This window comes from Lactuca sativa, chromosome 2 (genome assembly GCF_002870075.4).
Source record: "Lactuca sativa cultivar Salinas chromosome 2, Lsat_Salinas_v11, whole genome shotgun sequence".
Lineage (NCBI taxonomy): Eukaryota > Viridiplantae > Streptophyta > Magnoliopsida > Asterales > Asteraceae > Lactuca > Lactuca sativa.
This window is the reverse complement of record NC_056624.2, coordinates 228645551-228717639: the sequence shown is the minus strand read 5'-3', so window position 1 is coordinate 228717639 and position 72089 is coordinate 228645551. Positions and strand designations below refer to the sequence as shown.

Below are 72089 nucleotides of genomic sequence, written 5' to 3'. Positions count from 1 at the left end.
AAAATAAATAAATCAATAAATTTTTGATGTTATGGACTAGAAGATGGAGTCAAAATGAAAATGGTATAAACTTTTTCTAAAAATTGGGCCATACGAAACTCTTTAATAGCATCCAAAGTTATAATAAAATAAAAAATAAAAAATGGGTCATACAAACTCTCTTAACATCGAACTATTAGTCCATTGATAACATCCCATTCCGATCCAGCGTTATGAAAATGGCTTTAAGAGGAAGCCCAAATCACCCTAACTATTTAGAAGAGAGTACATAAGAACTATTCAGAAGAGAGCACATGCATGAGAGCGACCATTTTTTTTTTATAGCTTTTTACTATTGATTTTTTTATAAACGACTATTTATTTTCATTGTGACATTTTACAAACTTTTAGAGGTATTATAAAAATACGTTTAATACAATGTGTGTTTAAAAATAACTAACTAAATGGAAGGGTTATATAGAACATTATAAATAAAAAAAGATATATTAGTTAAATTTAAAGAAAAAGCTAGTGGAAGAGGTTAACCATTGGAGAGACCATTTATTTAGAGGTTAAAGTTAATAGAATAATGAGGTGACATTAATTTTAAGCTATAACATAGCTCAACCATTGGAGATGTTCTAACACATGAAGAAGAAGCAACAGGATTCAGGAACACTTGTAAGGCTCAAGGCAGTCGATGTGGGGACAGTGGCTACCTTGTTAGACTGGAGGGTATGGGTGAGGAGTTTCTCTCACTTTTGTGGGCCACACCACCATTTAGCTCACTTTCTTTTCTCTCACCAAAAACCCAAGGAATGGGTAAGAAACTCCCCTCGCTATTTTTTTTTAAATATATATTTCATACATATATTATATTCATTTTGTAGCGAATTAAAAACCATGAATTTTGCTATATATTTTTATATTTTTTAATAGGTATAAAATTTTATAAATATTAAAAAAGATTAAAAAAAAAACTGACCAATAGAATGAGGAGAGAGAGTATGGCACCCCCTCCCCACACCTCTTTCCCGCGGGTTGCTGTGACATCCCCAAAATCTCGGCCAGAAAAGACCGATTTTCATTTATGTTTTAAATAATTTCAGAGTAAATCCTTTTGATTTGAAAGAGTTGCGGAATTTGTTCCCAAAACAAAACATGATAAAATAATATTTATCAAAGCATTTCATCAAGAGATGCATATTCATTATATAATCAAAACTCGGGATGTCATGTTCCGATACAGACCATAAAGCATAAACGATAACATTACAAGTCATTCAACAAATATATACATATACAGACTTGTAAACAAAACAACTTGATGATTCAACCATCTTATGCCCTCGCGCCACTACCTGTAATACAATTAAAACTGAGTGGGTCAGGCTTGGGAGCCTGGTGAGCATATAGGGTTTTCAACCCACAATAAATAAGTTATATTTAATTTCACCAACCAATCACTATCCCGATTACTCATTCCCGTTATCCTCACTTTACGTCCTTAAACAACAACTATTTCAAGGGACCTAATCTAGGATTTTCATCGGGACGGACATCACTGCGAAGGGGTTTCCTCAACAATAGATATCCTAAAGGCAACCATGAGGGGGATAGAGTAAACCGGTGAACACATCGTTCACAACACCTACATGTTATGAACCTGCTAGCGTTCCACTGGACTGTCTAGAAAGAGTCTGTGGTCGTTATCCATACTCCGCTGAATAACTAGATCAACAACAACAACAACATCGAGGCCTCTCATCTGTTTATTACACACCAACTATCTACCCATGTTCTACCCAACATATTAGTAGATAAGAATATATTTTCATACATAGTTTAAAACCTATATATCATTTTCATTCAATATATATATATATTCCATATAACAGATGAGGCATACCACATAACACGTATTTCATAGAAAGCAATTCAGATCTATGAGATGGAATAAAGTGAATATCCATTCACGCATACAATCACAAAATATACACATAGCAAGTATATCGCATAAAATACTTCATAGTTACTTGTTAGAAGAAAGTAACTGCACCCACACACATATAAACCACAATTTACTTAATACACTCAAACCGCACTTGTATTATTATCGTGTTTATGAAAGGTAGTATACACTCACTTGATCAGAAGATGATCGGACAGCACTACGACTTGCAGAAGTAGTAATCCTCAGCAGATCTGGAAGACCTCTACAAAAATCGAACTTCTCGCGGGCAGAGCTTCGACTCAGGAATCGCACTTCTCGGGATCTTCGGGATTTCGGGACTTGCTTCGGGTCTCGGGGATATTACCGGGGCTTCGGGGTACTTCTGGCACGCAAAACGATGTAAAACGGGAGAGAGAAGAGAGAAAATAGCAACCATAAACGGCTGGCCCTTCAAATCTATTTATAGGGCAAATTTGGCCCTTGCCACGTCGTGGCAACCTTTTTCCACGTCGTGGGCTTGGTCGTCACTGCATGCGTCATCCCAAGTTGCATCTGGGGGCCTTCCTGAGGTGACAGGACACTTGCCACGTTGTGGCACTGCTTGCCACGTCGTGGCATCTGACAGTTTTGGGGTTTCGCGCCCCGAACTTCAGAAATTCATAACTTTCGTATACGAACTCCGTTTTCGACGTTCTTTATATCGCCGCGAAGGTGAGATTATGCTCTACAACTCTCGTTTAGACTCCATTGGCTAATTTTGACTTTATTTTTAATATATTATAAGTATATTACTTATATATTATCTTTAGTAGGCCGGGACAGGAAAACTCTGTTCGAAATTCATAACTCCTTCATCTAAACTCCGATTCCGTCCATCTTTCCGTCGTTGCACTACTATTTCAATTCTCATTTAGATCACTAAGGATAGTTATCTATCTACCTTAAATTCACTATTTACGTCGCGCTGGATCGTGCCGGTTCTGTCGCGAAACTTTGACAGATCATAACTTCTTCGTTATAACTCGGATTTCGGCATTCCTTATATATTCGGAAACCTCATTTCGACCACTACAGCTTTATGTAAAGATATCGGACTTATCTCATACTTTACTTTTGAGGCTTATTTTTATTCTTAATTAATCAAACCACATAATTAAGCAATTAGGCACAAAACACATAATACTCAAATAATATACTTCTACTATTTCAAAACGGGTTACAAAAGTTAACCTAGACTATTACATTGTTAAAAATGGAAAGCCCAGAAACACAGGCGTTACAATTCTCTCCACCTTAGAATGATTCCGTCCCCGGAATCACACATCAACAAACAAATACGGATAGCGACCCATCATGTCACTCTCCGTCTCCCAGGTGAGATTCGGCCCATTCGTGTGTTTCCATCGGACAAGCACTAACCCAACCATCTTGCGTCGCAATTTCTTAGTCTTTCGGTCAACAATTGCCTCTGGTTCTTCAATCAAACTTTTGTTCTCATCAATTTTCAATTCAGAGATTGGAATTATGTCGGGAACTTCTCCTGTGAACTTCCTCAAATAACACACATGAAAAGTGTTATGAATTCCATTCAGTTCTTCTGGTAGTTCGAGCTTGTAAGCTTGGTTCCCAATCCTCTGAAGAACTCTAAACGGTCTAATAAACCTTGGACTCAACTTTCCCCTTTTACCAAATCTTATAAGTCCCTTCCACGGCGAGACTTTAAGCAAAACCGAATCCCCAACCTCAAAAGTTATGGGTCTTCGCTTCTTGTCAGCATAGCTCTTTTGACGATCCTGAGCTGCTAACATTCTTTCCCTAATTATTTTCAACTTTTCAGCAGTTTGATGGACTATCTCCAGTCCCATAAACTGCTTTTCCCCAGCCTCAAGCCAACAAGACAGCGTACGACACTTCTGTCCATACAAAGCTTGGTAAGGTGCCATCTTAATGCTCGAGTGGAAACTATTATTGTAGGAAAATTCTACCAACGGTAAATGTTCATCCCAATTACCTAGGAATTCCAGAGTACATGCTCTCAGCATATCTTCAAGTGTTTGTATCGTTCGTTCGCTCTGACCATCAGTCTGCGGATGGTAAGCTGTACTTAAACACAACTTGGTACCCAATTCCTCTTGTAGACTTTTCCAAAATCGTGAGGTGAAACGACTATCACGATCCGACACAATCGTTAACGGAACACCGTGAAGCCTCACAATTTCCTTCACGTAAGAATTCGCAAGCTTTTCCATAGACCATTTCTCCTTGGCCGCTATGAAATGCGCACTCTTAGTGAATCGATCAACGACCACCCAAATCATGTCGTGACCATTCTTTGTTCTGGGCAGTTTAGTGACAAAATCCATAGCAATGTCTTCCCACTTACCCATAGGCACAGGTAAAGGTTCTAAACTCCCGTACGGTTTCTGATGTTGTGTCTTGACTCTCGCACAAGTCACACACTCAGCCACATACTTTGCAACATCAAGCTTCATCGTCGGCCACCAGTAGTAGGGTTTCAGGTCCCTATACATTTTAGTGCTACCCGGATGAATCGAGTACATGGTTTTGTGAGCTTCTTCCACCAGAAGATCTCTGACTCCTCCTGTCTTAGGTATCCAAATCCGATCTTGGAACACCTTCAGTCCATGACTGTTTACACCGAACACCAACGTTTTGCCCAAACGTTCCTCCTTTCTGTCATTCTTCTCAGAAGCTTCGCTCTGAGCTTTCTTTATACTTTCCAAAATAGTCGAGACAACTTCAATTCTCAACGCTCTTGGCCTTTTCCTTTCAAGATTGACTTTCCGACTGAGAGCATCAGCAACAACATTAGCTTTACCGGGGTGGTAAAGTATCTCACAGTCATAGTCTTTAAGTAATTCCAGCCAGCGTCGTTGCCTCATATTCAATTCCTTCTGATTAAAGAGATATTGGAGACTCTTATGATTAGTGAAAAGTTTGCTCTTCGTGCCATAGAGGTAATGCCTCCATATTTTCAGAGCGAAAACTACCGCCGCCAACTCCAAATCATGAGTCGGGTAATTCTTTTCATGCTCTTTCAGCTGTCGAGACGCATATGCTATCACCTTTTCTCTTTGGGTCAAAACACAACCCAATCCAACCCCAGACGCATCGCTATAGACAGCGAAGTCTTCAACTCCATCGGGTAGAGAAAGTATCGGTGCCTCGCATAGTTTCTTCTTTAGCTTCTCGAATGCTTCTTTATGCTTCTCACTCCAAGCATAAATAGCTCCTTTGTGGGTCAAAGCTGACAATGGACTAGCGATCGAAGAAAAGCCTTGGATAAACCTTCGGTAATATCCAGCTAATCCCAAAAAGCTTCGAATCTCCGTGGGACTTTTCGGTTGCTCCCACTTTGTCACAGCTTCAATCTTCGCTGGATCAACCATTATCCCTTCTTGGTTGACCACATGACCCAAGAATTGGACTTCACGAATCCAAAAATCACATTTGGAGAACTTTGCATACAGCTTCTCCTTCTTCAAAACTTCCAACACTTCTCGCAAGTGTCTGCCATGCTCCTCCTGGCTTTTCGAGTAAATCAGAATGTCATCTATGAACACTATCACGGATTTATCAAGAAAAGGATTACAAACCCTATTCATTAAATCCATGAATGCTGCTGGAGCATTGGTTAGTCCAAACGACATAACCAAAAACTCGTAGTGTCCATATCTAGTTCTGAATGCAGTCTTCTCGATATCTTGCTCTCTTACTTTTAGCTGATGATATCCTGACCTTAGATCGATCTTCGAGAAATAGCTCGAACCTTGCAATTGATCAAACAGGTCATCAATCCTCGGCAACGGATATCTATTCTTTATTGTTGCCTTGTTCAACTCTCGGTAATCAATGCACATTCTCATACTTCCATCTTTCTTCTTCACGAATAACACCGGAGCTCCCCAGGGTGATGAACTAGGTCTAATGAAACCGTTGTCCAATAACTCCTGAAGTTGCATCATTAGCTCCTTCATCTCCGTCGGTGCTAATCGATAAGGTGCTTTCGCAATTGGCGTCGTTCCTGGCAACAAGTCAATACGGAATTCCACTTGTCGATCAGGCGGTAATCCAGGAAGATCTTCGGGAAATACTTCCGGATAATCACACTCCACTGGAATATTCTGCATCACCTTCTTTTCCTTCTTAGCATCAATCACGAATGTTAAATATGATGTACACCCCTTGGTCAAACATTTTCTGGCTTTCATCAATGAAATGATTCCAGAATTCACTCTGCGTTTATCTCCATACACCATAAACGAATCTTTCCCAGGCGGGTTTACTTTGACTATTTTCTTCTTGCATAAAATTTCGGCGTCGTTGATGCTAAGCCAATGCATTCCCAATACGATGTCGAAACCATTAAGTTCGATAGGCAATAATTCCTCGTGGAACTTATTCCCATTCAGATCAATTAAGATGTTTTTCATGCGATAGATAACAGGTACAAACTTGCCACTAGCAACTTCGACTAATAATGCATTATCTAGTCTAACAACAGGCAAAGCTAGCTTTCTACCAAATTCATGCGATATAAAGGAGTAGTTGGCTCCAGAATCAAATAAAATTTGGGCAGGCAATTCGTTAACGAGAAAGGTACCTGAAGCGACATCAACTTCATCTTTAGCGGCTTCCAGTGTCATCTGGAATGCTCTCGACTTTGGCTTTGGCGGAATGTTGGGTCTAGCTGCCTCCTTCTTCTTCGGGCAGTCTCTCGACATATGACCCTCCTCACTACAACCATAGAAAACTTTCTTTGTGAGGGTACACTCATTGGCATAGTGCCCTGGCTTTCCACAGTTGTAGCATGTGTTCGCCACCTCACATTTTCCATGATGCTTCTTCTTACATTTGTCGCACCATTTCGCTTCACCTCCACCTCCCCTCGAACCAGACTTCGAGAACTTGTTTTTCTTGTTGGACCCTGAAGTTCCATCGAACTTCCTCTTTTCACCAACATCTATTCTTTCCAGACCCTTTTCCTTCTGCTGGGCCTCCACATTCTTAGCTGCACGAACAGCCGTTTTCAGAGTGGTTGCCATTTTGACTGTCGGACCAAAGTCGGCAGGCAGTCCATTAGCAAACCTCTCAATCTTGGAGAGTTCCGTTGGCACTAGGTACGGAAACAACTTCATCTTCTCAGTAAATGCAGTAGCATAGTCATCTATGCTCATCTTCCCCTTCTTCAAGTTTTGGAACTCATTGTTTAGATCAATCAGATCTATCTCTGAACAATACTGCACCCTTAGTTGTTCCAAGAACTCCTCCCATGACATTTTCAGGGCTTCTCCTCGTGGCATAGTATCTGCCAACAACTTCCACCAACTCAAGACTCCAGTCTTCAGTTGTCTAACTGCAAAGACGGTCTTCTGTTTGTTGCTACAGTCGCAACTTTCAAATACCATCTCCATTTCGGAGATCCAATCCATTATCTCAACAGGCTTTAGGCTCCCAGAAAGACTTGGCGGCTTGGCGCCCAAGAAGTTCTTGTATATTCGCCCATCCTTGTTGTTTCTCCTTTCCGGATCGTTCCTTCGTTGTAACGCCTGTGTTTCCGGGCTTGCCATTTTTAGCAATGTAATAGTCTAGGTTAACCTTTGTAACCCATTTTGAAATAATAAGAATGTATTATTTGAGTATTATGTGTTTTGTGCTTAATTGCTTAATTATGTGGTCTGATTAATTAAGAATAAAAATAAGTGTCAAAATTTAAGTGTAAAATAAACTTAATATCTTTGGTTAATGTTGTAGTAGTTGAAACGAGGTTTCCGAATATATATAGAACGCCCAAATCTGACTTCGTATGAGGAAGTTATGATTTATCGAAGTTTCGACTTAGCGGTGTGCAGCCTGAAATACTCGAATTGAGATCGAGCGGTTTTTAGCCGAAGCAATCTAAATGAGAATCGAAGATCTCATTGTTGGTATCGAAGCGATAAAAAGTTAGGCGAGAACGGACGTCAAACGAAGAAGTTATGAATTTATAACGAAGTTTTTCTGTCGCGGCCTATTAAAAATAAATAATAAAAATAAAGTCAAAATTAGCCGACGGAGTCTAAACGAAAGTTGTAGAGCGTAGTCTCACCTTTCCGTGGATATAAAGAACGTCGAAAACGGAGTTCGTATGAAGAAGTTATGAATTTCCGAAGTTTATTAATCATTTTGTATTTAAATTTAATTATAAATTCGGAGGTATTATCCGAAGACGAGTCACCAGTCCGATCCGACGTACGCCCCGCGTACGCGAGTACGCCCCGCGTACTCCGGAAGTGTCGACACTTCGGATGACGCATGCAGTGACGATTTCGGAGGCTAGTACGCCCCGCGTACTCCGAGGCTCCAGCCTCTATAAAAGGGATCCGAAGGCAGCCGGCTATTTTGCCAATTTCTTCTCTTCTCTCTCCCTTTTTTCATCTTTTTGCGTGCCAGAAATACCCCAAAGCCCCGATATTATTCTCTAGCCCCGAGGCAAGTCCCGAGATCCCGAAGATCCCGAGAAGTACGGTTCCCGAGTCGAAGCTCTGCCCGCGAGAAGTTTGATTTTTGTGGAGATCTTCCAGATCTGCTGTGGATTACTACTTCTGCAAGTCATAGTGCTGTCCGATCATCTTCTGATCAAGTGAGTGTATACTACCTTTCATAAACACGATAATAATACAAGTGCGGTTTGAGTGTATTAAGTAAATTGTGGTTTATAGGTGTGAGGGTATAGCTACTTTCTTCTAACGAGTAACTATGAAGTATTTTATATGATATACTTTTTATGTGTATATTTTGTGATTGTATGCGTGAATGGATATTCACTTTATTCTATCTCATAGATCTGAATTGTTTTCTATGGAATACGTGTTATGTGGTATGCCTCATCTGTTATGTGGAATATATATTGAATGAAAATGATATACAGGTTTTAAACTACGTATGAAAATATATATTTTTATCTACTAATATGTTGGGTAGAACATGGGTAGATAGTTGGTGTGTAATAAACAGATGAGAGGCCTCGATGTTGTTGTTGTTGTTAATCTAGTTATTCAGCGGAGTATGGATAACGACCATGGACTCTTTCTAGACAGTCCAGTGGAACGCTAGCAGGTTCATAACATGTAGGTGTTGTGAACGATGTGTTCACCGGTTTACTCTATCCCCCTCATGGTTGCCTTTAGGATATCTATTGTTGAGGAAACCCCTTCGCAGTGATGTCCGTCCCGATGAAAATCCTAGATTAGGTCCCTTGAAATAGTTGTTGTTTAAGGACGTAAAGTGAGGATAACGGGAATGAGTAATCGGGATAGTGATTGGTTGGTGAAATTAAATATAACTTATTTATTGTGGGTTGAAAACCCTATATGCTCACCAGGCTCCCAAGCCTGACCCACTCAGTTTTAATTGTATTACAGGTAGTGGCGCGAGGGCATAAGATGGTTGAATCATCAAGTTGTTTTGTTTACAAGTCTGTATATGTATATATTTGTTGAATGACTTGTAATGTTATCGTTTATGCTTTATGGTCTGTATCGGAACATGACATCCCGAGTTTTGATTATATAATGAATATGCATCTCTTGATGAAATGCTTTGATAAATATTATTTTATCATGTTTTGTTTTGGGAACAAATTCCGCAACTCTTTCAAATCAAAAGGATTTACTCTGAAATTATTTAAAAGAATAAATGAAAATCGGTCTTTTCTGGCCGAGATTTTGGGGATGTCACATTCGTTCCCCTTGAGTCCCAACTTGACTCATCATGCGACTATTGTTCCCTTCCTCCGATTGCTCGGGAATCAATTCAGGTTCCTCAATAGGTATGATAGGTTCATCCCTATTATTATGCAACATTTGTCGCATCTCCTCCCTTTGTTCGGCTAGCATAGCCCGAATCATGGCTTGCACCGCATCCATTGTTATTGGTTCTGGTGCTGCTGCTACAACAGGTATTTGCTCAATCACTGGCGGTTGATTCCTGTTTTCATCCGCGTTTCCAACGCCACTCCTTGTTCTCACCATTTTGATCTACACACCGAATAAGGTGAAATTAGATCCTTATTCACGATAGGTATTCAAATCATCCTTATCACTCCGAAACGTTTACATGCTAGTTCTAATATCGTAGACATACGCTTAGAATCCTACACACATAACGTTTCCAGATCCGGTCGGCAACAGACCGTAGATCCGAACAATTAATATCATATATGGCAACATATAACATTTAGCACATAAAAGCATTTTAGGCAACTCTCCTAAAATAAACTAGTGCTCATGTCTAAAATCCAACAAACACACATCTCAACATTCCACTTAGCATTCTAAGTTTAAGTCTAGAAATCCTACAAATTCCTAGTTCGCTTAAACTAATGCTCTGATGCCAACTGTGACATCCCCAAAATCTCGGCCAGAAAAGACCGATTTTCATTTATGCTTTTAAATAATTTCAGAGTAAATCCTTTTGATTTGAAAGAGTTGCGGAATTTGTTCCCAAAACAAAACATGATAAAATAATATTTATCATAGCATTTCATCAAGAGATGCATATTCATTATATAATCAAAACTCGGGATGTCATGTTCCGATACAGACCATAAAGCATAAACGATAACATTACAAGTCATTCAACAAATATATACATATACAGACTTGTAAACAAAACAACTTGATGATTCAACCATCTTATGCCCTCGCGCCACTACCTGTAATACAATTAAAACTGAGTGGGTCAGGCTTGGGAGCCTGGTGAGCATATAGGGTTTTCAACCCACAATAAATAAGTTATATTTAATTTCACCAACCAATCACTATCCCGATTACCCATTCCCGTTATCCTCACTTTACGTCCTTAAACAACAACTATTTCAAGGGACCTAATCTAGGATTTTCATCGGGACGGACATCACTGCGAAGGGGTTTCCTCAACAATAGATATCCTAAAGGCAACCATGAGGGGGATAGAGTAAACCGGTGAACACATCGTTCACAACACCTACATGTTATGAACCTGCTAGCGTTCCACTGGACTGTCTAGAAAGAGTCCGTGGTCGTTATCCATACTCCGCTGAATAACTAGATCAACAACAACAACAACATCGAGGCCTCTCATCTGTTTATTACACACCAACTATCTACCCATGTTCTACCCAACATATTAGTAGATAAGAATATATTTTCATACATAGTTTAAAACCTATATATCATTTTCATTCAATATATATATTCCATATAACAGATGAGGCATACCACATAACACGTATTTCATAGAAAGCAATTCAGATCTATGAGATGGAATAAAGTGAATATCCATTCACGCATACAATCACAAAATATACACATAGCAAGTATATCGCATAAAATACTTCATAGTTACTTATTAGAAGAAAGTAATTGCACCCACACACATATAAACCACAATTTACTTAATACACTCAAACCGCACTTGTATTATTATCGTGTTTATGAAAGGTAGTATACACTCACTTGATCAGAAGATGATCGGACAGCACTACGACTTGCAGAAGTAGTAATCCTCAGCAGATCTGGAAGATCTCTACAAAAATCGAACTTCTCGCGGGCAGAGCTTCGACTCGGGAATCGCACTTCTCGGGATCTTCGGGATCTCGGGACTTGCTTCGGGTCTCGGGGATATTACCGGGGCTTCGGGGTACTTCTGGCACGCAAAACGATGTAAAACGGGAGAGAGAAGAGAGAAAATAGCAACCATAAACGGCTGACCCTTCAAATCTATTTATAGGGCAAATTTGGCCCTTGCCACGTCGTGGCAACCTTTTTCCACGTCGTGGGCTTGGTCGTCACCGCATGCGTCATCCCAAGTTGCATCTGGGGGCCATCCGGAGGTGACAGGACACTTGCCACGTCGTGGCACTGCTTGCCACGTCGTGGCATCTGACAGTTTTGGGGTTTCGTGCCCCGAACTTCAGAAATTCATAACTTTCGCATACGAACTCCGTTTTCGACGTTCTTTATATCGCCGCTAAGGTGAGATTATGCTCTACAACTCTTGTTTAGACTCCATTGGCTAATTTTGATTTATTTTTAATATATTATAAGTATATTACTTATATATTATCTTTAGTAGGCCGGGACAGGAAAACTCCGTTCGAAATTCATAACTCCTTCATCTGAACTCCGATTCCGTCCATCTTTCCGTCGTTGCACTACTATCGACGAGATCTTCAATTCTCATTTAGATCACTAAGGATGGTTATCTATCTACCTTAAATTCACTATTTACGTCGCGCTGGATCGTGCCGGTTCTGTCGCGAAACTTTGACAGATCATAACTTCTTCGTTATAACTCGGATTTCGGCATTCCTTATATATTTGGAAACCTCATTTCGACCACTACAACTTTATGTAAAGATATCGGACTTATCTCATACTTTACTTTTGACGCTTCTTTTTATTCTTAATTAATCAAACCACATAATTAAGCAATTAGGCACAAAACACATAATACTCAAATAATATACTTCTACTATTTCAAAACGGGTTACAAAAGTTAACCTAGACTATTACATTGCTAAAAATGGCAAGCCCGGAAACACAGGCGTTACAATTGCCCCCATCACCCATGGTACGGTGTTCCGGTGAGAGGGAAGGCTTCCCGCTCCCCTTTCCCACTCCATACCCTCTGGCCTTAAAGGTGGGGTCCAAGCACCCCACTGGGAAGAGGATTACAACTATTATATTATGAAATATACCCTTAAACAATTTTCATTTTACTAAGAAACCCCTCCATGGCACCCACTCTTACAAGAAAGGTCCCTCATTGACACTTTTTGCTGAAAAAAACTAAAAATATCCAAAAATTTCAAAATGTTGTATTTTTATTTGTTTTTTTATATAATGGACCCCGATTAACTTCAATTATGGATCTGCCATTGTGTGGGATATATGTCAATTACATAAATTTGACTGTACGAAAAGTCGAAAACTATATTGGAGTATTACTCCAACTCCAGTCGCGCGATGTTTCTTTTTGCGTGCATGTAAACCGAGGTTTCAATGAATTTTTTCAAAGGTTTTTCATCTTCAAATAGACATATCGGAACAATATATTAATTTTCAATTCACTCCCCTACTATAATTAATTAATGACACCATTTTAGGTTGTCTATGGTGCTCAACAATTTTTTTCTTGCCATAAACCGAATGAAATTTGAGGTCGATTAAAACGAAATGATGTATCTTTTGGTATTAAGGATTATATAGGACACTTCACTCATATCATTTGTGTTTGCAAAACTTCTATGTGCTAGCCTAATCAAAGTATTAGATCGTTTTTTTGTTTGGCTATATGTTTGGTCCGTTAGCTCTTTAGTTGAGTTTAAACTTATAACACTCGTTTTTTAGAACATACATGATATAAAGGAGACAAAGGCAAGGTTTTGAGGAAAACCATATGCAATGATGTGGCGCATGGAGTGCCACGACATGGTATGACAATTGAAGATCGGTTTTATGTGGTGCGATCCACGATGTGGCAGCTGTTACAACCCAAACTCATGATTTTAGGGTTTCTCCCATATTTGAACACCTTAACTCCTGGATTAGGGCATCTCTTTCAACCTCCATCTCCCCATTTCGAAACCCTACCCCCTCCCCCAATTTCATGCTTGTGAGCTTGTTTGATTGGTTGGATGCCTTGTTCTTGGTTTTTGATGAAACTTAAAGAAGAAGGAAGTTCATTGTGGTGCAAGGAAGCAAGGAGATAGCTTGGATCCATCATTATCTACAGAGTTCTGAGTTGTTGGAGGTATACAGTTCACATATTGACCTTTTTCTTCTTGTTTCAAGTTTGAGCTTATTTTAGATAATTTTGGTCCCTTCAATGAATGCTCTTGGAGTTTGAGGAACTTTAGAGCTTGCTATGACCCTCAATTGGTCCTTGGGTTTCTGAGAATGAGAAAAGAGTCATGTTTTGAGCTATTTTGGATCCACCAGCAAGTTAGGGTCATATTAAGGACTTAGTGGACGTAGGGCTTAAGATCTTGTCTTATGGAGAGGTCCTAATTGATAAAATTGGAAACTTTGTCCATTAAGTCACTAAGAAGGATTAGATCTAAAGTTTTGAACCTTGAATTGTAAGGACTAAACTCTTAATAAATATTTGAGGAAACTGCCAGTTTCCACAACGTGGCCAAGGAACGACCATGATGTGGTTAGGTTCTGGTTCACGGTTGTTTTGTATTATTATTCCCATGACGTGGCTAAGGAGGGCCCACGACATAGCATTGACGTTGACTTGGTTGATCGTTGAATTTATGGATCTTTGACCAGTTTGATTTGGGGTCAAACTTGGAGGATTTTGGTTTGCTGATTAAGGGTCTATCTATTTTGATGTTAGTCGGTTCGCAGGCATGAGCAGTGCAAGGCGTGAAAAGGTTGTTGCATTTCTCCGGTTCATTAGTTGATGTGAGTTTCTCACTATGCCATATATTCCATTGTATATCCTTTGCATGATACGATTAAGGTACTAGTAGAGTACAAGTAATCTAGTTGACTAGGCTAACTCCTCATTATGCATGTGTAGTGTAGAACACTTGGTGTCATGGTATGTTAGACCGACATGGTCTTTCCTGATGATCGTATGATACTGTTAGGAGATATGTTGGGCAGGGTAAGTAGGGAAGGTTAGTTGCCAAGGGTATGTAATATGCTAGTATATAGTATATGCTGGTGATAGTTTGGGTTATATATAGTCTAAATTGGATAACCTGAGAACTCTTGGTCTAATTCCTTATTGCGATGTTCTTGTCTGATTGTTCGCTCTTGGGTGGATCATCTGTTTGACTATCTATCTGACGCCCTGATTACATATGAATTTATGGATTGTATGGAAGACCAGGAGCTGACCCTTGGCATTTTACGGAAGACCAGGATGTAGCTCCTGGCAGTAGAGTCTGGGATAGGCCTGTTTACTCCTTGGGGGGGGGTTATTTATGCTTGGGCGGGGCCGGTTATGTGAGTTGGGTTGGGCCTGTTATGTATGATATATGTATGTGGATAAGAGTTTTGGATGCGCAACACTAGAGTCGAGGATTGTATGTGGATGCATTGTATATATGGTAGAATATGTGGTATATTAGGGAACTCACTAAGGTTTTTGCTTACATTTATGGATCAAATATTTTGTAGGTTGTTCGTGAGAAGAGCTCGACAGGACTATACATGTGCATTAAAGATATTCGTTTCTGCGGTTTTGTAAACTTAACTATGATAATGTATGGTTTTCAGTGAATCAAATGTTATTCAGTGATTTTGAAACAAGGGTTTTAATCGATTGGCTATTTTATGAACAAAAATCTCTTTGAAATTTTTGGGACGTTACAAAACCTAATTAACTTTCCTATTTATATTTTATTTTCCTTTTATTGTAAGGGTACCCTCTTTTATGATTCAATAATGAAACCCTAACAATATTTTGTTCATTAGTTTACATGGTATTAGAGTCGTACTCGATCCATCGTTTATGATTATTGGAGGAAAGTTGTACGTAAGGTTGTGGCATTCTGCAGATCAAGGATTTCGATTATTGTTGGTATTCATTTGATTTTGGATTGTTCGTTGTTTTTCACATCGTGATTTGTGTGCTGGCGATGTGAAAATAACCTTTTCGTTGATATCTCTTCATGACTTGGATATTTATAAGCCCTCATACCTAGACATACCCACCCCAATCGATCCTCGCATATCCTATTCTACGATTATCAGGAAGGATTATCCCACTTGGTGGATCGTTTAGAATAATCAAGTGTTTGTCATCTGGAAGATGACCCAACATGCCTCTACAGTTGCCTGATATGGACCCATCATTTCTGGTTATCCAAAAGATTATGCAAACATACCATTACAGTTTCCTGATCTGGACCCACCATTTTTGGTCATCCGAAAAGAATATGCAGACATACCATTACAGTTGCCTAATCTGGACCCATCATTTATGGTCATCCAAAAAAGAATACAATTTGTACTTCGGGTAAAAGCCACTAGACTTCCAATACCAACTCTGTTTTAGACAACACTATCCCGATTTAGTGCATATATTTAGTATAGAGTATTTAGGCATTCATATATTTTTATTTATCCTTCCGATAACATTTATATTATTCATATCATGTAAAAATAGTTATATATCTTTTAACATACATAGAGCCATATTTGGTTCAAATATTGTATATCCTCAATTACATTATTAACACATAAACTAGGCAATAAGCCTATAGCTCACATATAAACTTTCTAACAAATATTTAATACTTAAATTAATACTTGTATTAAAATCATGTTCATAAAATGGACTATGCACTCACTTGATAAAAGTGGATGCCTCGAAATTTGGGCAGAACTTCACCTTGGTACTTTATCTTTTCCTCTGACGTGACCTAGGTTCACATTACTAAGTCTTAGTCTTATATTCATGGCGACTACTGACAGTTTAGATTCCTCAGTAATCCTATTGTCTACATCAAGATCTAGCAAGTAAGGGATAACTAGGGATGTGTTGGATTTAGTGTCTAAGCCCATAACTATAATTGGTATGTACTTGACCCGAGAGTAGCATGGTCCATTTAGGTTGCATGTCACCAGAACAGTTTGTAAGGATGGACTTTTGAGAAGAGGATACTTATGATTTATTAATATATTATAAGTTCTAATATATTAATATGAAATCATATTATTATTTAATTAGTACTGATCAAGAATTAATTTGGAATTAATTTAGTGATCAAAAGAGACTAATTAAACATAAGGGGTTGATTTGGTAAATTAGCCATTCTTATGATGTGGGCTTATGGTTATTTAGGATGGGCTAAACCAATATGGTGGTCCATGGATAGTCCATGGAGGTTTAAACCATGGATCCTAAGTAAGATGAAAAGTCATGCACATTAGGGTTTACATGGATGTAACCCTAATCCTAGCCACACAATATAAGAAGACCCTAGGCTACTAAAATCAACACCTAGTCATCTTTGGAAGAGCATAGCCGATTTTGTGTGCAAGTAATCATCTCTTAAGTCCTCCATTGTTGGTGGTGTTGTGTGAAGCATTTGAGGCATCACATTTGGGGTGCTAGGCTCTTAAAGGTCCAAGGAAACAAGCTACCAGAAAAGGTATGTCAACTAACTAGTTATGTTATACAAGTATCCATGTTTTGCATGCTAGTTAGGATAATGCTTTGGAAAATCAAATTGCATGTATAATTAGAGAAAACATAGATCCAAAGCATTTAGGGTTGTATGTGCAGCTTAAGGTTGTTAGAGTGCTCAAAATTCATCAATGGTATTGGAGCCCATGTTTGTTTTCTGTTATACTTGATGTATTATTGGTTTTCAAAGTTGGAAAAATCGATTTTTTGCATTCTAACAGGTGAACTCGCCAAGTTCACTGGGTGACTCGATGAGTCCACTCAGAAATGGACCAACTCGACGAGTCTAGTTCATGTACTCGCCGAGTTGGTGGTCCAGTGTGCAGAATTTCGAGTTTTGGCCAGAAATTGGATTAGGATCATTACCCCAAACTATTTTTTGAACCATGAAATCTGTTTTTTCATAAGGTAATGATCATGCTTGTCTAATTAAAAGATAATTATCATAATTTCAGGATTTGTATTAGTTTATATGATTAGGCTAATTTCTTGAAGATTGATGATATGAATTATCTTATGCTTATGAGTTTACCTAGATCATGTATGTATTATTTGATTATTGTGTTGATTAAATTAATGATCTAAATGGTTTTAATGGACTCTATAACTTGTCCTCAAGTTATGGAAAACCAAAAGTCTTTTCTTTAAAAGTCATTAAACTCATAAGTTAAGAAAATGAAAAGTTTTGAATAGTGTCAAAACTTGTCCTCAAGTTTTGCAATTTGTAAAGTCACACTTATGAATACTTTAATTCCAAATCCTAGAATTTTAAAAAGTTTAAAATTTAACCCTTATACTATTATAATATTATAAGTTTAATAATTATATATGTGTATAAGACAAGTCACTCTTACCGTTAGTAGACCTCATTCACGAAGTCGGTCTATAAGGGAGGGGGGTATAAGGTTACTGCCTATAAAATGGTGGTTTAATGGGTGTCCACTGTCACCCACCGCTTCCTTGACTGGTGGAGGTTCATTAGCCGAACGGGTAGGATAAGACATTAGTTCTCGTTAAAAGTATAATGGAAATTATAAAGTAACTAAATGTTTTATTAAATTCTCAATCTTAGTTACTTTAGGAAAATGTGAAATTGATGCAATCCATGAAATTGCACTTTACACCTTGCCAAGTCGTTAATGGAGCGTGTGTGGTTAACTGGCACATTAACTTGGACTAGTAAGGGTGGCAAAGGGCAACTTGGTGTTTATCATAGACCGATGGAGCGCGTGTGGTTAACCAACATATTGATTAGGTGATAAATGATATCGAGTATACCAAGTTAATTTGTATGGTTATTCACACATTGTTTGTGATCCTCGGTATCCCAGTCACAAAGGAATTTAAATGAATCTCAAAGGAATTTAGGAATTTCAATCCAATTAAAACTTAAAAATCTATTTCGTTTTTTTATGGTGGAAATTGGTAAATCATCATTTACCTACCTTCAAATATTTTGCAAGTTAGATTACGACATCCCTTGTCAAATATTATGTTGGGTCCTAGCCTTAATATTTCAATTGTGTGTTATATTAAGGACTTTTATCTAATCTAAACTTTGTCTTTCTTTCTTTTCATATGTCTTCCAACACTGCCTCTGGCTCAAACCCTACTAGCTCCTTCTGTCTCATGAACTTGTGTGGGAGAGTCATCTTTGATGGTTCCAACTTCAATGACTGGATTAGGAACATCAGGATGGTCACTCGCTATGAGGACAAAGAATATGTCCTAGACAAGGAGCTTAAGGATATCAATGAGTCTTCTGCTACTCCTGAGGAGATCACTGAGTTTAGGAGTCATGAGAAGAATGCCACCAAGGTGTCTTGTATCATGTTGGCCACCATGACAGCTGAACTCCAAAAGTCCTATGAGGACTTCTACCCTTTTGAGTTGCACCAAGACCCGATGAAAAGATACCATCAGAGTGCTCGTCAAGATAGGTATGAAATCATCTCTTCCATGATAACAACTAAGATGAAGGATGGTAAACCCATCACAGCCCACTTGCAGAAAATGCAAAGGTTTGTGGACTGTTCACTAAAATTGAATGTGAACTTTGATGAGGAGCAAGCGATAGATATCATTCTACACTCCTTACCTCCATGTTATGATCATTTCCGCATGACCTATCATATGAACAAGGAGGAGGTCACACATAACAAACTTCAAGGGCTTTTGAGGACTGTTGAAAGTAGTCTCAAAGGTAAATCGGTTGTTACTACTCCTACCACCGCCCCTATTCTGGCAATTGGACAAGGGAAGGGGCAGAAGAGGAAGGCTCCCTCTAAGATCTGCAAGGGAAAGTCTCTTGATGGATCCTCTTCAAGTGGGACCAAGGCTGGTTCTCCCTCTACCATTCCTAAGGAAGCAGAGTGAAATATTGTCATGAGAAAGGGCACTGGAAGTGAAGCTGCCCCAAATACTTGCAGGATGTTAAAGATGGGAAGGTTAGGGCCACCCATGCATGTATTTATACTATTCTATCTAATAACTCATCACATTCTTGTTCTTGGGTCCTTGACATAGGTTATGGATTTCACATTTGTTCTGATGTGCAGGGCCTAAAATGAAGTAAGGATGTGGAGCACGGGAAGATAAACTTGATCATGGGGAATAAGAAGGTTTCACCTGTCACCAAGATTGGAGTTTACTCTTTATTGCTTAGTAGTAGGTTAGAGTTAGATTTGAATAATTTTTGCTACTCGTCTAAAATGGCGAGGAATATTATTTCTTTTCATGGTTTGTACAAACAAGGTTTTAGTTTTTCATTTGATAATGAAATTGTTGCTATTAATGCTTTTTATAATGATGTTTTTTATTTTAAAGCATTACCTTGTAATGGTGTATATGAAACTATGATGGTTGTATACAACTTAGGAAATAATGTGTTGCACATTGATTCTTCCAATTAATTGGATAAGGCATGCTTGTGGCATTGTCGTCTTGGACATGTCAGCAAGAAGCGCATAGGCCAACTCCAAAAGGTTGGAGTTTTGAGGTCATTCGACTTAAGGTCGGATGACACTTGTGAATCTTGCTTACTTGGAAAGATGACCAAGTCACCCTTCACTGGTACTTGTGAAAGGGGTGAAGGTTTGTTGGACCACATACACACCGATGTGTGTGGACCCTTTAGAACCACCACAAAGGATGCTAACCGCTTCTATGTGACTTTTACTGATGATTACAGTAGATATAGCTATGTCTACTTAATCAAACATAAGTCAAAAACCTTTGAGAAATTCAAAGAGTTTAAACAAGAAGTGGAGAATCAGCTGGGAAGGAAGATAAATACGCTCCGATCCGATCGAGATGGTGAGTATCTTAGTATCGAGTTCCTTGACTATCTTAAGGAATGTGGAATTGTATCACAATTGACACCACCTAGGACACCATAGCTTAATGGTGTGGCTGAAAGGCGCAATCGAACTTTGTTGGATATGGTTCGTTCCATGATGAGTCGTGCTTCGTTATCTATCTCATTATGAGGGTATGCCTTAGAGACTGCCGCCCATATCCTTAATCTAGCCCCAACTAAGAAGGTTGCCATCGCGAGATGTGGACAGGGAAGGTTCCCTCGTTAGCACACACCAAGGTTTGGGGTTGAGAGGATTTCGTGAGACGTGAGACTCACGACAAGCTCGAACCTCGTCGTGAGCGGTGTATTTTCATCGGCTACCCACATAAATCCTTTGGTTATCTCTTTTATAGACCAAGTGACAATATTGTCTTCGTTGCGAGGAGGAGTCTTTCGCGAGAGAGAGCTCATAGGCCAAGGAGACAGTGGGAGGCTAATTGACCTTTAAGAGCTTCAAGAGTCAAGCGGTGAAGGAACCTCAAACACTAGCAATCAACCTGAGGAGGAAACTCCTATTGAGCCGATTAATGAGTCTGTACCTTCTCACCAGTAGCCAAGATTAAGTCTATTAGGGTTATGCTAGCCATAGCTGCATTTCATGATTATGAAATATGGAAAATGAATGTCAAAACCGCTTTCCTTAATGGAAAGTTGGTTGAGGATGTTTACATGAGTCGGCCAAAGGATTTTGTCGATGCAAAGTACCCTAATAGAGTGTGTAACCTTGAGAAATCCATTTATGGATTGAAACAAGCATCTTGCAGAAAGTCAAAGAGTTTGGATTTTCGAGAAGCGAGGATGAGTCCTGTGTATATGTCAAAGCTAGTGGGAGTACAGTTAGCTTTCTGGTGTTGTATGTGGATGACATACTTCTCATAAGAAATGACATCCCAACCTTGCAGGAGGTTAAGTCCTGGCTTGGGAAGTGTTTCACTATGAAGGACCTCGGAGAAGCTGCCTATATTATTGGGATAAGGATATTGAGAGACAGGAGTAAGAGACTAACTGGACATAGTCAAAGTACCTACTTGGAAAAGGTGTTGAAAAGATTCAGCATGATGGATTCCAAGAAAGGTGACTTACCGATCCAGAGCAATGCGAAGATGAGTAAAACTCAGAGTCCGAGTAAAGAGGCTGAGATAGCTGAGATGAGTCAAGTACCATATGCTTTTGTTATTGGCTCGATCATGTATGCTACGACTTGTACTCGCCCTGATGTGGCCTTTGCTTTGACCATGGTCAGCAGATATCAAGGGAATCCTAGCAAGGCTCACTGGACTATGGTAAAGAACATTATCAAGTACCTGCGGAGGACTAAGGACTGGGTCCTTACCCTCGGTGGGAGTGATGACTTGAGAGTGGTGGGGTATAGTGACGCCAACTTTCAAACCGATAGAGATAATTTCCGCTCACATTTGGGCTGGGTATTTACCCTAAATGAAGGATCAATAACTTGGAAAAGTTCCAAGCACGAGACAGTAGCTTATTCAACTTGCGAATCAAAGTACATAGCAACAAACGAGGCAGCTAAGGAGGCAATATGGCTAAAGAACTTCATCGGAGACCTTGGAGGTGTACCAGCTATAAAGGAGCCTATGGAGATTTTCTATGACAGCGAGAGTGCAGTTGCCTTAGCCAAGGAACCAAGGGATCATGGCAGATCCTGGCACATCGACATAAAATATCACTTCATAAGACATCGGATAGAAAAAGGACTCATCGTAGCAAAAAGGGTATCGCCAGAGGAGAACCCAGCAGATCCCCTCATGAAGGGACTGGGTAGGGTTAAGCATTACAACATGCGAGGTTCATCATAATTTCGTTCCCCCGTAGTCCATTAGGTTTCCCAACCCAAAACTCAACTATCGTACATTTGACAGTTTATGCCCCTTGAGTCAATTAATCTCTTTTAGTCACCAAATTAATTCCTAATTAATTTATGACTAATACTAATTAAATAAATATGATTTCTCCTTTAATATATTATTCATATAATATATTAATAAACCGTAATATTCTCTCTCTCTCTCTCTCTCTCTCCTTAAATTACCTTGTCGAGTTGCTTTGGAGAAGGCAACCCAAAAGGACCATGCATGTGACATCCCCATTTTTACGTCCAGAAAAGACCGATTTTGTTTATGCTTAATAAAAATCAGAGTATCTCTTTTAATAAAAAAGGTTGCGGAATTTGTTCCCAGAAAAACATGATAATCGGTTATCAAAACATTTCTAAAGAAATATATTTTTATTCACATTTAAAACATTTGGGATGTCATCGTCAATACAGAAACATAAGCATAAACAAAACTTACATTCATTTACACTAGTGATCTACATCTCTTTTAAATCTCTCAGTGTAATGTGACTTCATATCAACACCTGTGATATAAATAAACTGAGTGGGTTAGGTTGGAAAACCTGGTGAGTACATAGGGTTTTCAACCCACAATAATATAATTATTATGTTTAAACAATCAAACAATCAACCCAATTACCCATCCCCATTATCTTCTTTATTCTTAAGGATCTACCCTAAGAATCAGCTATTTCTCATTCATTCATTCCTAAGTATCATCCTAAGGAAACAACATGAAGTCCATTGTTGCCAATTACACATTGGTCAAGCGCAGCTGCTAATATTGTCACTTAGGCACAACTGCCAGAATTGGGACATTTTCTATGAGGCGCTTCTACCGGTATTGACCTTTAAACACTACTATCATGGTCATAAGGCTCCCTATTAGGCGCAGCTACCGATACTATCCTTAGAGCACAACTGCTTGGTCGTTTACCGTAGATCTAAATCATCTACGGGTTGTGGCGCAGCTGCCAGTGCTCATCTATAGGGTACTAGGTCCACTGTTGCCAATGTATACCTATAGGGCACTAGGTCCGTACTACTAATGTTCCTCTATTGCAACTTTTTATCCCTCATCATTCATCTACCCACGTTTTACCCAACATATTTTGTAGATATAAAATACTTTATACAGTTTACATCATTTAAAACATGTATAAAAATCTTTCACTAGCATAGACAACAAGTATTCAGACAATATGCACACATAGCACGTAATTTATATTAAAATACTTCATATCTATGTGTAAGATGAAAGGGACCATGCACTCACCTGATTAGGTGGTGATTCCGAACTCAGACAACACTTCATTATCTCAAAACAATTTTCCTCGACAAAACCTAGTATCAATACCACTAGGGTTTAGTTTTTAACGTTAACCGCGACTAATTAATAGTCTAGCTATTATTACTATTATATAAGCGTTAAATAACACTCAATGTTACTCATAATAATAGCCCAAATAATTATTTTAAGGTCCTAATAATGTTACTATAATTAACTAAAATCTATATTAAATATAGTATAGGCGTAGATCACTTACAGCGGGTTTTTATTAAAAACCGGGCTTCGCTGGAGCAGCGTTTCCGAGCCGAAAGCTTTTCTTCTCGGAGCTGTCGGGTGCTTCAGGGCTTTCTTCTCGTGCTAGGGAGGTTCCCTAGACTTGGGAGGGGTTTAGGGAGGCTAGAGAGGAGTTAGGGAGAGAAAGAGAGGCTTATGGTGTGAAGAAAATATGTGGAGTTCACCCTTGTATTTATAGGAGTTTATAGTAAAGTAGTCTCTAAGTTTCGTCCGTATCTTCCGTGTATGAGCCCCGTTTTCTACGTTATTTATGTCCACGCGTTGGTATTTACGAGTACTACAACTTTCATTTAGACATCGTCGGCTAATTCTTCTTTTATCTCATATTTACCAAAACTGTATCGTATTTATCGTGCTTGAAGAGTAGCGACTAAGCTTCGTCCATATCTTTCGCATATGAGCTCCGTTTCCAACTTTATTTATATCCACGTGTTGGTATTTACGAGTACTACAACTTTCATTTATACCCCGTTGGCTAATTCTCATTCTATCTCGGATTTATAAAACTGTATCGAATTTATCGAGCTCGAAGAGTAGAGACTATGCTTCGTCCATATCTATCTCATACTATATCCATTTTAGACGCTCTTTATATCCATGCGTAGGTAAAAATAATATCTACAACTTTCATTTTGGCTCCGTCGTCTAATTCTCGACCGATCATTAATTTAACAGTAGGAGGCGTTTAGACTATTAAATGACCGCGAAGAATTCGTAACTCCTTCATACGAACTCTGTTTTCGTCCATCTTTTTACCGTTGAGTTCCTATTAATGAGATATTTAACTCTCATTTAGGTCGCGTAATCCAAAAACCGCTCGAACTAAAATTCGAGTTTCGGGCTGTACACTGCTAAGCCGAAACTTTGAAAAATCATAACTTCCTCATACGAAGTCAGATTTGGGCGTTCTTTTTATGGATTTTCTCGTTTTAACATACTCTACGACTTTGGTTTAGATAAATAAGGCAAAAAAGTCTTCTATTGTAAATTCACTTTTTACGCTTCCCGGTGCCGTGTCGGTTTTGCCATAAAACTTCGACGGGCCATAACTTCTTCGTTATAACTCGGATTTCGGCGTTCTTTATATGTACGGAAACCTTTTGACATATACTATAACTTGGTTAAGATTATTTATTCTAAATAATCTTTTGCCAAAAAGTCATTTTCGACCCCTATTATCCCTAAATTGACTAGCCCGAATCTACGGGTGTTACAATGCACAACTGGGTCAAGTACATACCAGATATAGTTACGAGCTTAGACACTAATCCAATAGTTTTTTATTTATAAGTAATGTTACTATCTTGTGTCAATCATTTACTATTGTTTCACTTTGCATGTTTTGACTTCCAGAATAATTATATTATTCAGACTATCCACAGTCGATCATACTTTAGAAGTAGGTATTGAGGCAAGACTGTCATGAATTTGGTTTGTAGATTGCTTGAAGTTTAATAGATATAGCAAAGGATTTCCACAACATTCATGAGTGCTCATAAGGTCTGAGTATTGGATTAAACCCACACTCACTTGTATCACTTCATGGAATTTATCTTGAGTGATCGTGAGACGATAATATCATATAAGTCTTCAAACCAAGAGATATGGGTTGTTGACTATGAGTTGGTGGTACATAGATAGTACGAAACCGTATCAGTAACTTGATGTTATAAAATGTGTTGTTGTGTACAATTTAACGAGTAGTTAGTACAAGCATATGAGTCGAAGTTTTTCTGTTCCTTTTAGTCCTTGGAGGATTAAAAGCGATATCTTGGGCAACTCGATGATTTTGCTTTGACTTATGTGTCGGGACCGGTCAGAACTAAACTGATGTGTTCGATTAAATTCTATGTCAAACAAATCGGAAATCGGGAAACAAACTGCTGGAAAATAAGTATGACATTGTTCCATGTATTTGTCTGGCTGATATCTTGAGAACAGAGGAGTAGAAGATCCTTTATCTAAAATGGCGCGTCACAGTTCAACAGAGGCTTTTAAGAGCTACGATTGCTAGTCGGTGTTTTAAGTCGTACTTGCAGTTATGGTTATTAGACTTGTCCAAATGGGAGATTGTTGGATTTAGTGTCTAAGCCCATAACTATAATTGGTATGTACATGACCCGAGAGTAGCATGGTCCATTTGGGTTGCATGTCACCAGAACAATTTGTAAGGATGGACTATTGAGAAGAGGATACTTATGATTTATTAATATATTATAAGTTCTAATATATTAATATGAAATCATATTATTATTTAATTAGTATTTATCAAGAATTAATTTGTAATTAATTTAGTGATCAAAAGAGACTAATTAAATATAAGGGGTTGATTTGGTAAATCAATCATTTTTATGGTGTGGGCTTATGGTTATTTAGGATAGGCTAAACCAATATGGTGGTCCATGGATAGTCCATGGAGGTTTAACCCCATGGATCCTAAGTAAAATGAAATGTCATGCACATTAGGATTTACATGGATGTAACCCTAATCCTAGCCACACTGTATACGAAGACCCTAGGCTATTAAAATCAACACCTAGTGATCTTTGGAAGAGCATAGTTGATTTTTTGTGCAAGTAATCGTCTATAAAGTCCTCCATTGTTGGTGGTGTTGTGTGAAGCATTTGAGGCATCACATTTGGTGTGCTAGGCTCTTAAAGGTCCAAGGAAACAAGCTACAAGAAAAGGTACGTCAACTAACTAGTTTTGTTATACAAGTACCCATGTTTTGCATGCTAGTTAAGATAATGCTTTGGAAAATCAAATTGCATTTAGAATTAGAGAAAACATAGATCCAAAGCATTTAGAGTTGTATGTGCACCGCAAGGTTGTTAGAGTGCTCAAAACCCATCATGATGATCATTTGGACCGAGGAACCGGCCGGAACCGGATAGAACCGATCGGGCCGGGACATGGACGATATTCTTGTGGATTTTTGGAAACAGGAACTGGTAGAACCGGAAAAAAACTGGTAGAACCAGCAAAAACCGAAATCGTATGATGCTATTTCTCGAGGATCGGTTCCAATATTGAAGACACGACAAGAACTGGCAAGAACTGGAATCAGTAGAACCGACAGTCTGGTTCGGTTCCTATTTTTCACCAAGTTTGGTTCCCGTGTCGGTTTCGGGTTAGGTCGGTTTCAATGCTCATCCCTAGGAATAACCAGGTAGGATCATATCGGATGTAGGGTCCGTTTCGTATACAGAGTATACTGTTTGTAAATCCCACTTTAAACACATCACTAAATCCAACCTAGACATCATCCCCGTAACTAGATCAATCAATCTAATGACTTGGAATTACTGATAAATATATTTATAGGTTCATAATAACGACTAATGAATATAAATATAATTTACACTGAAAGAAAAAGAGTGTAGCTTAACTTATAGAGGTTTTAGTGAAAACAGGGAAAACGTGATGACAGGACTCCGAAACCGAAAACTCTATTTTGTCAGGCTCCTAGATAGGGGTGAGCATTTGGACCGGTGGACCGGACCAGACCGGACCGTTTTTTTGGACCCCCGGGTCGGTTCTCGGTTCTAAGATTTCTTTCCGGTCCGGTCCGGTTTTTTTCCCGGTCCGGTCCGGTTTTTACCGGGTTTAGAACCGGTTGGACATGATTAAGATTTTTGTGACGTTTTTTAAACGCACATAACTCATTCGTTTTAAGTCGGATTGACCTGCGGTTTTTTCCAACATTTAGTTTACAATTTTCAGATGAATTTAGACTATAATTTTGTTTATTTTGGTATTATATTCACCGCGTTACAATCCTTCAAAGTAGAGCTATCAAAGCTGAAAAAATTCAGCTTTTCAGCAACATTTTGTAAGCTATGACGGTTTTTAAACACCCATAACTCATTCGTTTTAAGTCGGATTGACCTCCGATTTTTTCCAACATTTAGTTTAAAGTTTGTAGATGAGTTTAGACTATAATTTTGTTTATTTTGGTATTATATTCACTGAGCTACAATCCTTTAAAGTAGAGCTATCAAAGTTGAAAAAATTCAGCTTTTTAGCAAGATTATATATTCTGTGACGTTTTTTAAACACCCATAACTCATTCGTTTTAAGTCGGATTGACCTACGGTTTTTTCCAACATTTAGTTTACAATTTGTAGATGGATTTAGACTATAATTTTGTTTATTTTGGTATTATATTCATTGAGTTACAATCCTTCAAAGTAGAGCTATCAAAGCTGAAATATTTCAGCTTTTTAGTATTATTTTATACTATAATTCCGAGTCCGCGTTTAGCACTTGTGGTAGAGTTGTAAGTGAGTATCAAACTAGTTTATCAACATTGATAGTTGAAGCTTTGTTATGCACCCATGATTGGGTGATAAAGTTTACAAATCCGATAGTTGACAACGTTGGTGACATCTTGAACGATGATGATATAGCTTTGGGTAAAAAAATTACAATATTTATTCTTTTTTTTATACAATTATTACTTTTTATTAAATACTAACAACATTTTCATTTGTGTTTATTTAGAGATTGCACAAGCTTTAAATATGTTACATATTGATTGTAAAGTTTAAACTATGATTTTTGTTGTTACGGTAATACTTTTGTATGTTTGTCTTAAAATTGTTTAACTTTTGTTGGTGAACTTGATTTATATGTTAGTTGCTTTTATTTGGAAAATTAATTTTTGCAAATTGCAAGTTATAATATTATACATCAATGTAGATTAGTTAGGCATGAAACGGAAACATATTAATTTTGCAAGTTATAATATTATACATCAATGTAGATTACTTATTATACTCTATGCAATTAAAGTTGTACCGGTCCAAACGGGTCCAAAAACCGGAAAACCCGGACCTGGACCCGGACACGGACACGACTCATACGGTCCGGTCCATGGTCCACAAAATTCTCCATAACCGGTCCGGTCCAAGAGCCGGTCCGGTCCGGTTCGGTCCGGGCCGGTCCAAATGCTCACCCCTACTCCTAGATACTCTAGAGCCTAGCTAAAATACTTAAGAAATCTAGAAAAATCGAACTCGAGAATTTGGGAGGTTTCCAGAGAGAAATGGATGGTTTTGAGTGAAGAAATGAGAGTTTTTGAGGGGGGGGTGGGTGGGTATATATAGCCTGAGCAGGTGCGCGTCGCGCACCAGACAGAGGTGTCGTGCACGTCTGGTGTGTTGGCTCCTCTACCTCCCTGTCACGTGTCCAACTCTTGTCTGTCCACGTCCTTTCTTCTAGAACTTTGATACGTGCTCGCTTTTTATGGCGCCACATGTCATGTCCATAACGTGCCACGTCGCCTTGTCTCTTGGAGGAGTGGGCGGCCGACTTACCACGTGGCGCACTCTGGTGCTGCCACGTCATCATCACATATGTTTTCTCACATATATTTGGACGATCATAACTTTCACATACGAGTTCTGTTTTCGATGTTCTTTATATCTCTGGTGTAACATCTAGTTTTAAGGCACTTCCATTGTTGACCCTTATATTAAGATGTATTGCATTTTTAGTCCCTAAGTGAAAAAAGAGTGTAAAAGAGGCCTTAGTGGCATTTTTGTAAATTTAGACCTTGAGGAGTACGTGGTGCGTATGTTGGGCGTACTAGGACGCGCCCTAGTATGCAGGGCGTACGTAGCCAGATTCCAAACCCTAGTTTTTAGGGTTTTATCCATATTTAAACATCCTTAAGCCGCATTTGCTTCCCCATTTTCAACCTCCATCATCATAAACGTCTTCTCTTGCAAACCCTAGCCCCATTAACCATTTGGAAGTTTGAGTGTGAGTTTTGGTGTGTTTCAAAGGAAGAAGAAGGTGGTGGTGAAGCTTGGAAGCTAGAATCAAGCTTGGATCTAGAAGTTTGGCATCTTTCCCCTTATTAGAAGGTATAAAGTTCATATCCGGATGGCTGGTTTGTTAGATCTTGTTTATGTGTTGATCTTATGTCCTTTTTGGTCCCAAGTTGAGGAGTTTTGAACTTGGCATGTTCTTGACCCATTAAGCTATCCTTTTAGACCTTAGGAGGGGTCTTAAGCCATACAAATGTAGTATTAAGGGTTGGTTTTGCTCCATGCATGGTATGGAATATCTTAAAGCATTAAGATGTTGAGTTTTCATGGATTAAGCACTTATTAGCCATGAAAAGTCATAAAGTTGGAAAATTTATGACTCTTAGTGGTATTTTGACCCTGGATCTGAAGATTAGACGTAAGAACTTAATGCAATAAGCTCTTAACGATTTTGGGAGAGCTGGATGTACGCCCTGCGTAATTTGAGTACGCATCACGTACGTGGTCAAGTCCCTCGATTGCGATCAACATTGGAGTATGCCCCACATACATATCGAGTACGCCCCATGTACGTACATTGTGTTGACTCGGCTAGGTTGCCTCAGTTGACTTATGGATTTTGACTGGTGTGACATTGACTTTGCCCAAGTTTGACCCATGGGTATTTTGGTTGGTATTTGAGGATTGATCTTTGGATGGTGTTGAAAATTTAGCATTTTGGATGGATGAGTGTTGGCTGGAGCTGAGAGTTGGATTTGGGACCTCATCAGCTATTGATCAGATCGAGAGGTGAGTTTTTCCTCACTGTACTTATGGTTTGAAGGCACCAAGGCCATTCCATTAGATTAGATATCCTGTTATGTGATAGTATGTTATCATGATCTATATCCTGGTAAATAAGATGATGTTATGCTTAGTGAACTATAGATCTGGCTGATTGTTTGTAGATTGATTATATGTTTATCTGGTATATGTGCATATATTTGTTGGTGGTTGAGGCTTTTTTGCTATGTGCGTGATCCAACAAACCGAGGGTATTTCAACCCGATGGTTGACCGGACCCATGGTATATTGGCATTCCAAATCGATGGTTGACTGGGCCTAGGGTATTCCAACCCGATGGTTGATTGGACCTGACATGATTGTTATGGTATATGGTGAGACTAACTGCTTTGTACGTTAGTCAACAGGTCGGGGGTATTCCAACCCGATGGTTGATTAGACCCGACATGTTTTGGTATTCCAACCCAATGGTTGATTATACCAAACATGATGATGATACGAGGGTATTCCATCCTGAGGATGACTGGGCCCATCGTAGACATGCCTGGTATTCCAGTCCGAGGCTAATTGGGCTAGGCATGGGTATTTATGCATGTAAATTGTTTGTGTGGTGGTATTTTGAGGGAACTTTCTAAGCTTTGTGCTTATAATTTCAGTTTATTGTTTCAGGTGCTTCAGAGGACCGTGGTAAGGCGAAGGCGTGACCGTACACATCCTTGGTTTTACAACTGGTTGGATCTTGAGAGACTTTGATTTTAAATAATGTTTTGGAAACAATGGTTTTGTAAATACTTTTGTTAGTAAATGGGTAGTTTTGAAAGGTTCAAATTTGTTGAAAATTTTGGGATGTTACATCTGGAATCCTTTCATTAAGGTCTCAACCTCTAATTCTTACTCCAACAAAAATTCATATATAGATCGTTTTAGACTGTTAAAGTCCATGTGAAATCCATAACTCCTTCATACGAACTTCATTCTCAACCGTCTTTATATCAAATGGTTCATATTTACGATATCTTTAATTCTCGTTTAGATTGTTTCAGATAACAATCAACTGATTAGAATTTCGATTTCTATTTTAACATAGACGCATTGAAACTTCGAAAAATCATTACTTCCTTTCACGAAGTCAGATTTGGAAGTTCTTCATATGCATGCTCTTGGTTTAACGATTACTATGACTTTCATTTATATTTCTTAGGCGAATAAGCAAACTATCTAAAATTCATTTTTTACAACAAACATATCCGTGCCAGTTTAATCGCGAAACTCCGAAGAAGCATAACTTCTTTATACGAAGTCGGATTTCATTGTTCTTTATATGTACGGAATATTTGTCACATATACTATAACTTTGGTTAACGTTATTTATCCTAAATAACCTTCTATCAAAAAGTCATTTTTAATGTTTATTATAATTTAATCAACTAGCCCGAATCTGCGAGTGTTACACTTAAATATCAAATTCACTATCTAAGGTACGAAAACAATCAAAATATTTACCTAAGTATTCACGTATCCTAGAATCTAGGTTTTACTAGTTTTAGCAACATACTTTAAAAATCAACAAAAGAAAGGAATCTCTCTTGATTGCTTGATTGTGATCTTGTGATTGCCAGTTTGTCGCAATGGATGAAGGATCCAACGTAGCACCCCTCTAATATAGTCAGAACCACAACACCAAAAGCAAAAGGAAGAAACCCTAGTTTAGGGTTTATGCAAAGTTCACTAACCCTAAGAGAGAAGTTATGAATTTTGTATAATAGGAGAGATGGAGAGAGGTGGACGATTTCTAGGTGAACAACTAGCTCTAAGGTTTGACCCATAGCAGTTTGTTACTAAGCACCAAATAGAATCCTAAAGAATTTAAACTCTAAAGTTAATCCGTATGTGATTTAAACTTGACATATCTGACATATCTCTATCCAGAGACATCTTAAAACTGTCCACACGAGGCTCTCCATGAGCTTCTGGAATATTCTAATCAATCTCTTGGATTAATTATAATCCAAACTCTTTAATTAATTAAAACATTTTAATTAATTGCCAAAATAATTTCTAATTAATTTATTAATCTCTTAGAAAATTAACAAAGTATTTGATCTCCATTTCCTTATGCTATTTGGGTCATGAGGCAAACCCAAAAAGACACTGCTATTATTAGAAATATTACCAAAATAGTTAATAACCTTGAATACTATTTCCATCAGTATCCTATTTGGACAAGTCGTTAACTTTTCATTGTCTTAATATTCTACTAACGATCAACAACTGGCGACCAATGGAGTACATGTTCCCGGCTTCAAACGCATGCCAACATTAAACTGTCTGTTAGACAGCTAAACAAGAAACCACTCGGCTCTAAACTAGAACTGTTCATAAGTCATACGGTTTTTAATATGTATATAATTTAGGCAATTACCTAGTTATCGTTATCTAGGTAATTGCTTAAATTATATGGCAAGGGAAAATATTCATTAAAGTTCTTATATTCTGGCATAATTATTTTTTTTAACAATAAAGACCAAAAGACTAATATTTGCATGTGATTTTGAAAAATTACATGGTTAACCCATTTCTGTTTTGGTAGTATTGTTGAGGTGGATAAGTTTACAGACATAAATAGAAAAAAAATGCTAGCTTGTAACCTAAATGGTTCTTTGAAATCAATGGTCTTCAAACACCTCATGTATTTAAGTAATTGTCGTTGTCATTTTCATATATATTTAAGTAATTGTCGTTGTCATTTTCATATAGTTATTAGTATTGTCATAACAGACGACACTTTTGATTTTTGAAGATGTACAATTTTCTTTGAATAACATAAAATTAATTGGAAAACTTGTCATATCTGTCTACTACTTACCATTTTATTTATTTTTTATTTTTTTATTTTTTTATATGATAAGTCTAATGACCAAATCCTTATTTTATCTTAAAACAAAATATATAAGAACCAAAATAGAAAATTTGTTGATAGAAAACCGTGGATTGTTGATCAACAATTTGACTTTTACTACAAATAATACCATTTTCATATGAGTAATGGGTTACAACCAAGTAACTAATATGGGCCTTGAAGATTTTTCGTAAAATTAATTTGGATATTAACAAATTATATTCTCATTTAAAATTTATTAGAAAAAATTTACTTGTATAATATTATACATCAAATAGACATTGTAACTTAATACATTGAGTTATGTTATATCTTTTTATAAATTCTGTTTGGTGAACTCTATCAACGAAACATTTGATATGCAATAATAAAAGATGAAATTGCTGTTTATGTTTAGATCAAGAAAAACATTTTGGTTTCTCATATAAGATTGAAATCAAGCACTTCTTATGAAAGAATGAATGTGTTTATTTTTCGTTCCTCATCAAATGGAATCAAAGATTATATTGTAATCCAATTTTCTTTTGGTACAGATATTCTTTAACCGTTTAGTATCACATGCACATATTAAAAAATCACATGTTTCCACCAAAGATTGCCCCATTATAACTCCATTTTTGTCTAACTGGTAATGAATGGACCTAAATAAGTGGTCGTTCATTAGTGACCGTTTGGTTGGTGGATTTGGTTAATTTGAATTTAAGTTAATCTATAATAACATTAAATATTGTGATTGCTTCTGTTATTTGAACCCCGCACTTATAAGTTATTGAAAGACGTCTTTAAGGGTGGTAGGAGTGGGGTCATATTTGCCACAATCTACGTAAACAACTAGACATTACGTCAGTTTTGTCATATTTTAGCCAAAATTTGTTATTTACATGATGTGGGTTGCCACATTTGTCATGATAATTTTTTAAAAATAGTTAATATAAAAGATAATCAAAGAACAAGTTTTGTAGGTTTTATAATATAAATAATTATAATAATTAAAAATAAATCAATTTATTTAATATAAATAAGTTTTATAAGTTCATGGGGGTATTATGCAATTTCTTGTAATCAATTTCGAAGAGATATTTCAACTTTGGGGTAGGATCTGTTAGTAGAGCAAATTGCAGGGATTGGATCCACCAAAGTTGAAACTCTAGTTATCTACCACCATTTTCACCATTCACATTAAAACACAATACCCTTTCTCTCTCATCGGCGAGTTTCCACCGAGTTGTCAAGCCGAGCTCGGCATGCCAAGGGCTCGGCTCGATGTTCGCCGAGCTAGTCGAGGTCATTGCTGAAACCACACTCAGTAGCCTAAGAGTTTCAATTCATCTAAAGGACTTTTCCTTGATTTTAGTTAGGTTGGATATCATGAATAATCTTGATAGGAGATATGATGTAGATTTATACAATTCAAAACTTCAGAAATTTGTGGGGAAATCCTTTCGATTGATTGAGTCCCGATCTATGTAATAGATAGATCACCTTTGTGTGTGTGTGTGTGTGAGAGAGAGAGAGAGAGAGAGAGAGAGAGAGAGAGAGAGAGAGAGAAAGAGAAAGAGGATTTCACGTGTCATTATTTTATAGGAATATGAACATAACTACGAACAAAAAATAGGAGGATATGTAATTTTTCGAAAAGATTTTTATGGTTTATTCAAGTGGAGAATGTTCATGACTTGCTAAGTAAATTGTGTTCCATATGGGTTGGTAGTCGTTATTAAAGTCCTCAAAGACACAAATTTCATTAATTTTTTCATATAAAAATCCAAAAATGTTTTGAAATTTTATTAATTCTTCTAATCTAGTAAGTGAAATAATTGTCATATCCACAACAACACAAAAGTAATAAACCTTAAATTGTTTTTCGATGATTGTATGCCTAGCTTGTAAGAGATTAGTTTATCAGGTTTTAATTTTAATTGTTTAATTTTTTAATTTTTATAATAACACGGTGTCATAATAGATTTGTAGGTTCAATATACATAACAAATGCAATAGTTTTAACAATATTTATACTTGAAGCAATCCTTTTATTTCTAAAACGCTTAAAAAAATGTCATTGTACTATGTAATATTGGTTAATTGGTTTTGATCCGTAGGTTTAATAGGAAAGTCTCATCTTTTTAGGAAAGTTTATTTTTATTTGTTTTATTTGTGTTTGAGTATGACTCTTTTTAGATTAGTATAAATAATGGTCGTTGGTTTATTAGCAAGTAGTAGCTTTCTTTTGCTTATAAATAAAAAGCTTTTGGTTATTTTGTTACTCCTCATATGTTTTATTAAGCATCGAGGTTTCTTTGTTTTACACTTGGTATCAGAGTGGTTTCGTTGAAGTGTAACATCCCAAGATTTGGCAGGTATTTCCGAATCCTCTCTTCTATTATTAATTTGTCATTTGTAGTCCCTGAGGTTGGAAGAGTCGAGCCATGTGAAGCCTAAGGGCTAAAGTTGCAACTTTGGGATCAGGAAGAGTACGCTAAGCGTACATAAGGTACACTGAGCGTACTGGGCGCGCCCTAGTATGTTGGGCGTACACTTGTGTATGCTAAGCGTACTCACGTCAGATGGAAACCCTAATATTTAGGGTTTGGGTGCTATATATACGTCCTTATGAGCTCAAAACCCTCCATCATTTCAGCCTCCATAACTTTGAGTTGTTTTCACCAAACCGTAACCCCTTTCTTGAGTGTGTAAGCTAAAAGTGTGTGTTTTGAGTAGTTGGAGAAAAAAGTGTTGCATCAAGAGGTTAGAGAAGGAAGACAATATTGTAGATCTGAGGTTTCTTTGTTCTCTAGAAGCTCCAAGAGGTAAAAAGCTCCAATCTTTAAGCTTGTATGATGTAGATCTTGCCATGGTAGCTTTATGAAACCATTTCTTGTCCCAAAAGTCCCAAGTTGGTGCATGTTATGTTTTGAGCGAGATAAGTTCTCCTTTCAGACCCTAAGAAGGGTCCTAAGTGATAAAAATGATGTCCCAATGGCTAAAAGTGCCCCATGCATGTAGTAAAAAGGTCTTAATGGATTAAGACCATGTATTAAGAACTTTCTGGATGTCCAAAGTCTTAAAGTTCAAGACTTTATGGTTCTAAGGCACATTTGGTCAATGGATATGGATTTTGGGCTTAAATGCTTAAGCCATTAAACACTTATCAGTTACTCATATTTTGTCAAAACTCTAAAAGTCAACTGAAGTCAAACTTGAGTCAACAGTCCATGTTGGCCCAACTCGTCACGTGCATCAGGAGGACTCGTCGAGTCCTCCCGCTTTCCTCAAAGACCCCGTGAAAACCAACTCTACTCGTCGAGTTGACCCGCTAACTCGAAGAGTTACAACATGCTCAAACTTATTGGGATAAACCCTAAGCGACTCGTCGAGTCAGCTCATGGACTCGGCGAGTTCATTCAGTCTCTATTCCCATTCAGACGGTTTAGGGCATATCTATCACTCCAACTACTAGATCTAGGCTCCCTAGGCTCGATTATCATGTAAAGCTTCAATCTTTACATTCATGCATGGCATATTTGCTCCATAATGCCATTTCATGCTCCAAAGAAAGGTTAGGTGCTCATGAGCCTACCCATAGCTCAATAAAGCTCATATCTTTGGACTCTCAAGGTCTCCTATAGTCCAGATCTGAGGTTCTAACCTCAAACCATGCTCCAATAACTCAAGGACACAAGATGATTGGAGGAAAACCCTAAAAACTCCCAAAAATGAGATCTAACGAAAAATGTGACCAAGATGAGAGCTTTTTACCTCTGAACAGATGCTGATGATAGAAGAACACTAGATCCACAACCGCTCCTTGATAAGATCCACAATGCTCCTCAAATCTTCCTTCAAAAACCACAAGAATGATCAGTTTGGTCTCTCTTTCTCTCTCTCTCTCTCTCTCTCTACACAACGAATGGACATGTTTAGGGTTTCTCTTTGTCAAGTGTGGCCACATAAGGAGGCTATAAGTGCCTTTAAATAGGTCCCAAAACCCAGGGATTTAAGGTTTCTCCTTCCAGCGCCTACTCGGCGAGTCACATCTCGGAGTCGTCGAGTAGATCATTAAACCCACGTGACCATTCGCGATACGACTCGACGAGTCATAGCACCAAATCGTCGAGTCACTCTATAAACTTCCAAAAATAAATAATCAAAATGATGTACATGGGATTCCGGATGTTACAAGGATCTGGGCACGCAACTGCATTTCAGTACAACCTATCATCCGCAGACAGACGGCCAGCGTGAGCGGACCATACAGACTCTCGAGGATATGATGAGAGCCTGCGTTATTGACTTCAGTGGGAGCTGAGACTCCTACCTGCCTCTTGCAGAGTTCTCCTACAACAACAACTTTTATTCCAGTGTTGGTGCTCCACCATATGAGCTGTTGTATGGACGGAGATGTCGCACCCCAATTCGTTCGGGTGATATCGGTCACAGGGTGATGGGACGGACATACGTAGTTCTGCAGACTACCGAGAGGATTCAGCAGATTAGATAGTGGCTGCAGACTGCTCAAAGTCGACAAAATAGCTACGCCGACCGGAGCCAATTTGAGTTGGAGTTTCAGGTTAGCGACATGGTATTGCTGAAGGTCTCACCCAGGAAGGGTATGATCCGCTTCAGTAAGAGGGGGAAGTTGGGTCCCCGATACATTGGACCATTTCGGGTTATTGCTAAGGTGTGGCAAGGTGGCATATAGACTGGATCTTCCGGGAGAGCTCCGTCAGATTCATAGCATTTTCCACGTTTCGTAACTGCGGAAGTGCATATTGGACGAGGATGCGGTAGTGTCGTTAGATGACATTCAGGTTGACGAGCGTCTGAATAATGTGGAGCAGTCGGTGGCTGTATTGGAGATGAAGATAAAGGTTCTACGCAACAAGGAGATACGTCTGGTAAAGGTACAGTGGCGGCATCGGAAAGGATCCGAGTGGACTTAGGAGCCAAAGTTCGAGATGCGGGAGCATTATCCGGATCTATTTTATACATCAGACTTCGAGGACGAAGTCTAGGTCAAGTGGGGGAGAGTTGTAACATCCGGAGATTTGGCAGGTATTTCCGAATCCTCTCTTATATTATTAATTTGTCATTTATAGTCCTTGGGGTTGGAAGAGTCGGTCCATGTGAAGCCTAAGGGCTAAAGTTGCAACTTTGGTATCAGGACGAGTACACTAAGCGTACATAAGGTACGTTGAGCGTACTAGTCATGCCCTAGTACGTTGGGCGTACACTTGTGTACGCTAAGCGTACTCACGTCAGATGGAAACCCTAATATTTAGGTTTTAGGTGCTATATAAACGTCCTTATGAGCTCAAAACCCTCCAACATTTAAGCCTCCATAACTTTGATCCATTTTCCCCAAACCCTAACCCCTTTTTTTGAGTGTGTGAGCTAAAAGTGTGTGTTTTGAGTAGTTGGAGAAGAAAGTGTTGCATCAAGAGGTTGGAGAAGGAAGACAAGCCTGTAGATCTGAGGTTTCTTTGTGCTCTAGAAGCTCCAGGAGGTAAAAAGCTCCAACCTTTAAGCTTGTATGATGTAGATCTTGCCATGGTATCTTTATGAAACAATTTCTTGTCCCAAAAGTCCCAAGTTGGTGCATGTTATGTTTTGAACGAGATAAGTTGTCCTTTCAGACCGTAGGAAGGGTCCTAAGTGATAAAAATGATGTCTCAATGACTAAAAGTGCCCCATGTATGTAGTAGAAAGGTCTTAATGGATTAAGACAATGTATTAAGAACTTTCTAGACGTCCAAAGTCTTAAAGTTCAAGACTTTATGGTTCTAAGGCACATTTGTTCGATGGATCTGGAGTTTGGGATTAAGTGCTTAAGACATTAAGCACTTATTAGGGCTTTGGTGGAACCTTGCGTATGCCCCGTGTAATTTCTATACTCCTAGTATACTGAGTCAACCACCCCGATGGTGGTCAACATAAAATGGAAGTATGCCCAGCGTACCAGAGGAGTACACCTTGCGTACACCCTCTGTTGGGCTTTTGACGATTTGGGCTTCGGTATTGAATCCTTTTTGGGCCAGTTTAACATGGGCCTTGCTGGGCTTTCTGAATAAATTTGTTTTGGGCCAGTAGTGGTAATGGATCTTAAAATGAGGCTCTATTTGGGAGTTAGGGCCCAATTGGGAAAATTGGGCCAATAATGGGCCTTATGTATATGGAGTTTTGGATAGTGAATTTGATATTGGGCCTTGGCGTGCGGTCTGGATTGGCTGAAGGCCTTGCGAGGCGGTCTAGACGTGTCGATGGCTCGGAGAGCGGTCCAGATGGACTGATGGCCCTTCAAGGCGGTCCAGTCAGGCTGATGGCTCATGATGCATGCTGTTTATTTGCTATGATATGATTATGATTGTATGGTGTATGTATTTTGGGGGAACTCACTAAGCTTCGAGCTTATAGTTGTTGAGTTTGTTTCAAGCACTTCTAATTTTCGCGGGAAGGCAAAGGTGTGATTGTGCACATCCTTATATTTTTATGACACTAAAACATTTTGAAAACAAATTTGTAATAATTATTGGTTTTGAATGATTTAAAAACTTTTAAATTGGCTTGATTTTTATGGGTGTTACATGAAGGGGGTGTGATTCGAGGTCGATTACAAGTAACCCCAGTTTCTCTTAATCGGACTTATGAGAGACTAACCGGAGGCGCATAATAAACGGACAGAAAGACGTCAAAGTGGGTGGATTTGATTCGGTTCGTTTTTGTGAGTGATGGAAGATGGTAAAGGTGGTCGTGACCTTGTCTTGTTTCGTGGAAAAGTGCTCCCGGAACAAGCTTGATAGAAGAAGTCGGGGTTGTCAAAATAATAGTTTGACGTTGGTTAAAGAAGGAGGTTTGATGACATATCAAGTTTCGATTTTGACTCCAACAAATTATCTGGTGTTTTCAATCAAAGTCAAGTTGATTATTAATGCATACGACATATGGGATACGGTTAAATCGATGGCGTTCGGTGGAAGAAAATCTCGGAATATGATTGGTCGGCAAAGGTATGGTTGTCTAGAAAATAAGAGAATTGAAAAACAACACAGTGAAAACATTATGGTTGTGGAAGTTCAAATCAAGTGGCTTTGGATGTGGCCGGGGAAGAGGTCGGGATTCGTGAAAAGTCGAGATGGTAATGAACGTGTCCAACAGGATGTCATGGTACATGTTACATGTGTTGTCAACAATCAAATGGATTGAGAGAAGACTTTGGATGTGATCGAGGTGAAGGTTAGGTGTCCGGAAAAGTTTGAGAATCGGAATGAAAAAAAAAAGGTGATTAAAGGCGGTTGTGAACGAGTGGTATGATCAAACCAATTAAGGTGTGATTGTTGGTTAATTGGTTTTGATCAATAGGTTTAATAGGAAAGTCTCATCTTTTTAGGAAAGTTTATTTTTATTTGTTTTATTTGTGTTTGAGTATGACTCTTTTTAGATTAGTATAAATAAGGGTCGTTGGTTTATTGTAGCAAGCAGTAACTTTCTTTTGCTTATTAATAAAAAGCTTTTGGTTATTTTGTTACTGTTCATCTATTTTCTTAAGCATCAAGGTTTCTTTGTTTTACATGTAATTGGTTAACAGTGGCATCAAGATAAAGAGTTTTTTGATTGGTTTTTGGTTTCGAGGAGTTGGTTAGATCGATTCTTGGAATTGTTGGCTCTTGTGCTTTCGAAGGTTTGTACGAATCATTGCCTAATTATTCTTAAAAATGATCCGAAGGATTTTGGGCCCATTCCTTTTAAGCTTTTCGTCTCATGGTTCCATATTGAAGGTCTTTGATGGTCTGGTTCTTTCATCGTGAAATAGTGTGCAACATGAGGTGTGGGTATGTAAATTTATTGTTTTTAAAGATAAATTAAAAAAATATGAAGAATGCTTTAAAAGCTTGGCATAAGATTGTTAGGAGTCAAAGAAGTGGGAAAACGTTTCTTTGATAAATATACTACATGAAATTGTTACTCTTTTGGAAAGTGAAAATGATGGTCATCATTTAGCTGCTCAACATGCTAAAAACTTTGGGTGACTTTGCAAAATTGAAAAATATGGATATTTTGCAAATATCTAAAATTAAATAGGGGTGTGGATGGTGATGAAAACACAAAATATTTTCACTCGATTTTAAAGAAAAGACGTAGGCGCCTAGAGGTCTCTAGTGTTATGGTTGGCGGTTCTTGGCTCTCGGCTCCTAATCAAGGTAAAGATGTTTTCTTTAATTTTTTTCGTGATAAATTTCAACCATTTCAAGGAATTGATCGGCAGAATCTGAGTCCGAGGTTGACAATGCTTGACATGGGCATTCGTGAAAATCTTTTGATGAGATTTTCTAGGTCTGAGGTCAAAACGACGGTTTGGTGTTCTGGGAGTGACATGCCAGGATCGGATGGTTTTACGTTCAGTTTCATCAAGAAGTATTTGAATCTTTTAAAGTTGGATGTACTTGTTTTCGTGGAGGAGTTCTTTGATTTTGTTTTTATCCCGAAAGGATGTAATTCCTCGTTTATAACAGTGATCGCGAAGGTGGATAATCTTATATTTATGAAGGACTATAGAACGATAAGCATGATTGGTGTACAATACAAATTATTGCTAAGTTGTTAGCAAACCAGTTGTCGAAGGTGATTAGTGGGATTATTAGTATAGTGCAATGATTGTTTTTCATTGGACGATAAATTTTGGATGACCCATTAATAGTTGGAGATATTATTGATTGGTATTAAAAAAGCGCCACAGATTGACGATTTTTAAAAGTGGGCTTTGATAAAGCATATGATTTTTTGAGTTGGGACTATTTATTTCATGTTATGGAGTTTATGGGTTTTGATCATATGTGGTTAAGGTTGATTAAACGTGTCTTATTTCTTCAAGAGCGTTTATTTTAGTGAATGATAGTCCTACAGAGGAGTTTAGCCTACATAGGGGTTTAAGGCAGGGTGACCCTTTATCGTCGTTCTTATTTATTATCGCAATGGAAGGGCTATATGTGGCCTTGGAAGATGCAATATTCTATGGTTTTTCCGAGTTGCGAGGGTTGGTGGTGATATGATGGTGGTCTCTCACCTTTTCTATGTTGATGATGCACTTTTCTTAGGAGAGTGGGATGAGCCTAATATAAGACCTCTAGTGGTTATTTTGCAGTGCTTTTTCTTAGTGTCTGGTTTGAGGATAAATCTCCATAAGTCTAACTTGTTTGATATTGGTTGCTCCATGGAGGATATTCGAGAGTTAGCTTTGGTTACTGGTTATGGGGCTGTGTCAACTCCCTTCTCTTATCTTGGGCTTCTTGTTGGTGGTTCGATGTCAAAGATTGAGATATGGAAGATTATTGTTCAAAGATTCCAAAAGAAGTTTGCAAACTGGAACATTAAGCTCTTGTCTATTAGAGGTAGGTTGACTTTAATCAAATTGGTTCTTGGAAGCCTCGATATTTATTTTAGGGAAAATTTCATACATGACCTTGCAAACGTTAAGAATTACGTCTATATCCTTCCAAAATTCATAATTACATATATATTCTTTTTAACCTACTAAACTCACATTTATATCTAATTTTATAAGTTAATGAGTTAGAAATCAATTTAATACCATAAACTATATTTATAAATCAAAACAAAAGATGATTGTACTAAAATACCCTTTACAAATTATTAAAGATTAGACATAAATACATTTAATAATGATTAAACCTAATTAAATGTGGGAAAACTTCATCCACATGAATACAAAATACAAAACCCTCCAATATCGACGTAAAGAACTACTGCCATAAATATCTTTATTGCAACTACATCAAATTGAATATGAAAAAGAATATCTAAGCCACCAAATGTTTACTTTGAATGAAAATAGAGACATAATTGACCACCCAATATCTTACTTGCATCCGTCATTTGTTTTCTTGCTTCTGTAAGTCAACATCAAGAAGAAAATCATAGATAAAGTCATATATTTAGCCAGCAAAATTTCTTCTAAATTTTGTGTAAGACAAGTAGGTGAAACCAAACAGAAGAGTTGGTTCATTTGAATTTGTGGTTTTAAGCCAAACTAAGACTCTAGTTCCTTCTATATGGAACTGGTAAATGATTGACCAAATCTAAATAGGTAAATGCCATTAGGTATAACATCCTGATGATGATGTATTTCCAATTAACCCTGAGTATGAAGATTATTTGCATTTTAGCCCTTGTGTATGAGAAGTGTTGCAAAATGCCCCATAACGACATTTTTGTAATTATTGGGCGGAGTTCATGTACATTCGGTGTACATAGGTTGGGCGTATGTGTCATAACCTCAAACCCAAATTTTTAGGGTTTGGACCCTATTTAAACATCCTTAACTCCCATATCTTCTTCCTTTCATCAGCCTCTATTCCCATTTCGACCACTTTGCAAACCCTAATCCATTTGAAGGTATTTGTGAGCCTTTGAGTGTGTTTTAGTGATTTTGAATGAGGGAGAAAGAAGAGAAGGTCATCTTGGAGAAGTGGAACTCTTTGGATCCAGAATAGCAACCTAATTTGACACCATTTGAAGGTAAAAAGCTCTGAACTTGATGAAGCATTGCTTAGATCTTGTTTGTCCATGAAATTGTGTCCTTTTAATCCCATAAGTTTGGTATTATGAGTATGAGCTACTCTAGTCCATATAAGTTGTCCTTTTAGACATTTTGGAGCATCTAGAAGCATAAAAATGTAACATTGATTGTTAGTTTCCTTCCATGCATGAGTTACAAGGTCATAATGGGTTAAGTAATTAGGGTTTTTGTTATTGGGCACTTGTTGGCCTGCAAGATCATAAAGTTCGAAACTTTTTGGTTAAGGACGTTGGTTTAGGACTAGATCTGGATTATGGGAAAAAGAGCTTAAGGATTAAGCTCTTAATAAGAAAAGAAGTAACCCATCGTTTATGTTGGGTGTAACCCAGGTACGTTGGGCGTACGAGGTCAACTCCTCGCGTTTTGGTCAATCTTCGTATATGTCATGCGTATCAGCTGAGTACGTTGGGTGTAATCAGCTCTATTGACCAAGTTTTAATTTTTGATTTTTTGAATTTGACCAAGTTTTATCTAAGGGTATTTTTGGTATTTTGACTTGTATTTGAGATTGGTCACTATTTGATAAATAGGTGACAGGTATATCTGAGATTCGGAGCAGAGACCTATTTAGCTATTTGTTCAGATTGAGAGGTGAGTTTCCCTCACTGTACTTGTGGGTCGAAGGCACCAATGTCAGCCCACTAGTTTATATGGCATGGTATATAGGATGATGTTATGCTAGTTATATGATAGATAAATAGATATGTATGATTACCTGTATTTGCTAGATATGTATTTATGTTTATCTATTGTATATGTCGACATATTGTGGTTGGGTTGAGACGGTCCTGCTTTGTGCTAAAGGCTAAGATACCTAGGGTGGTCCAGATAGGCTGTAGGCCCTGCGAGGTGGTCTAGTTAGGCCGAAGGCCCAGAGAGTGGTCCAGATAGGTTGTAGGCCCTGCGAGGCGATCCATTCAGGATGAAGGCTCATACTTGCATGTTGTTGTTTGTTATGTCGTGTGGTGGTACTTTGGGGGAAGTCACTATGCTTTGTATTATGGCTTCAGTTTATTGTTTTAGGTACTCCAGAGGATTATGGGAAAGCGAAGGCATAATCGTGCACATCTTCCTGTTTTTATGACATTGGATCTTGGGATACTCTGATTATGATACTTTTGAAACAATGGTTTTGTAAACACTTTGTGGTTAATGGGTTGTTTTTTAAAAATTTAAATTTCTATGATTTTTGGGATGTTACACTAGGGCTCCAGTTCTTTAAGAAAATATTAGCTTAATCACAGAAAATCCATAATTTATAAAGCAATCAACACATACAAAATTAGACATGAATTCAATACCTACTTATATTTGAAATTAAGGCTTGATGCTCCCACACACTTGAAATTGAGAGTTGACGCTTCAATTGATGGCCACCGATGATAAGAAGAAGTAGGGGATGTGTTGGTGACAATTTTTCTATCGTGAACGAGGGGAGGGAGAACCGATGTCGCTATGGTTATTATTGGTCGGCGCACTATTTTTCTGAAGCAACAGGGCATGAAGGACAGCGTTGAGGCTTGCCGATGGTGGTAGCCGGTAGAGGGATAGGAGGGAAGAATATGAGGCCATGAGGGAAATCGGAAGATGGGAGGGAGAGATGAACTCGGTTTTTGGGTGAGAAGAAAGGTGGTTCTTGGATGGATGATCGATCATGAGGGAATTGATTTTTCCCTGGTTAACGATTTCTAGAAAAAAGAAAAGGATTTAACTTATATATAATATGCAAAGGGTATTTTGGTAAATTTATTTGTATTTGTGATTTAAAATTATACTTTTTGATATTAATTGATTTATATCTCATTAAATTATAAGATTGGATATAAATGTGAGTTTAATATTTTAAGAAGGATATATATATATATATATATATATATATATATATATATATATATATATATATATATATATATATATATATATATATAATTACGGATTTTAAAAGGATATAGGCATAATACTAAATGTTTGCAATGATATATGTGAGATTTTCCCTTTATTTTATGTCTCTTTATAAGGTTACGTTCTCTGTTTGCAAGTTATTGAAATCTTTAAGTTCTAGGTTTTTATGGGGTGGGATAGATGAAGATCGAAAGATTACATGGATAAAGTGGGATGTGGTGCCTATAGATAAAGAAAAAGGGGGTTTGAGTGTTGGTAGTCTTTATGCCTTCAATTAAGCTCTCCTTCATAAATGGAGATGGCATTTCCTTAAGGAGAGAAATAATCTTTGGGTTTGTGTAGTCAAGGCTATTCACGACCGTTTTGGTGGTTTAGGTCAATTGGTAGTCATCCGCGTAACATCCCGACGATGAGGTATTTTCAATTTTAACCCTATGTATGAAGGAATATTGCATTTTGACCCTTGTGCTTGAGAAAGATTGCAAGAATGACCCATAGTGGCATTTTGGTGATTTTGGCCAAAAAGTTAGTACGATGGGCGTACGTTGTCTATGATGGGCGTACTGGGGCGGACCCTAGTACGCTGGGCATACGTGATAAATCCTCAAACCCTAATTTTTAGGGTTTGGTCCATATATAAACATCATTAACTCCTCATTTCTCATTCACTCTTCAGACTCCATTTGCCATTTCGTCCATATAGAACCCTAATCCACCTTGAGAGTGTTCTTGAGCTTTTGAGGGTACTTTTGGTACTTAAGAAGGATGGAGAAGAAGAGAAGACTACCTTGGAAGAGTGATGCATCTTAGATCCAAAATCTTCTCACCATTTCACATCATTTTAAGGTAAAAAGCTCAAAAATTGATGATGATTTGTTTTAGATCTTGTTAGCCTTGAAGTTATAAACATCTTGGTCCCAATCATGGTGATTCTTGAGCATGCATGCTCTTGATCGAATAAGTTGTCCTTTTAGACCCAATGAGGGGTCTTGAGTCATAAAAATGTGATCTTGATGCTTAGTTCTTCCCCATGCATGCTCTAGACAGTCTTAAGGTGTTAAGAAGTTGGGATTTTGTGTATTAAGTTGTCAGGTACATCCGATGATCATGGGAAGCCGAAGGCGTGATCATATACAACTTCCTGTTTTTATATCTTCGCATCTAGGGAAAACCTTGATTTGAAATAATGATTTCTGAACAATGACTTTTTTATAAACAATATTGATTCATGGTTGATTTTGAAAATTTTAAATTTATGGTGATTCTTTAGTGTTACAAGTTGGTATCAGAGCCTTAGTTTAAGAGGATCGGATTAAAATTGTTGTGAATCTAGACTCAAACTAAGGAACTACATAAGTTTTTAAACTGAGTTTCAAAATTTGTTTTCAAAAGTAAACAAGGAAGGATGTTATGTGTATGATGAGCCATAGCAAGTGAGTATACCCCAAATTACACACATTGTTATTTGTAATTATGTTTATGATAGAACAACATGCTAGTGGTAGCTAGGGAACTTCAGTAATTGCATGATAGAATTTCCTGATAATTGATGCCTAATAGCCTAGGACTTTTTCTTATAGGGAATTGGCATCATTACTGTAGTTGCTTAGTGTATGCATCATAGTAGTATATAACTAAGATTATGTAGCCTGAGACTGTTTGGTTTGGCCTTATTTCCCGTTCTTGTCAGATTAAGGGCTTAGGGTAGAATCAAGTATTTGACTGTCTGTAGGATCCAATGTTATGCATGATTAACATACACGAGTGTTGCAGAGTTGGTGGAAGTTTCATGGATGGTTTTGTGTGAGCAGCCGACCAATTAAGGAATGTCTAGCTTTTCTCTAGGGAGTGAGAATAAGATGTATATGTATTCTAGTGTGTGCTTTTAGGTTTGTTGGGATGATCTCTGAGGCAAATACAAGTAGGTTTGGAAGGTAGTATGGGCCCATACTAATGAAAGCACAAGACCTGTACGCGTAGCAAATAAGTCAAAACCCCTAGGGGTTAGTTATTTAGAATTTCACATATGGTATGAAATGCACCTTATATGACATTTTATGAAATATTTTCAGTATGGTGGTCACGAGGAGATTTGAGTCAAGAGCTGGATCGAGTGGCCAGGATAGGCCAGGGATGACTGAGGACCGAGTTAGGGAGATTATTCATTTTGAGGTTGTTTCTATTATCCGGGGGCAGATACCGGAGTTGTTTGGGTTTATCAAGACCGCGATGATGGAGTTCTTTGACGACCGTTACACTGCACTTTTTGAGGATGTTGTTGTTGCAGCTACCACAGCCATTATGGCCGCTGGGTTTCGTGGGGAGAAAGCCTTTCAGTACCGGATTTTGATAATACGAAGCTCCCAGTGTTCAATGGAGTTCAGGACCCGATTATCGCGATGAAGTGGTTGTCCGATGTTGAGAAGCGTTTCCTTACATGCTCCTGTCCTGCTGATCAGAAGGTTATGTGTTCTCCGGGCCTTCTTCAGTCAGGGGAAAAAGACTGGTGAAGGTTGGTGACTAGCCCGTACACTCCGGAGAAGAGGGCTACCATGTATTGGGAACAACTCTCTGAGATGTTTCGCTCGAGATATGTTCCATTGGTGGAGCGGGAGAGGCTGGCTCAGGAGTATTTGGATCTTAGACAGGGGACTGAGTCGGTGACTGAGATCACCAATATGTTTACGGAGAGAGCTATGTTGTGTCCTGAGTTTGTTGCTTCTAAGCAAGCTCAGATGACCCGGTATCCACACGGTGTTATGGTACACTTTTAGAGCTACAGGAGGCCACGTGGAAGTGGGAGATTGAGATAGAGCTCCAGGTGAGAGAGAGGAGGCAGGCTCCAGTTCAGTCACAGCTTGTGGCGAAGTGGTTCAAGACCACTAGATTGTGTATCCTAGTATATAGGATGTCGTTATGTTGTAGTATTATGTAGATCTGTTTGTTTGTTTGTTGACTGGTCTTATGTTCATCTGTTTCTATATATGTGTTAATTGCTATGTATATGTCGACATGATATGGTGGGGTCAAGACTGAACTGCTTTGTGCTGCCATTCAACAAACTGGGGCATTCCATCTGAAAGGTTGTGGGTCGGGGCCTTCCAACCGAAAGGTTGTGGGCCCGGGGTAATCCAACCAGGATTTTGTGGACTTAGTATGTATTGGCAATCCAACCGAAAGGTTGTGGGCCGGAGCATTCCAACCGAAACATTTATGGGTCAAGGGTAATCCAACCGGGAGGTTGTGGACCCAATATGTATTGTCAATCCAACCGAACGGTTGTGGGCTGGGGCATTCTAACCGAAAGGTTGTGGGCCGGGGGTAATCCAACCGAACGGTTGTGGGCCCGTGATTTGTCTGGTTATATGTTTGTGTGGTGGTACTTTGGGGGAACTCACTAAGCTTTAGCTTACAATTTTAGGTTATGGTTTCATGTGTTGGATTAGGGTCTAAGCCCGTAACTATATTTGGTATGTACTTGACCCGGTTGTGCATGATCCTTTTGGGTTGCCTTCACCAAAGCAACTTGTTAGGATGATTTAAGGAGAGAGAGAGAGGTTATTATGATTTATTGATATATTATATGAATAATATATTAAAAGAGAAATCATATAGTTTAATTAATATTAGACAAGAAGTAATTGAGAATTAATTATGTGGCTAAAAGACATTAAATAAATAAAGGGGACTAGAACTGTCAATTGTGTGATAGTTGATATTGGCCTAAGAATCCTTATGGGTTAGGGCATGGGCGAAATTAAGAGGAGTCCATCTTAATTTCGGCCATAGAGGCCTTATTCCAGAAGGGTCCTTGGACTGCTTAAGGCCTAAGCTGTCCATTTGGGTTTTGACTGAAACCCTAGCAGCACAAGTATAAATAGACCCTTAGGGCATCGGTTTTCGGCCACTAGAAACCCTAGAAGAGTTCATAGCCGAAATTGTGCCTCCTCCCCTCTCTCTAATATCATCATCTTGCTTGTGGTATTGGTAAGCCATTAGAGGAGTGACATTTGTGACTCTAAGCTCCAAGAGAAGAAGATTCAAGCCATTCTTGAAGAGGTAATCATCTAGATCTGATCTTATATGATAATTTCGAAATATGTATGCTAGATCTAAGGTTCATAAGTCATGGATGAATTGCATGTACAATAGAGAAACCTAGATCCAAGCTTTAGGGTTTGCATGAGCACATAGGATGTTCTTTTGTTTAAAACCCATCAACATGTACTTCCGTGGATCGTGGAAAGGCGAAGGTGTGATCGTACATAGCTTCTTGTTTATATGTCTTCGGGTCTTGAGAAAAATCTGATTTAAAATAACGCTTTTGAAAAAATGACTCTTTTTTGTAAACAATATTGATTCATGGTTGGTTTTGAAAATTTTAAATTTACGGTGAATTTTTTAGTGTTACAATCCGGTGTCTAGAGGGTCGTGGGCTGCTATTGCTCAGACTTTTCCCAAGTAACATGATCTTAATTTAATCCGTAATGACTCAATCCATAGAAGATTGGGAAATAGTGTTCATACTTATTTTAGGGAAGAAGTGTGGGTTGGGAATAATATTCATTCGTCATTCTTTCCCTAGATTATATAAGGTTGAGTTGTTTAAAGATTGCATGGTGGCAGATCGATGAGTTGAGTCTGATTGGGTGTGGGGTTGGTGTAGAGAAGTTAGAGGTGGATGTAGGCATTTTAGATGTATGGTTTGGTTGATAGGCTGTCTGAGGTGATTGTAGGATCGGAGTTGGACTCATGGGAGTCGAATTTGGCCCTTGATGATACATTCTCAATTAGCAATACTAGGCAAATGATTGATGACTTAACTTCGCATGCGACCACGGTTTCTACATGTTGGAATAAATACGTCCCGATAAAGATAAATGTTTTCATGTGGCGGGTTCTTTTGAATCGCATTACAACTAGAATCAATTTGAGTAATCGTGGTATTGACATCCCGTGTTTGTTTTGCCCTTCGTGTGACAATGCGGTGGAGGATAGCAATCATGTTTTCCTTTTATGTGATATTGCAGTCCAGGTGTGGAATGCGATTACTAGATGGGTGGATTTGACGCTCCGTCCTCTGATCAATATTGTCGAACTTATGTCATGGGTTGACACGGTTCCATTATTGAGTAAGAAAAGAAATGTGTTGGAGGTTATCATTCTTTCCACTATATGGATTTTGTGGCGGCACAGAAATAACGTATTGTTCCAAGCATCGAATTTTCCTAAATGTCTCATTATGGATTTGATTGTTCTCAATTCTTTTGAGTGGTTTTCTTTTAGAAATAAGAAAATTTTGATTCAGTTGTCATTTTGGTTACAAAATCCTTTGATGCACATCTAATTGTATTTGTTTTTCTAGCTTTTTAGCTAGTTGTTTATAAAATCTTTCGGTTGTTAAAAAAAGACAAATAGATTTAAATTGAAGTATTTTAGTTACCAGATTTATAACAAATAAAAAATTCACACCAAGTAAAAATTCAAAACTCTCGATGGCACTAACTAGATATTTGGCTTTGGTTTATTATTTATGTATTTATTTATTTTGGGTTATCACTTCATTTAGTTAATTCTTTCAAAGCTAGTAATATTTGAGTAGCTGGAAATCTAATCGTTTCGACACTTTTAATCCTACTTTTCTAAGAGTATTAGATAAAGATTTTACGGTTAAAGGTTAAAAATTATCTAACAATATTTTTCATCCTTTAGTAGAACTAGAAAACAATGTAGATAAGCAACGCATAACATCAAAAAAAGACACAACTTTAACAAAAGAAAGTGACTTATCACTAACAGTAAGGTTAAAAATATGACAATCACATGACATATATACAACCCTACTATTAATTTCAAGTAGTCGTTTGTTAACCAATTGGTGTTTTTTTATCGTATAAAAATCATTATCATAACCTCATCCTTACATCATTCTGATCAAGATCTTTTCAATGCATCTAAAATTCATTAAAGAAAATCTCAAATCAGAAATATCACCTACTTTTTTAAAATTCCAAAAAAATATCCGACTACTTGGATTTTGTTAGAAAACAAAATCGTGCACCGTACAATCAAGGTAATTTGTTTTTGGTGACTAAAATTTTGAGTATAATAAAAATTATAGAAAAATATTTTGTCTCTTTAACTATTTTAATCATAAAATTTCTCATCAAGGGACTTAAAAGAGAAATTAGTTTAAAAGGTGTTCGACAAAACTAGCTGGTAGCGATTTTTGTTAAATGTTACATGAGATAACTTTTAGATTTAGATGTTTTTTAAACTAAAGGCTAAAAGCTTGCAGTGCCAAACAAAGTTTTTTGTTCAAAACATAACGTTTTGTCAAACGCTAGAAGGTAGAAGCTCTCAAACGCTCCATGTCAAACACGTCAAATCAAATTCCCGAACCAAGATAATGATAATGATTTTCATATTTTTCTACATGGCTAACATGATCTTATTTCTCTAAACATTGCAAAATGAAATTCAAACTTTTTTTGTTTAATTATAGTTGACAAAGCAGGTTTAATTCGTTATATATTTTCAGAAAAGAATTATAATGAAAAATATAAATTGATTCATTCATATATGAACTCGTATTTTTGTTTTATAGTTTGGTTTTCAAATTGCAAGATGTGTCGCATAAGCATCCATAGAAGGTTAAAGGCTTACAGCCCTATCTTTTATTTGATAGATACATGTCAAACATGAGTCCTGCTTCTTGGCCAAAAAAAAGTCTCATCTTTACAATTCGTCTTACAAGTTACAAAATGGATAGCATAAGCTTGTACAGATGGGTTTTGAGTGGTTGGAATTAATATTTTTATCATATTGCAAAATATATTATACTCGTTTAAACAATGAATATATTATAATCTTTTAAACAAGTCGTCTCACAAGTTAAAAAATACCATTTCATTTTTAGGAGGAGTTTATTCGCTTGAATCTATTAAAATTCAATTAAGAATCCAAATTGACCACATTATCGTCTCTCATATACTGTTTGATTTCATTTTTTAAGATACTTGAATATTGTTCAAATCTAAAGAATTCCTTTCAAACAAAAAAAGTTTAAGTGTTTTTGACAAAATTAGTGGTAACATAACTAGTATTTGGTAATTGATAGCTAATAATTGGGTAGTTGGAATCTGGAAGCCAGAAGATGTAGGGGTTTTTTTTTTTTTTTCGGTAAAAATAATTAAAAACTTTTAAAATACATAAAATGAAATTAAAAAAATATATATAAAATACAAGCATGATTTTAGAAAAGGATAACTAAATCAATTTGTAAAAATATAAATGAGTTTTTGTCAAAGCAACTTTGAATTAGTTTTTTTATTTGGGTATTTTTGTTTAAGATAAAACTAGAAAACTCCAACCTTCGAAAGAAACTTTTTTTTTCCGTGAATTTTCTTAAAAGGTAAAACTAGAAGTTTCCAAAAAACTATGTGCAAACACATCCAAAATATTTTTGAAATGGATAAAATGCATCGAAATCCAAATTAATTAGAATATTTCATCTGCTAATTTTTTTTGTTTATTATTGTTATTATTAGTTATTACTATTATTATTATTATTATTATTATTGTCACGGTGTTGTATACTTTGCAGTTAAACTGTAACTCCATCTTATTTTTTTGTAAAACCTGACAAACAAAACTATAATTTTATTTAAATTTCATAATATAAAAATTTGTTGACAATTTCATTGTATTGAATATTGAAAGACATCATTCATCAAACCAACCATCCGTAAACCGTACATCATTAATGTTTAGTAACTTGGCAGATTTTTATCTATGCTTAACATTTTACCGACATATATATACATATATAGTTAACAAAATATAATAGGAAATGTCACTATCTTTTTATAAGCAAAACCTTAAAATGCAACTTTTGTGCATTATGATAGATTTTTATTTAAAAATATCTTCTACCAAATGCAAAACCTTAACACGGAATAATAATTATGATCAATAAATTTTCCATTTCTGGTAATCATAATAGATTCTTTCAAAGGAAATTGTTATCGTCTAGAAAAAGATGTCATAACTCATAAGAAAAAAAAAATCTATAATATGAATATTTTATTGTATAATTATTTGTGACTCAAAATCTATAACAAAATATGGTGTGTCGTCATTGCAATTAAGGCAGTGTTTGCAAACGCATAAACGCTGGTAGTTCATCCACTTCAAATAGTCAATCCTTTCTCACCAATCCTTCTCTTTTAATATCATCACCTCCATTTCATTCACAAATCCACCATGGATCGGAGCAGCCGCAGACGGCAGTCCACCGCCGTTTCTCATGCATCTCCGTTTATCTTTGCAATCGTCGTCTTCTTTCTTGCTTCTTCTTCCACTTCCGAAAAAGGTTTGTAACTGATCATGAAGCTTATTGAATAGAATTCATTCAGTACGTTATTAACTCAGCATATCGTCATTAATTAATTACTCTTTAATTTCTTCACAGCTCCATACCCCACATTTGCAAAAGACGCAACGAAAGCTCCGGCGGAGTCTTCCTACGATTACATTGTAGTCGGCGGTGGAACTTCCGGTTGCGCATTGGCAGCCACACTTTCACAAGGCGCAAAAGTTTTAGTCCTTGAAAGAGGCGACTTACCATACGGCATCCCATCCGTGAACACCATAAACGGGTTTATCACCACCCTCGCTGACCTCACTCCGACCTCCGCCTCACAAACCTTTGTGTCCACCGACGGTGTTATCAGCCAGAGGGCTCGCGTCCTCGGCGGTGGGTCTGCCCTGAACGCCGGGTTCTTCACCAGGGCGAGTCCTGATTATGTTAACAAAGCTGGGTTCGATCCGAAACGGGTGAAGGAATCGTATGAGTGGGTGGAGAAGAAGGTGGCGTTTGAGCCGAAGGTGTTGGCATGGCAGGCGGCGGTGAGAGATGGGTTGCTGGAGGTCGGAGTGTTGCCGGATAATGGATTTACTTATGAACACATTTATGGAACTAAAGTTGGTGGTAGCATTTTTGATGTGAATGGCAATCGACACACAGCTGCCGATTTGTTAGAGTATGCTAATCCAACCAACATTACTGTCTTCTTGAATGCAACTGTGCACCGAGTACTATTCAAAACCGATGGTAAACAGCATAATATTTTTTTCTACGTACAATCGTCACTAGCCATATAAAGTATTAAATTAATTATATATGCATACTTTTTAGACTATGTTACGTATCAAATTGCCCTACGGCATATAGCACATTGTTGTAGAAACATACTAGGATCCTAGAGTTGTAGCTGTGGACCCCAAGTATTGTTAGGGTTTGTTTGATAGTTGTTGATTAATCCAGTCTTATTAAGACTCTGGCCATGAATATGACAGTGTGAGACACTTCTAAATGTGATATCATACGGTGTGAAACAGATCAGATCAGACCATTTTCTTTTCGGACCTAATAAAAAACATATCAAACAACCCTAAAAGTTGCGGTTACAATATATATATATATATATATATATATATATATATATATATATATATATATATATATATATATATATATATATATATATATATATAGATTGATGTTTTTATATTTTATGAAACAGAAAGGAGAGCACGGGGTGTTTTATACAAAGATATGGAAGGGAAAGAGCACATGGCGATTTTAAACGAAGGGTCATTGATGAATGAAGTGATATTATCAGCTGGAACACTTGGGAGCCCACAGTTGTTGATGTTAAGTGGTATTGGGCCTGCTAAACATTTAATGGGCCATGGGATCAAAGTGTTATTGGACCAGCCCATGGTTGGACAGGGCTTATCTGACAATCCAATGAATCTAGTACTCATTCCTTCGCCCCGACCCGTAGAGATTTCACTCATTGAGATCGTGGGTATTACCCGATTCGGAAGCTTTATTGAAACCGCAAGTACTCATATTAACTTGCCATTGCTCAATAAATTCAGTTCCCACTTTGGACATTTTGCTAACCAGGTTTGTATTATCTTTTTTATATAACCACCTAAATTATTTTAGGTAATAATTAAATCGTTATATATATATTTTTTCTAATTTGTTTAAACAAAATCGTTTTCTTAATATTTATGTTATGATTGTAATATTTTCAGACAACAAAACTTGAGAGGCTAAGATCTATAATTGGACATCATCTGAACATAGATCCATCAGGATTTGATGCTGGACTCATCCTTGAAAAGGTAATGGGCCCACTTTCTTCAGGTGTTCTAGAGCTTGAGACAATAAATCCCAATGATAATCCTAAAGTCACATTTAACTACTTTAAAGACCCTCGAGACCTCCAACGATGTGTTCAAGGGATGGAAACGATTGTAAAGGTGTTGGAATCGAAAGCATTGTCATCATTCAGAGAACCATTAGTATCAGTTCAAGATTTGCTTGCTTTGGTTGTGGCTCTACCTTTGAATTTGAGACCTCGACATGTGAATACCGCATTCGATCTTCAACAGTATTGTATTGACACTGTGATGAGTATTTGGCATTACCATGGAGGATGTCAAGTTGATAGAGTTGTTGATCGCAACTATAAAGTCGTTGGTGTTGGTGGACTTCGTGTGATTGATAGTTCAACACTTTTGAATTCTCCTGGAACAAATCCTCAAGCTACTATGATGATGATTGGAAGGTTAATACTTAATACATATATATGCATTATTAGTTTAATAGAAATATATTCAAATACTAGAAATTACTAAGATTTTTTTTTTTTTTTTTTAACAATTCAGGTATATGGGGCAGAAAATGCTTGAAGAACGATTGACACTTCGAATGAAGTAGGAAATATGACAGGGAAATTATACTCTTAAAAAAAATGTTGGAAGTTGTGTTTTATATTTCATATAGAGGTACTTGATGATATATGTTTTGTATTTTATTAAGACCTTTTTAGTAAGTTTTTATTTAGTATCGGTGGACGATATTGTAAGTTGGTTTTTTTGCATTGAAATTTTCCTTCGAGAGAGATAATGGAATTATTAATTAAAAATGATTTTCTTTTCAACGAAAGTAAATTTAATTAGGAAAACATAGTAAGAAGCTAAAGTAATAATAATTAATACTCACCATATTTTAAGGGAATGATGGGTTGGCTACTCAAACTAACCAATCTAAACTTTCTCAATAAAATACCCATTTGTACCCACCATATATCATCTATAACATTATGTAAGGAGGCCACTAAGACACCGGTAGAAGATATAAGTCCCACCTTCACGATATCACTAGAATATGTAATAACCACTCTTTGAAGAAGGAAATCTAAATTTGTTATTTCATTTGCATCACCACTCGAACGTAAAGATCAAAGCCAACTACAATGCCAACGCTAATTATTTACAATTAAATAATCTATTGAGTAAATTGTTAGGATCGCTACTAATCCAACCATGCTAACATAGAAGAACAACAAATTTTCATTTTTTAAAATTAATTGGTGATAGAAGGGATTACCCACTTCCTTATATGCTAACATCTAGTTTCTTATTTTACCAATGTGGGATTGGGGGACCAACTTCAAAGTTCATCAAGCACCTCAATGCAAGGTATGATAAACAAAATCTATCTATCTATCTTCTCTAGACCCCTAGAAAAATGATGACATATCTTAAAAAGATGGTGAGAATCTAACTAAGTAAGGCTCGGACGAGACTCGGGAGTACTAAGGGGTACTACCCCCAAAACCAAGATGCGAGTCTTCAATGTCTTCAAAATACCATATAGGGCTAATCTTTGCTCACACACATCGGTTTGACCAACCACATCCCTCCGCACCTAGACCCAATCAAGCTACCTGCATCTGACCCCCATACAAGCGGTCTCAAAATAGTCTGTGAGGCTCAAAACTTGTCCCATTTATCAAATACAAGGAATTCCATATCAAGACCCGGGACCAATCTATGATTCAATACTTATGACTCGGCGTTATGATATCTGTAGGGATGAGAAGACAAGAGAGAACAAAAATGCATGAACTTAAACTAGAATGTGTCTAAAAAGTATGAAAATTAGAAATGAAAGAAACAAAATATGCAATATTTTTGCATTTTTTATGCAATTTTTATGAATGACCTAAATGACTTACTCTAAGGCTAAGGGGAGTGGTAACACTCTTAACACCTTGCCATGTCAGCTTTTTGAATGCCACCTCACTTTTATCCATTTAACATATTATCTTAACATTTGGTAAGGAGTGGTGACACACTTAACACTCTATTTTTTTTATTTTATTTTATTTTTCTAATTTAATTTAATTACTTTATTTTAATAAACAAACATTTTTTTAATATTACACAAACACTTTTTTGATTTCTTTTAACGAGACAGTTCATATTAAATAAAAATGATTATAATAATTTAAAGCACAATTTAATCTATGTTATTGTTGATTACAGAACTCAAACATATAAGCAAAATGCCAAAGAAAATATAAAACATTGCAGTTGTTAACTTGTATTAATGTGGATTGACTTCTATATTTCCAAGGTAAACATCCATTTCAATGGTATTATATTTAATGTACTTAGCCATGGACATCCAGTGCTCTTGTCACCTATGTTGATGCATGCTAATATAACCTGCACCATTGTCACTGAATCAACGATCATATCAGCTTCTTGAAGAAGATCAAAAACAATTAAAACCTTTAATTAAAACCTCTTTATATCTGTTAGATTGACTATACCCACAAATCATGGAGTTCCAAGAAACCAAGTCTTTATATCTGAATCAACGGTCAGGTTATTTTCTATCAATCCTCGGTCGGGCATTTCATCAAACAAATGGAGTGCAAAAACAGGACTATCGCTCTGCGCAAAGCATCAGATCACAATGTTCCAGATAGACAAAGTGGGTCTTTCAATTTGGTCAAATACGAAAAGGATTCTCTGCATCTGTAACTGGTGTAGGATGGGTACTCCCTTCATTCTGATAATATTCATCAACGGAAGTTTAACATTCCCAATATTTGATTTGATGCAACACAGGCAACTAGAAACGGATTGATGGTTTTGGAGAACACCAAATTGAACTAATTTCAATAGTTCAATGAACCTAATTATTTGAATGGTAACTAATAGGAACCTTCAAATTTCAATAGTTCAATGAAGTAGTTGATTACCTGAAGAAGCACCGAAGCAAATTGCAATGAATCGAGATGAAACAGATAAGAGATTTTCAGATCGGGATAACAACGAGACTGAGACTGTGATAAAGGAAAGAGATCGAGTTATTGGAGGTCTGAACAATCGTTTCTCACTCTTAATATTTGATTTGATGCAACACAAGCAACTGGAAACCGATCGATGGTTTTGGAGAATATCAAGCGCAAACCCAGATCAAAACCCGATTTCCACTCCGTCTTCTTCCAACCAATCACAACGAGTTGCTATTTCTCTCTCTTCTCGCCAAAACTTCAACGAGTGGCCGGTAGCGACCTCCTTAGCGAGTGGAAAGGGGTGGTGTTTCAATTTTGCTAACGAGCGTAGCGAGGCCGGTGGCGACCTCCACTCCGCTGAGCCTAAATGCAACAATATACAACCTAAATGCAATAAAAAATAAAGTTTAAGAATACCTCACCCCAAGCTTAAAATTAAGCATTGTCCTCAATGCTTAGGATGAGAGTAAGGAAGGATCATACCGGGATCAAGGTGGAGAGGCCTGCGAGGACGGTATGGAAGCAACACATGGGTCGTACAATGATGTATGGGTGGAGTTCTTGGCCGCCTAAATACACATGGATGAAAGTTTGGCCGCGCAAAGGAAGCATATGAAATGGCTCGGAATTTTCTTATGAAGTGTCATATTTGTGCGGGTACCCTTGCAAACTTTGCGCGAGTGGGGGGCGGCCACGCACATACATCAGAATACATCCCATGTGGGGGTAATTTGAGCTCGGATTTTGTGCGGGTAGGGCTGGGTCGCGCAACGCTAGCGCGGGCACCCTCGCAAGTTGCAAATTTTTGACAATTTTCAAACTTCACCAAAATCATTGCTAGACTTCAATATGCTTATTTTTAGACCAATTTCAAGCTTAGAAACACCCAAAACTTCAAGCGGAGATTATTTATTTACAATGCATTTATTTAACGTCTTTGCCAAGACATAGCCCCGCTTCCGTCAATCTTCGTAAATCATAGTTTCTAATGTTACGTTGTCGAATTCTCCCGTGTCAAAGCCTTCATAAAATGGTTTCAAATAGTGCCCATTCACTTTGAAGATTTGGTTCATTTCCAAACTCTTGATTTCAACCACACCATGATCAAAAACTTTTATAACAATGAAAGGTTCGTGCCATCAAGATCACAATTTTTCTGGGAATATCTTTAAGCGTGAATGATAAAGAACTTCTTGACCCGGAATAAAGTATTTTTGGGTTATGTGCTTGTCATGAAATGCCTTTTTCTTCTCTTTGCACCTTTTAAACCTTGTAATTATCTTTTTCTTGACCACTTCCATCATTGGAGGATTTAATCTTCTTTGAGCCTCTTTCATAGGCTTGCAATAATCTCCCATAAGAATTTTGTGTGTGCATACATTAGGGCTTATCCCGTTTATTGGCTCAATCACATCAACCCGGTACAATGGAGAAATGTTGATAAGGTACCTCATTGCTTCAAAGATGTTGAAGTGAATGATCTCTCCATCAAACTCCATAGTAATTTTTCCTTTATGGACATCAATGATCGTGTGAGCGGTATTCATGAAAGGTCTTCCAAGGAGGATCATAGATGATTTGGAAGGAGTCTTCTCTTCAAGATCAATGACATAAAAATTTGTGGGAAATACTAGTTGATTAACTTGTACTAACACATCCTCCAACACTCCTCTTGGAGACACACTTGACTTGTCCGCTAATTGAATGATTACTCCGGTTTCTTCCAAAGGTCCAACATTGAGAGATTGAAAAAACGAATATGGCATCACATTGATCGAGGCTCCAAGATCTAACATGGCACTTTCGACATGCAAATCACTAATGGTACAAGGGATAGAAAATATTCCCGGATCCTTGCATTTGGGAGGTAACTTCTTTTGGATAACCGCAGACACATTTGCATTGACTTGAATCTTTTCATTTGCCTTGAATTTTCTCTTCTTGGTGCACAAATCCTTAAGAAATTTGTCATAGCGTGGAATTTGCTTTATGACATCCAATAGTGAGATGTTGATTTGAACTTTGCGGAAAGTCTCAAGAAATTCTTTTTCTTCCTCTTGTTTCTTTGAAGAAGCCAACCGGGATGGAAAAGGTGGTGGTATGACCAATGGCTTTATTGTCTTGTTGGAAGATTCAGGTTGACCAATGTTTGGAACAACCGGTTCCTTTGGAGGTACTACTTTTGAAGGTTCAACAATGATGACTTCATCTTCTTTTTCTCTTGAAACTCTTTTAGGGTTGCTTTCTCCAAGTGTTTTCCCACTTCTCAAAGTTATTGCACTCACATTGGGGTTCTTCTCGGTTTGAGATGGAAGTTTGCCCCTTTGTTCCATCTTGCTGAGAGCGGTGGCCAAGTCTCCAATTTGTGCTTGAATGTTGGAGAAGTTGTTCTTGGTCTCTTGTTGAAATTGGCTTTGGCTTTGAGCAAGAGAAGTAACGAGTTCTTGAAGGCTCATTTGATGGTTGCCACTTTATTGGCCTTGTTGTGGAGGTTGTTGGTAATTTGGAGGGTTATAAGAAGTTTGTGGATATGGAGGTTTTTGAGAGGGGTATTGTAGATGTTGAGGTCTCATCAAAATGTTTGGTGGATTTTGCTTTGGTGGGTATGGGTTGTTTGGGTTATTCCTCCAATTTGGGTTGAAATTGTTTTGAAATCCCATGGGTCTTGGTTGACCTTGATATCCTCCCATTGCATTCACATCTTCCGGTTCATTAATAAGCGAGGGACATTTATCCGTATAATGCCCCGTCATTGCATAAATGTCGCATACCATCAATTGTTGACCACTTCCCACCACCATTTGACTTAGCACATTAGTCAAATCCAAGAGCTTTGATTCCAAGTGTTGAGTGTTGCTACCTTCACCAACCACTTGTGGAGAACTTCTCTTCATTTCATTTCGAGTCCCAAAGTTCCTTTGATTTTGAGTAATGGTGCCAAAAAGTGATCAGATTTCGTGAGGTGTCTTGTTGAAGATGTCACCACCACTTGAAGCATCAATCATCCTTCGATCTTTTTCATTCATACCCTCATAAAATTGTTGAAGAAGTAGTTGTTCGGGAATGTTGTGTTGAGGACAACTTGTACAAAAGTTGTTGAATCGCTCCCAAAAATCATGAAAAGTCTCACTCTCCCCTTGATGAATCCCCAAAATGTCACTTCTTTGGCTTGATATCCGGGATGTGGGATAAAACTTGCTATTGAAGGCCTTGAGTAACTCTTAGCATGTGTGAATAGATCCTGATGGTAAGTTGAATAACCACTCTCTAGCTTTATCTTCCAAGGTGGGCGGGAAGGCAGTTAGCTTGAAATCATCCAATGTCACATTTTTGGGCAACATGCTAACACATATCATATGAAATGACTTCAAATGCTTTTGAGGATCTTCTCTATCTAATCCATGGAACTTGGTAAGTTGATGTATGAAACTTGACTTCAATTCAATTCCTTGGCGGTTTGCGGGATAAACAATAGCAAGAGGTGTATGAGTAACATCCATCTCCATCATTTGTCTAAGTTCAACTCTTGAGGGGGACTGGGTTGAAAGGAGTGATTGGGATATTGTTGCATGTAATTGGGTGGTTGTTGGTAAGGTGGATATGGGTATTATTGGGGATTGTATATTGGTGGTGGATAAGGTTGGTAGTTAGGGTATTGGTTGTAGGGAGGTTGTTGTTGTGGGTACATTGGGTTTTGATACATTGGAGGGTGTGGGTAATTGGGTTGATTTGGGTAATGTACTTGTTGTGGAACTTGAAAAGCATTGGGTTGAGGTTGGTTGTTTTGGTGGAATTGTTGGTTGTGTGGTTGTGGGGGTTGATAATCGGGTTGGTTTTGAGGAGGGGCTTGATTCCAAGGTGGCATATCAATGAGAGGTTCTTGTTGTTGTTGTCTTGGTTGTTGGGTGGTGTATTGGCATCTTGATTGTTTGGGTTTGGGTTGGGATTATGAGGTGGATTGTGATTCATGGCTATGTAGTTTTCAAACGGAATGTCTTTGAAGGATTGACCAACAATTGGAGAACTCGGTTCAGTGTCGGTATCACTTGAAGTATGAACTTGATCTTTTATGTTGATTAGTGGAGAAGAGGAAGAAGCTTGAACGAGTTGTTGTTGCTTTGCTTGTTTGGCTAACTTTTTCAATCTTTTTGCTTCTTTTTCAATTTCCGGATTGTAGAGTAGTTCAATTAAAAGACTTGAATAACTAAAAACTTGCAATTAAGCAAGATGGTGAGATGCTCAAATATTGGAGAGAGTTGGTTAACTAAGGCAATTCAACACAATGAACATTTGTGTGTTTATCATTAGGATTCAACATGAAGCTTATCATTCATCCCAAATTTGTTATAGCAATCATGAAGCATGATATGTCAAGATTCCTCTTAGGTAGTACGGGGGTTGGTGAAGCCCACAACACACCTTTTTAATCAAGACCAAGGGTTTAATTGAAGCAATTGAACCCAAGAAGTTAATTAGCCTTAAGAAAGAAGGAATCCCCAATTCCTAGAGGATGTCAATGCTTACACATCCATAAAGGAACTATGATTCATAAACTAGAGATGATTTTTACCATCATAAAGCCCTTGTTCTAAGTTAATTCAATGATTCAATGCAAAACCAAAGAAATAAACTAACAATAGCTCATTCAAGTGCCAAGCTCATGATCAAAGCATTAAACAAGCATAAGAAATATGATCTAGAACCATAAACATAAGATAATTGATAATCTAACATGAATCCTTCAAAAACCCACAAACATTCAAAGGTATTAACCAAAGTTAACCAATATAGAGAAATTAGCCACTCATGGCAACAAAGTAACAATCACCAAAGTCTAATTGCATAAAGAAAATATCAATATCTTGGAAAGATGAAAAGAAATGAGTCTTGAGCTTCAAAATCGCCTCCTCTAGGTCTCCAATGGTGAAAAATCGAGAATGTAGCTTATGGATCTGATCCCCCAAGCTTATGGAACTGGGTAGTTGCGCGGGTACCTGCGCGACGGAAATTCCACCCGCGCAAGTATTGTTGTAATGCTATTGGCCCTTCATTCCACCACTCCACCCTTCCACTATCAAAGATTCCTTTGGTCCCCTCCATATCCATGTGATTTAAACCAACCAATTATCATTTAGCTACAAAAATGGATGCTCCAAGCCCAAAAATAGAAGTTTAATCTTCATAAGCCCAAAATATCCAAGCCTTTAACTCTTAAGGCCTAAATCTTCTTTTATGGATCCGCCAAGCCCAACAATGCCTCAAGAGCCCACTCTCCAATCAATCCGCAACCGTAACGAGCACTGAAAACCTGCAAAATACCTTATGCAAAATAAAAGGCACCCGGTACGATCCATAATAAAGAAAATAAAGAATGTACAATGCATTAATAATTAAAAAGAGCTAAAAATCTAAAATAAACTAGTAGAAATAAGGAAATAAAATAAGCTATCATCAATCATGAAACATGATATGCCAAGATTCCTCATAGGTAGTATGGAGGTTGCGGAAGCCCACAACACACCTTCTTAATCAAAATCAAGGATCCAACTGAAGCAATTGAACCCAAGAAGTTGATTAGCCTTAAGAATGAAGGAATCCCCAATTCCTAGAGGATGTTAATGCTTACACATCCATAAAGGAGTCATGATTCATAAGCTAGAGATGATTTCCACCATCATAAAGCCCTTGTTCTAATTAAATTCATTGATTCAATGCTAAACCAAAGAAATAAACCAACAATTGCTCATTCAAGTACCAAGCTCATGATCAAAGTATTAAACAAGCATAAGAAATATGAACTAGAATCATAAACATAAGATAAATGACAATTAAGCATGAATGTAACGCCCTGTTCTAAAATATTCGTTTATGGAATTTCAGAGGCCAAGGCCAGGGGCGTTTTAGTCCTTTATTAATTTGGAGTTATTATTCGAGAAGTTTCCGGGTCGGGTTATGTTGTTAGAAGCGTAGGATTTCTCGCCACCTTTCTGTGGATATAAAGTTTATCAGAAACGGATCTAGAACGAAGGAGTTATGACACTTTGAAGATTTGGCGAGAATGGCCCTTATAGAGAAAAGTTTGCATGGAAGGCCCTCCATTCATGTTTGGAGCACGCGTGGGTACGCCCAGCGTAATGAGGCAGCTTGGTCGCGGATGTCCAAGGCGTACGCCCAACGTACCAGGAGGTACGCCCAGCGTATGCTAAAAGTTATGAAACCCTAATTTCGAATTAAGCAATATATAAAGGACATTATGGTTTCAACTCTAGCCCCCATATGAGACTCCCCAACCTCAGAAGAAACCCTAGAACGTCCCTACCTCCATTTTATGAGATCTTGACCTTGGAGAACCTATGCTGGTGGATTAAAGCTTGGAAGCAAGGAGAAGAAGGTTGGCAAAGAGGAACCTTTGAGGCTAGAGCTTGTAGATCTGGGATAAGTGCTTCATTTCGGACCTTTGCAAGGTAAAAGTCTTGAGCTTGATGATTAACCTCTTAGATCTCCTTAGTGCAAGTTTTTGGACCTTTTGGTCCCAAGATTGGGACTTTATGACTTAAGCTCATTTCTAAGACCAAGGTTGCCTCCCTTAGAGTCATATGAGTCCCAGAAGCAGTAAAGTTTCGACCTTTGTGGTCCTATTAAGTCCATGCATGAGATCTAGTCCCCTTTATGGAAGTAGAAGAGTGTTTTGAGAGTTTGGGTTGGTTTGGGTCATATAAAGTCACCAAGTCAATGACTTTATGGCTTAATGCATGGAATAATACCTAGATCTAAGTTTATGGCTCTTGAGTCGGAGTATTAAGCACTTAAATGAAAAGTGTCTTAACAGAATGAGTATGCCGAGCGTAATTGCAGGTACGCCCCGCGTACTCTCTAGCAGGCCAGTACGCTAAGCGTATATTAGAGTACGCCCCGCGTAGCACAGTCGGTTGGGCTTATTGCATTTTGGGCCTCAGTGTGGGCTGAGTTGAGACTTAGGGTCCTTGGGCCTTATTGGGCCATCAGAATTCAGTTGTTAAGGACCAAGGATTATCATTGGGCTTGAGTAAGGTCCAATAAAGGGCTTGGGGGCCAAAGGAGCAAATTGGGCCATTAGTGGGCCTTTAGCGGGGCCATGGATGGATTTGGAAGGAATTGAGGGTTTGGGCTATATTGTAACCCATGCCATAGCAGGGGTAAAATGGTCATTTTACCCATCAAGAGATTCCCCTTTTGATTTAGTGTTTGACTTGTCATGATAGTCGGAGAGCAGCCGGGACAGTAGTCGGGGATCTTTTGTTGGATTAGTGTCTAAGTCCATAACTATTTTGGTATGTACTTGACCCGATGGTGCATGGTCCTTTTGGGTTGCCTTCACCAAAGCAACTTGAATGGAGAAATAAATAAAGAGAGAGAAGTTATTATGATTTATTAATATTTTATAAGAATAATATATTAAAGGAGAAATCATATTTGTTTAATTAATATTGGTCAATAATTAATTAAGAATTAATTTTGTGATCAAGTGTAATTAATTAAACTAGAGGGGTTGAATTGTAATTATGTGATAGTCACAAAATAAGGTAAGAATTATCTTATTTATGTGGTGAACGAATTTGAGGTGTTAATCACTTAGAATTTGACTAGGATAAGGATTTCTAGGACTTATCTTATGGTTGCTTGGTGGATAAGCAACTAGATAAGGATAAGGACTAAAACCCTAATCTTTACACCTATATAAACCCCCTAAGGCATAGGAATTCGTCTAACCCTTCCCAAGAGGTCCTAAGGACGAATTCTAACCTCCCTCCTCTCTCTTTATACCTTCTCCACTTGCTTATGGTGTTTGTAAGCCATTAGAGGAGTGACACTTGTGACTCTCAGCTTTCCAAGGTCAATTCAAGGAGGAATTGGATTGTTATTGCTATATAACAATCAAGGTATGTTCTTAAACCTAATTATATGTTAATATTGATTCCATATGCTAGAATTAGGGTTTATAGTCTTGGATTCAAAGTATGTACAATAGAGAAACCTAGATCCAAGCATTAGGGTTTGTATGAGCACATAGGATGTCTTATGACCAAAACCCATCAGTGGTATCAGAGCCTTGATTGGTTTCTATTGTATTGATGCTTGTTGTAACTGAAAAATTCGATTTTTTGCATTCTGGAGGCTGGACCCGCCGAGTCCATGGCTGAACTCGCCGAGTCCAAGGTGACTCGACGAGTCCAAGTCTGACTCGACGAGTCAACTCGTCAGAAGGAGGGTACTTCGGGATTTCTTGCTGTTTTTGCTTATGGATAGTTACCTTATCATGTTAGATCAATATTAATCCGATTATATGATATATTTGACTATAATTTTGATCTAATTGAAGATATTTATCAATTAATAAGATAATTGTTTCCTTATAAGATAATTGATTAATTATTTTGAGTAAATTGATAAATTATTTTGCAAGAAATCATCAAATATGGATAATTATGTGATTAAATGTTAATTTGAATTATTTGTTATTTGATCCTTGTTGTTATGAAAAGTTTCATATTTTGCCCTTTAGGTTTTATAGTTTAAATTTGAACCCAAAAGTTTTGTTGTTTTGAAATTCAAATAGTTGAAACCCTAATGTTTTGAAAAAGGTTTCAAAACTTGCCCTCAAGTTTTGGAATTTAAAAGTTGATTAAAAGTTTAATTAGGAATGTTAAATTCTAAAACTCTAGTGTAGTTTTGAAAAAAATTCAAATCACACCCTTATGGTTTTATTAATTAATTAAGGTGTATAATTAAAAGAAGTTTAATAAATCCATAAAATTTAAGGTCTACAATTTAATTGAATTAAAAGTATAATTGTTAAATTAGACCACCTAGTATTTTGAAAGTATAAAATACACCCTATACTATATATAACATTAAAAGTCTAACATTATATATATGTATGAGTAAAAGTCAGTCTTACCATTAGTAGGCCTCATTCACGAAGCTGGTCTATAAGGGGTGTTTAAGGAAATTGCCTATAAAATGGCGATTGAATGGGTATCCACTCTTACCCACCGCACTCTTGACTAGTGGAGGGTCGTTAGCCGAACGGGTAGGATGGGACAAAACCTTCCATTATAAGTATAATGAATTATTAAAGTAACTAAATGTTTTCATAAAATTCCCAATCTTAGTTACTTAGGCAAAAGTGAATTGATGCAATTCCATGAAATTACACTATGTGCCCTTGCGAAGACGTTAGTGGAGCGTGTGTGGTTTACCGGCACACTAAATGGGTCTAAGCAAAGGTAGCAAAGGGTGACTCAATGTTTGTCATAGTTCGGTGGAGCGTGTGTGGTTTACCGGCACATCGAATCGGTGACTGTAACATGTGAGGGCACCATGTAAGTTTGCATGGTTATTCACACCCGCTTTGTGATCCTCGGCATCCCAGTCACAAACAAGAGGGGCATATCGAGATTTAAACATGCCATTGAAAGTTCAATGAATCTCAAAGGATCTAGGAGTTTTTATAGATTTAAAACTTAAATTTCTTTTTCGTTTTTCATGGTGGAAATTAGTGAATCGTCATTCACTTACCTTCAAATGTTCTGCAATTAAGGTTACGGCATCCCTCTCCCGAGTTGTAGAATATTGTGTTGGGTCCTAGCCTTAGTATTTCATTTGGGTGATTTACTAAGGACTCAATCTATCAACTAACTTGAATTCGTTTTTCTCCCGTTTTGTAGATGTCAAAGTTTGACAACTATGGTCTTCCCAAATCCCGTGGAACAAGCATTCCACATGAAGATGATATTCCACGATTCGATCGAGGAACAAGAGATCATGCTTCACTTCCTCCTCCTCCTCCAATTATTCTCCCTAACCCACAAGTTCAAAGGCTTGAAAAGTTCAAGATCACTCAAGCCCTTTTGGCAAGTAAACATAAAGAAGGAAAGCCGGTGTGTGCACACATCCTAGGGATGAAGTCACACATTGATAGGTTAAGAATGTTGGGATCCGTTGTTTGTGAGGAAATGGCTGTTGATTGGGTTCTTCAGTCACTTCCTAACTCATATAGTGAGTTCGTAAGAGAGTACTATATGATGAACTACGATGTGACCCTTATAGATCTCACCTATATGCTTATTGCTGCTGAATCAGAAATGATTTGGCGCAATAGAAAAGCAATGTTGATTGGTGAATCTGCCTTCGAGACCTCTATGGATATAGACAATGGCAACGAAAGACATGCTATGATCGAAAAGTTTGATCATATGAAAAAGGCAATGTCTGAAGTAGTTCCATGTCCTGTTCCAAAAGAGTCGATTTGCTTTTATTGCCAAGAGAAGGGGCATTGGAGACGAAGCTGCCCCATTTACCTAAGAGATCTAAGAGATGGGAGAGTCGAAACGTATGGCTCTAATATAGGTAAAATCCATTTACTAACTCTTTTAAGCTTCTATTCTAGATTCTTAATACATAATGTAATAAGATTACAATTGATGTTTTGTAGGATCGAAGAAAAGAAAGGGAGCTTAAGGGAAGAAGTGAGCAAAATCTAACTGTAAAGGAATGGATTTCGATCGCATTTCTCGAAGATTAGATTCTTGAGCTACTACTTAGAGTTAGAATTAGATTGCTAAGAAAGATGTATTAACATAAGTTTTTCAATGAGTTGCATTGTAAGAACAAAATTTTTCCGCAATAAAATAAATTTTGATTTTAAATTTTATTTATTTATCCTTACAATGGCGTGTATGAAAAATTGATGTTAAAATGTTTCTATTATTAGCAATAGTGGATTTGGTTCTTATTATGTTATTTATGGAAAGTCGAGAATTTACCAAATAGGGAGAGTTTCTCATCGCCCAAGTTTCAATTGGACAGAAACTTGGAATCATGCATCTTGGTTGCACGATGAATGAGAAATTTCATATTTGGAAATTAGACTAATTCATTGACAAAGTGTCAATTGAAGGACTAGGAGATCGAGTACACAAAGTAGTGTGTTGATCAAAGTCCACCATAAGAGTAACAAGATATTCGTCATGATTTACTACAGGTTTAGTAAATATGATTATACTTATAAGATTAGGTGTAATTATGAATTGATTGAAAAAATTTAAATCAATAGTAGAACGAATAACAAGAATCAAGTAGGCAGAAAGATAAAAGTTTCTCTATTCTAAGAAGATGGGAGAGTACCTTTTATGCTTTATGATAGGTCTTAATGATTAAGAACCATATCTCAATTGATCCTCTAAGTGAGTCTTAGTACAATTGTATGTCTAAGAAGAGGAATCAAGAATTAAAGAAATGGTTAAATCAATAAGTCAATCATACTTCGTTCCAATAACAAGTCTTAAAGTTAAGATTGTGACATTGAGTGAAAGGTATCAAGAAGGTTTGTAACTTTCATTAAATGTGGAAAGTTGTGATGTCTTGGATAAGACAAAGACCAACTAGGACCAATTTATGAAGTGTTTTGATAAAATCTACACTAACTCTTGAATATTTGTTTGTCAAGAAATGGTTTTTGACAAGAGAATCTTATATGTCAAGGAGTCAGTGGGAGTCTTAATGGACTTGAAAGGTTTCAAGAACAAATCAAATAAACCTTATCGATCATCACTAGCACACGAGTTGAGGTTTATAACCTATCGTGTTGACATTATTTTGATTATGTGCCAATCCAATCGAGTTAATTATGCATGTGAGTTCTATGAGTTCTCATTTTGAACACATAAAAGGCAAAGCACCTTAATCAATGAAAAGTACATTGATAGGAAAGGGTGAGCTGCTTAACTACTTGGAAGACATGGTGGGCAGCTGTGCTACCATAAGGCAAGAAATCAAGATTAAGAAAGTTCGCTCCATATGAGTTTGAATTTGTCGTAAACTTGGTTTTAACAAATTCACATGGATAGGAACATATACACCGTTTAAATCTAAGTGTCATAAGATTTCCTCCTTCATGAAAATGATTGTGAGGAAATGCTTTCACTAAGAAAGATTTTAAGAAGATAGTGATTATAAAATTGCATTCACGAATTCGATTATGGTTACGGTATCCCTTTCCATAATTTGAATTGTGAGGTTTGGCAATTAGTCTTAATTGTCTAGACACACATATGAACTATCGAAGGCAAAGGTGTATAAGTTCAAAAAGCCTTGATAAAAGATTATCAAAGCACTAAGTATTAGAAACATGAACTTAAGAAATTCAATAAGTATTGTTTTCTGAAAGTTAAGATGTTTATGAATACATATCGAAGCTAGTGGGATCATAAGTGTTATGTTTTATAATAATCATCATGATAGTGGGAGCATAAATGTTATGAATGTATGATTATTAAGGAAAGTATTGCAAGGTTAGCAATATTAATTATAGAAAACAAGAGTCATACTTTGCAAAGTTGTAAGACTTGAAAGGTTGTTTTGCTATAATTAAGGGAGAGAATATTATGCTTCATTTCAAATCTAAAGGATTAGGTTGAGAAATATTAATAAATTTAGTCAAAGGTACATAGTGTGTTCTTAAAATTTTGATTATGATTACGGCATCTCTCTTCACAATTCGAATTTTGAGAACATAGCAAATAAAACATTATGCGTCGTGTCCCATACGCTTCGGGTATAGGATCGATTGCAAATGCTTTAATGTTTGACCATTCTAAAATTTTCCAAATGTCGAGCGCATTTAGAGGGAAAAGGGACTAGAATTGGTTTTGACTAAAACAATTAAACAACTATCAAAGGACAACCCAAAGTTCGACGAGGATTGGTCGCTTGTGAGTAGTTGGAAGTATAGTATTGGAAAATATGGAAATGTTTCCATATTGGATGGACCGTATCAACATCATTACGAATAGATAAGATTCTATTAAGAATGAGTTGTCATATAGAACATATGGAAGTGTGTCCATATTGGGAATTGAATATTGAGAAATCTATGACTAGATTAGAAACTTCTATGCAAAAGGATGTTCAAAGAATGTACTTTGAGTGAGAGACATCACGTCTATGGAATTGTCTTGTAACAATCTCCGATAGAGGACTTTGTAATATCATTGGCAATAGTCTT

The 72089-nt window shown here is 37.4% G+C and overlaps 2 protein-coding genes across 2 annotated transcripts; one reads left to right on the top strand and one right to left on the bottom strand.

The window, feature by feature from the left end:
* Positions 1–53987: 53987 nt before the first annotated feature.
* On the top strand, positions 53988–56881 carry LOC111903239 (protein HOTHEAD). The gene is made up of 5 exons (XM_023899013.3): positions 53988–54246; positions 54346–54987; positions 55460–55848; positions 55983–56518; positions 56619–56881. The coding sequence occupies exons 1-5, from the start codon at positions 54138–54140 to the stop codon at positions 56668–56670; spliced, it is 1728 nt and encodes a 575-aa protein (XP_023754781.1). The 5' UTR covers positions 53988–54137; the 3' UTR covers positions 56671–56881.
* A 3308-nt stretch (positions 56882–60189) lies between these two features.
* Positions 60190–61500, bottom strand: LOC128132496 (uncharacterized). Its single transcript, XM_052769097.1, has one exon. It carries the CDS (start codon positions 61498–61500, stop codon positions 60190–60192), a length of 1311 nt encoding a protein of 436 aa, XP_052625057.1.
* Between the last annotated feature and the right edge of the window lie 10589 nt (positions 61501–72089).

Excerpts from the sequence above, each read along its gene's own strand:
- LOC111903239 (XM_023899013.3), top strand. The coding sequence starts at position 54,138 with ATGGATCGGAGCAGCCGCAGACGGCAGTCCACCGCCGTTTCTCATGCA. Across the intron at positions 54,247-54,345 it reads TTCTTCCACTTCCGAAAAAG|CTCCATACCCCACATTTGCA; the intron begins GTTTGTAACTGA and ends ATTTCTTCACAG. Across the intron at positions 54,988-55,459 it reads AGTACTATTCAAAACCGATG|AAAGGAGAGCACGGGGTGTT; the intron begins GTAAACAGCATA and ends TTTATGAAACAG.
- LOC128132496 (XM_052769097.1), bottom strand. The coding sequence starts at position 61,500 with ATGAGCCTTCAAGAACTCGTTACTTCTCTTGCTCAAAGCCAAAGCCAA.